At 41.4% G+C, this 72089-nt stretch overlaps 2 protein-coding genes across 2 annotated transcripts in view; both read left to right on the top strand.

Annotated features, from left to right (window-relative positions):
• cep126 (centrosomal protein 126) overlaps positions 1 to 8654 on the top strand; it is a 22955-nt gene extending 14301 nt beyond the window's left edge. The window contains exons 6-12 of the mRNA XM_079514101.1: positions 1 to 2; positions 931 to 1086; positions 1312 to 1424; positions 3427 to 3484; positions 4916 to 5119; positions 7188 to 7255; positions 7367 to 8654. The exon at positions 1 to 2 is cut by the window's left edge and continues 1973 nt beyond it. Coding sequence (XP_079370227.1) covers positions 1 to 2; positions 931 to 1086; positions 1312 to 1424; positions 3427 to 3484; positions 4916 to 5119; positions 7188 to 7255; positions 7367 to 7450 — 685 coding nt within the window. The 3' untranslated portion in view covers positions 7451 to 8654. The remainder of the gene's footprint in view (positions 3 to 930; positions 1087 to 1311; positions 1425 to 3426; positions 3485 to 4915; positions 5120 to 7187; positions 7256 to 7366) is intronic.
• Positions 8655 to 18070: 9416 nt separating this feature from the next.
• yap1 (Yes1 associated transcriptional regulator) lies at positions 18071 to 58718 on the top strand. The gene is made up of 8 exons (XM_079514123.1): positions 18071 to 18862; positions 20159 to 20391; positions 34695 to 34813; positions 36367 to 36480; positions 43364 to 43530; positions 47909 to 48039; positions 52088 to 52200; positions 54434 to 58718. The coding sequence occupies exons 1-8, from the start codon at positions 18653 to 18655 to the stop codon at positions 54667 to 54669; spliced, it is 1323 nt and encodes a 440-aa protein (XP_079370249.1). The 5' UTR covers positions 18071 to 18652; the 3' UTR covers positions 54670 to 58718.
• The last annotated feature ends 13371 nt before the right edge of the window (positions 58719 to 72089 follow it).

The raw sequence follows: 72089 nt of genomic DNA on the forward strand, positions 1-72089 counted from the left end.
CGGTAATGTATATCTTGGCTGACAATCCCCCACACACACAACTTACAGCAAGCCTAGCCTGTATGTCTCCCTTGTTACCCACAGAGACATAGAGACAGAAAGAGTATTTTTCTTTAGTGTAATGAAGCATCTCTATTAGTACTATTTACTACTTTGTATGTATGTTGAAGTTAACTTATTGTGAATAATAATAATAATAATAATAATAATAATAATAATAATAATAATAATAATAATAATAATAATAATAATAATAATAATAATAATAATAATACTGATGAATGATAAATGTATTTTTTCTCCAATGTGATGTCCTGAAATGCCCTTACAAGTGCACTATCTCGTGAAATCATTATGCTTTGTGTTTGCTTGGACATGAGTTCAGTGAGTTCATCAATGTGTTACATTTTCTTTGGCCCCCCTGTGGCTCTTGTCAGCACTCATTGGAGTACTGCGCTTTATTGGAATGGACCTTTGCAATAATGTACTTTTCAGGTCATGTCATGCATACAAAGAAGCAGAGAGGAGCAAGTTCTTAATGAGCGGTTCTCAAACGTTTTAATTTCTATAGGACCTAAATTCACCCATCTGAAAATATTTTGTGCCGGGGACCCCCATTCAAGATTTTGTGTTTCTGAAATGTTTTACAAGATTTTCTAGATTTATTGAAAATAGCTGATATACAAGCCCACGGTGTGTTGCAATGTGACACGTTGTGAGCTTGCAGATTGCTATATTAACTCATTTTGCTGGGGACCCCCTGCAACGCCCTCAAGGGCCCCTACTCACTTTGAGAACTACCTACCACTCTCAGAACCACTAATGTATTTATTACATAGCTGGAGATGGAGAATCTTGTAACTTGTGGAAAAGTGCATTCTTGGATCGTTCTCCTAGTCTTTCCCTCTTGTTTTTTTATAACCAACTTAGGTGACCCTAGAAACTGCCTGACACACAATGGGTCATTGTCTGCCTTGCATCAAGCGCGTGCCAATTTGTCCCACGTTACCATCAATGGCGACAGCCTTATCAGCGGTGTCAAAGCCGTAACCAGAATGAGTGGCTTCTTTCTCTCCCCTAACAACGGTGAGATCAAACATCCAAGCTTGTCTATAATTCTGGCCATGAATCACAGCATACCACAAATCAGACATAACATTTTTTTCTTTTTTTTCTTTGTTTTCTCTTTTTTTACATTTCCACCTGCAATGACATGCTCAGAAATATTGATGCCAGATAGAATAGAATAGAATAAAATAATATAGGAGGATTAGCATAATAGCTGAATACATTCATTCCTTCTCATTCTAGCAAGGAGCCTGGTGAGACGACAGGTGCTGGAGAGCAGTGGAATGAAGAGGAAGACCTGTCCAGACTCAACCAGAGCGGCTCAGACTGGCTCACTGACCAGAAAGATTCCTCAGGTACAGTGGTTTGGTCACAGACCTAATTTGAAACTTTTTTTGCTCGATGCTTGAAAAGCACCTCTAGTAGAAACTTTAGTGGACACGTTTTCATGATTGGCTGCCTCGTCTCTAGGCTGCCTCTAAGCCAATGGGAGACTTACCCATAAAACCCATAGTCTGAACAGCACAGGGCTCAAAATTGCTGCGGCATACAAACTGATTATATCCTATACTTCATATACAGTAACACCTGGCAGTTATGACTCGTCATTCTTGTTTATTCTTGTAGATCTACGTCAAATCTTAATTCAACGTCAATGTCCTTTATAGTGGTTTATGATAGCTTGTTGTCATAATGCTACACATTAGCATTGTGTTGCTAGGCAAGTACCTCAGATTCCTTTCCCAGATTGTGCCCCTGGTCAAAATCAGCTTTATTCAACAGCCCACAGCCGAAGAAATGACAATCGCGGTTACACACTCTTTCACTCGTTCTTCTACGAGTGAAAGTTAATACTAGCGTCTGTCACTCACAACACACATCATTAGTCTACATCCGGTTCCGGTTTTCGTGTTCCGGTGGATCATTCAAAATAAGGGTTTCACTGAAAAATGCTAGCGGTTAATGGGCAAATTAATGAATTATTGCTGGCAGAGAATGTGTTAAGATGTTAAAGTGGCACAATTTAACTTGTTTTTTATGAATAATTTTAATTTTGTCCAATATGTATAGTACAGTCTAATTTATAAAATTGGAGTGGTTGTACTTTGGCCTTCTCTTCTATTTTGTTTTTCCTGAAGATTGTTTTGCGGGGATTTTTAGGGGACTTTATTGATAGATTACAGGTAGACAGGAAACGGGGAGAGAGATGGGGGGAAGACACACAGCAAAGTTCGTCATGATCGGGACTCGAACACGCTGTCATGCTGGATTACCAGCCAAGGTGCCTGGAGTGGACTGCTAAACCGGCCCAGGCCGGCCCTGCTCTTCTATTGAGATATATAGGTCATGTGACTCGTGTCAAAGGTCATGTCTCACCTAGACAGTGACACAGGATCTGAGACAAGATTAAATGTATCCCCTGAGCAAGCAGGCATGCTCTATTACAGTAGCTCAATGATAATAAAATAAATCTGCACTTTCAAAGGAAACTGGGTTCAAATCTGGGGCAGAAGAGGAAAGTTACATATTGTAGTGCAGCTGTAAATTATCTAAATTAAATGAAATCAGAAAAAAGAACAAAATCGAAAATGTTATAGCAATAATTTAAAATAAATACTTTAAAGCCTGTAGATTGGCTATTTTCAGTATTTTAGACTATTAGCAGATTAGCTATTTTCACTATTATTGAAAGAAGGTGATTGTTCATAATATATTTGTATATACATTTGATCCTGGAGAGACAACCAAATTCATCTTTTGGGTCTTGAACTAAAATGTCTGAGAACCCCTGCTCTCTCAGGTACATGCATGCTTCTGCCCTGGGGGCATACAGACAGTAGTGTGAGTAAAGCTCCCTATATATCATGCGTAGGGAGTGCTAGAACTTGTCAAATCGGTTTTGCAATCCCCTCCTTCCACACTAGTCTTGCAGTGTTTGTAGAATTAATTGGCACTGCACAACGTGGTTTGGGCTTGTTCAAGACAATTGGCTTTCCTGACAGACTTGAGTTACCTGTACTTATTTTTATTTATGTATTTATTTTCTTACAAAAACGAAGGTGTTCGTGATTCATACAGTATGTTTGTCTACGGCTTCTGTTTGCTCGCCTATATATCATCTCTGTCGGGTGGAAACCGCATATGTCCAAAACTGCTACTTTTCAGAATTGTAATTCAGAAATAGCCAAAGGATCGACAAGCTCAAAATGTGTCGATTCGTGCAATGTTTCGAGCTTTATTTATTTATTAAAACAACACAAACAGTTAGAATATGGAGATAGGAGGTTTCTGCCTGACATCAATGCTACAGTATATGTTTTTAGGGTCAATATAAAATGTCTTGTTTATTTTGTACAGGCCGCAATCCAATTGACACCTTCCTCCAGTACTTATTACCTGGCACTTCCTGATGAAGGTATGTCTTCACACAGAGAGAAAGAGAAAGGAACAAAATATGTATACTGTCTTTATTGTATCAAACTAATTTAACCCATTTTGGGCGGGAACCCCTTTTGGTGTTTTAAGCATTATGTTATGCTTTAACTATTGAAAAATAGCAGATCTACAAGCTCATAGCGCGCCACCGAGTGGCGCGCTACGAGCTTGTAGGTCTGCTATTTTTGAAAAATCGTAAAAATGTGGCGCAAATCTTTGAATATATATTCTTTCAAAGTGAATGTTTTTAACTCAGGTCTAAATGGGTTAATAAACAAACAAACAAACAAACAAACAAACAAACAAACAAACAAACAAACATATAACTTTAATACATAAATACATGGTACAAAACAACTCACTTGAATACTGTATGGAAATTATAGTACCTGAGAAGAGGACCCAAAAATGATGAAAGGTTATAAATAAAGGGAGTTCCAACCACGCCTCTAGCCTATGACAGGCTAGCCTGGCTAATGACAGGCCAGTCTGGTGCATCTCAGAGGCAGCCCTAGCCTATGACAGGCCAGTCTGGTGCATCTCAGAGGCAGGACAGGCCTATGACAGGCCAGTCTGGTGCATCTCAGAGGCAGCCCTATGACAGGCCAGTCTGGTGCATCTCAGAGGCAGCCCTAGCCTATGACAGGCCAGTCTGGTGCATCTCAGAGGCAGCCCTAGCCTATGACAGGCCAGTCTGGTGCATCTCAGAGGCCTCTAGCCTATGACAGGCCAGTCTGGTGCATCTCAGAGGCAGGACAGGTTGCAGGAGGAAGGAAGGCACTGGAGCAACTCAGACTTTAAGCCCTTATTCTATTATCAGGGTGCAAGTAAAAAAGAGACAACGTTTCGATGTATCAGTCACTAACATCTTCGTCAGGTCATGACGGTTGACCTAACGAAGATGTGACTGATACATCGAAACGTTGTCTCTTTTTTTTTGAGTGGTGCAAACCACTCCAACAACTGGCTTTGTTAGTACCTGTGTGTGTGTGTTTGTGTACCTGTCCCTCAAAAGAATGAGCATGGTTACTATGGTCACTGACATTACGTCAGACCACAGCTGATCAGGCTATATAAGACCTTGCACCACCCTGATAATAAAATTAGGGCTTAAACTGTTTGAGTTGCTCCAGTGCCTTCCTTCCTCCTGTTATAAATAAATGCATTCAAATGGTTTTAAGGTAGGTATTACCTACCTACTGTAGGTGTACACAGGACACAAATGTCTTGATGAATGAAGCCCATTGTTGGGTGTTTTATACTGGTAGCTCGCCCTTATCTGATCTCAGGAATCTGAGGAACATATTACGAGCACCTCGTACATGAAACAGAAGCTTTCTTATGCCGGTGCACTTGTTGTAGTTCACTTTGTCTATAATTACTTAACTCCACGCCTCCTCTCGTCACATAGGCTTGGGGAGCGTGAGCCAGCCTTCCCTGGCAGAGCTACGTGGAGAAGGCCTGGCAGTAGAAAGGGATGCGATGACTACCATGGATCTAGCTCAAACGCAGAGGCCCACGGCACTGCATCAGCGGAGCCTGCACCAAACCGGCCTGTCCTTAGAGGAGCAAAAAATCCTGCTCTCCCTGGAACGACTCAACCACCAGCTGCACTGTAAGTACTATACCCGCCGATGACCGATGACGATGTTCGTGCCTATAGGCTCTATGCACACAGCGTATATCTATTCTACGTCCGAGCATATCAATTCAATTCAATCTTTATTGCAGACTCAGGGGAATCCATATCTGTACAAAACAACAATACAATAGATTAAAAAAAAGATAATATAGAAAGAAATATACAATAAAAAGAGTTCCACAATGTTCAGTTTCGAACATACAAACAAGTTCGCCAATGGTTCCACAGTCTGGAGGAGAACCTGACAGAACTACGTAATGGGTTAGTAATGACATCAATGATGTCATTTACTGACTCAGATACTCTGCACATAAATCTATACATAAGATTGCGCAGCACAGCAGAGCAAGTGGGGACCCCAACACTGACGAACATGTGGCTTGCACTGGAGCTTCTTGGAGCTCTCAGTAGCAGCCTCATAGCTGCGGTATACAGGGGTGTACAAAAGGATTTAAAAAGTGAAATCTTCACCGGTACTGAGCACATGCTAAATTTTCTACACAGCATGTTTCCTTGCGCATACAGCTTCCGGCGCTGTCTATATATGTCCTCAGAGAGGTCATTTGAGATGATGTGACATAGACATGGTAACGCCCCGCCTGCCTCTGATTGGCCTACCAACCCTGCCCGTCTTGCCAGACTGTCCTCCGAGACGCGAGGTTACTCCGTGGTGGGAAATAATACAAGTAGGCTACAAGAGAATGACAGCTTGGCACGCGTGACAGTAACTTAACTTTTATTTTTGTAGAACTAATATTGTTTATGCCGTTTGCTTTGATTGAATGATTGATTGAACACGTATTTGTATGATTTGATTTGGGTGTGTTCTAAATTAAAGTGTTAGTGTTGATTATTGTGTATTAATCTAATTATAGTAAACTAATACTATTATACTAAAAAAGATAAAGATCAAGGGAAAAGAGACCTTTTTACAGTACAATAATGTTTCAAGTTTACACTGTACACATGTAAAATAAACGGGATAAACAAGTTTGCCTCTTCTACAAAACATAAAAGTTACTGTCGCGCGTGCCAAGCTGTTATTCTCTTGTATTATATCATACACCACGGAGTAACCTCGCGGCAGACTATCCAGCATATAGCTATCCACCTCGGAGGAAAGTCTGGTTAGGCCGGCAGTGTCGGTAGGCCAATCAGACAGCAAGGGCCGTGTCGGACTACCGACCGACGCGGCGGTCGGGTCAAATGGATTCACCCTCCCTCCAATCAGAGGCAGGCAGGGCGTTACCATGTCTATGCTCGGACATAGAATACACTGACACCACGGCACGTAAACAGCGCCTCAAACTGTGACTCCGCCCACAAACGGGGGAAGTTGTGATTTTCGCTCGTTCACTGCAATGCAATTTGCGGCATTTTCAAAACAATATTGAGCAGAGTAGCGATTATCAAACGTATTTGCAATGCCATACGTTGAAAGATCTGTTGCCCGATCTGTTGCCAGCCATAGAAAATTCCGGGGTAAATTCTTACCCCGGATGTGACGTTTTTGGGCGTTCCTGTCTAGCGTGGTGTGAGTGTATAGATATACGCATACACAAAGAATAACTCTTCCTACTTCCGGGCCACTTTCCTACTTCCTTCACAGGTGTTACCAATGATTCTAAATAAGGAGCTGTTCCATTTAGTGTACAGTGTTTCTCAATCTTTTTGGAACAAAAAATGGAACCAAATGGTCCCGTAAGGGCACAATAGCAGCACCCTGGCACTGTTTGACCAGAATGGAACAGAGCTTTGATTAGTATCATCGGTAACAACAACAGAAGTAGGGAAGGAGTGGTTGACTTATTGCCAAAATAGATTTGACTTGCAAACTCCTATTTTACTGCTGTTTCGGCGCTGTAGTGCCGAAATGATTTCGGCTCGTCAGAAATTTTCAGTAGCACCGAAGAGCCGACTTTAGGACGGTACCTGCCCCCCCGAACCTCAAAAATGACGTCACATTGTAGGCTATACAGAGCCGAACCGACTTTTATTCGGCTCTAAAATAGGAGTATGAATCGGCCCTTATATGTTGCAGGTGTACAGGAATACAGTGGGGGCGATGTTGCTGCCACTCGAAGCATCATGCATGGTGATGCAACCTCTGTGAGTGTGTGTGTTTGTAAACAAACCAAGCTTGCATTAATATCGCTCTGAACTTTATGTCTAATTTGATAAGGCGCATTACCTTACCTTACCTTCTTGTGGCCATTTTAGATACGGGAAAGTAAAACCACGGCCTATCACAAGCACCGTGCGTTCTCGGCTGACAGCCGCTCCCGCAACCAGAGGAGGTTCTGACTGAAGGTCTTTGGATTGGCTGGATTGTCGTCCACATCCCATCCATCTGGGCCAATAGGCTGTACGGAACATGCAGGGTTTGATTTGTAAAGACAACACACCAGGGACCTTTTCTTAACCACGTAAGCACTATATACAGTACTTGGTCATATGGCAAAGCCTATCTACAAGATCACAATCACAACAGTTAATTTAAATTTGGTGAAACATCTGGAAGACTTTTGGGGTAAGGGGGATTGAAAATGTTGGAAACTGTGCTAAAAAATAAGGACACCAGGCTTAAAGTGTGTGTGTGTGTGGGGGGTGTACATATGTCCTGTGCCGACTGTATTAGCAAGCACCTCCAAAACTTCCATCATGGGTGCAGCCTTATTTGAAACAGCTAACTCTTTTGCATTTCTGCATGGTCACAGAGAATTGACCCTAATTTGTCCTGTCTCCTCTGATACATGTGATGCTACCTGCCGTTTGTTTTCACCTGACAGTGAGGTGTTAGGGGCATCGCGGCCTGAAAAGGTTGAGCTCCCCACTGAACACTCGCTCGTGTCCAAAACGTATAGGAGTCACTAATACAGCGACAGAGGTCACCCTCCCCGCCAGAATTGACTTCTGTGAACGCGGCCAAGTGCCCGGCCGAGCCGGATGAATTCAAACAACTAGTCTCCACAGTTTTGTTTGTTTGTTTTTTATTGATCATACAGCGTCACTCCATACTTGATCATACTACAGCGTCAGACAAACGTATCTAAAGTAGCAGATCCACACACTCGAAATGTGGCACAAAGCAACACGTTTTGAGCTTGTGGATCAGTATATTTTGCTACTTTTGAATTTTAATCAAAAGTAAAAGTTTTTGGACATGTGAGGTTTCCACACGACAGAGACGATATTTTGTTTATTATATGTATGGCCGAAACAAGCTGTCGTTCAAAACTTGTTTAACGCTATTGCAGTAACACACATATAAAAAACATGTTTTAGCTTTCAATTACATTATTGCTATTAGGCAATGTTATTGTAAGTGCCTAATTACAGTTTGTTTGTCTTTTTTATTGATTTATTTTACTTTATTAATACCATTATGTAATCTATATTGAAGGATGTTGATACAATATCTATACAATCCAAAAATAGGGCTACAAGACAGAATAACTTAATATATATACTTGAAATGAATGCTGCACCATGTGTCTTTTACATTTGTTTCTTATAATTTATAAACCCTGATTTGTAAGCATTTCTGCTGCATACAGGTTCAAATGTAGGCATACCTTGTTTTTTTTTGTTCCCTTGATAAACCTAATAAAATCAACTGGTCAACTCACTTAGTCTATTTTGTATAAGATCGACTTAAGCAAAATATGAAATTGAATTGTGAATCATTCATGCAACAATGCATGCAACACTGTGAGTCATTCATGCAACAGTGGAAAGAATTGCCAGAGCCACCAGAGACATTTCTTTTTTTTGTTTTGTTTTTGGCTTTCGCCTTTATTTTATTTATTTTTTATGGAGGGACAGACAGTAGGCTGACAGGAAATGGGGAGAGAGATGGGGGGGTGACATGTAGAGGAGAAGAAATGAGATGCAAATCTAGCTTGTTTTGAGCCAAAAAGAAGAATCAGAGATATTACGATTCTAAAAACTGCATCCCCATAGTCAGCATAAGCCAGCGGAATTGTCATTTCCGGTTTTCTTCTGGGGTTTTTTCATCGCACCGGAACCGGAGTGTTACGAGTGCGTACATAACACAGTTGTGAACCGTAATCAATTGATATTAAAAAATCACACCCGTGTGAACTGAGTGGTGCAACTAGTCAGTGACGTCACACACTAACCATAGCAACCATGCTCACATGTACGTGGGGCCACGTACAGGTACACACATACATAGACACATAGACACATAGATACAGTCAAAGCTGGTTGTTGGAGTGGTTTGCACCACTCAAAAAGCGTGAAAAGGCAACATCGGCGCTGTGGGCCTTCGGACCAGAAGGCGTCAAAAGGTGAAATTGCCGCCAAATTTATCAAAGGATTCTGTGGCGCCCCTGGACTTGCGCCATGGCACCCTATGGTGCCATGGCACCCACTTTGAGAAGAGCAGCGACAATAGCAGATCTACGTTTGTATTTACTGTCAGACTAAATGCACTTCAGTCCTAGGTAACGTATAGTGAACAAATGGGCTGGGGAAAGGAAAATGATTCATAGAGAGCAATGTTGCAATGTGAAAGGTGTGGATGTTTGCTTTTCCTTGAGGGCTGTATAGAGCGGAAGATTATAGTATGTGTGCTCCAGACTCAATCTACAGGCTCAACAAGGTGGTGGTGATGTCAATCTCTGCCAGAGGCTTTTACAACCTCCTTTTACAACTGCATCCACCTTGAGAGCTCTCGGTCTGACTCAATGTACTGAGTGATCACAGGTTTTATTGTGTACGCCAGGAGGAGTGCATACTAGTAAAATTCTAAAAAAAAATGATAGGAAATGTTCTTGCACATCACTTGTCAGACTGCTGGGATAAGAATGGAACCTGCACACTCACATACTCACACGCGTTAAATGACCAAATTGTACTGTCAATGACCTGACAAAGACAAAAGAGTAACCAAATGGACCTGTAAGGGTCAATTTAACACTAATTAACACTGGTCAGTTCAAACAAGATTTCAACCTTTTATTTTATTTTTAATTTGTATTAAAGTATTTGTATATTAATGTACCCTGAATCAGCCTATAATCGTGTCCCAACATTCATGTTTTGAATTATTTTATAGATGCCCCCCGTTCTCCATTTTCCTAGCTAGTTAATTGTCTTCATTCTAATGCAGGTATTTTAGTAGCTCCAAACTGTTTTTTCCCCCGTCTATTAATTGTGTCCTGGTACTACTCACACTGTTTGTCACACTCGAGAGAGAGAGAGAGAGAGAGAGAGAGAGAGAGAGAGAGAGAGAGAGAGAGAGAGAGAGAGAGAGAGAGAGAGTGACAAACAGAGAGAGAGAGAGTTCTCAAGGGGCCTGGAAACAGTAATGTGCTAAGGACAGTAATGTGCCAGCTTATAATGAACATTAGTGAGGGCCAATTGAAGGTAGGTTGAAAATGGGTGAAGTGCTACTTTAAGTAAATGTCCTGATAAGCAGGCCCTGTAGGTGACAGGAGGATGACCACACTAGATTACAGAGTCCCTTGTTCAATAATGGCTTGGAACCTCAGTTGCATGTCTTTGCTCCTCTCTGCCCGCTGTCTAAAAACTGTCAAAAAAACTAAACAAAGCCTGAAACAACACAGTAGATAGATAGGTTTCACAATGTTATCATTGCTATATGAAAGTGAAAGTTGTGATTCTATTTTGCCATGTATTGAAATGAAAAGGCATGTAAACTACTGCAAATACAACAACTTGCATTGGTGCTTATAAGAGCTTTAGATAATACTTGAAACGTAGTTGTTTTTTTAATCAAATGTTGCTCTACAGTGCCTCTTTTAACAAGCTACTGCACTGTAAAATTCTGAGTGTTAACTCTGAGAGTGTACTTGACATCAGTACACTGTCAGAGTTTTACAGTGTGCCTTATCTGAGAAACATAAAAGGTGGGGCTGTTAGTGAGGTGTATTAAGTTGTCCCTCTCCTCAAACAATCTGCATGTCTGGCTCTGCCTGGCTCTGCCCTCAGTCTACCTGCCAGGACTTGCTCATTTTGAGACCCAAGCTCATTTGAAGAGTACCCACCCCGTCACACATTTTAGCCTCCCAGCGAACTTACCGTATAGGCTACGTCACAAGACAAGAGATAACAGACATGGAGAAACACAATATGGCTATAGCAGTAGCTTATATCTGATGCCTAGAGCACCACTTCGACAAGCTGTGTGAAATAATCTTCTTAACGGTCCTAAGATGACAATAGATGCCCACTGTGGTTATTTGAGGAGGGACGTAAATGTCAGCCTGACAGGTGTGACACCTTATGGGCCAGATCCTAGCCTGGGGTCCTTTGCTCTGACGGGTCCCTTTTAGCTGTTCCAATGACCAGCTTCCAAACAAAAGGCTGTCAGGTGTCCCAGACCCTGAGTCTGATGCCCTGCCAGGATCCCCCACTAAAATACTTTGATGTCATCACTAAACTAGCAACATCTTTTAACAGCCTTTATACTTAACACGAAAAAAAAGGGAAAAAAAGTTCTCAATTTGTTACAAGCGCCACAATTTGCCACAATAAATGGTTTATAATAATAATAATGCACTTGGGACACTTTTGACTACATGACCATAAATAAAAGTGGAAAAAGTAAAAGTAGGAAATCAATCAATCATAATACACTAACTGATGCTGATCCATATCCTAACTCCATCTACCTATATTCAAAATGTCTTTAATTTCCATTTATTTCTTAAAAGACAGAGAAAAGATGTGTGCGTGTGTGTGCGTGCGTTCGTGCGTGTGTGCGTGCGTGCTTATTGTTTATGACCTCCTGCATAATTACTGTAGGGGGCGCTTACGCTCACATTGTGAAGAGATGGCAGCCAGCCTCAGTCAGTCTATAGCCATTATCTTTCTGTTTTCATTAAGTGAAAGCAGTTACTATGTTGGATTGAGTTTTGGCAAATGACTGTCCAAAATAATGCTGGCTTGATCCTGCAACATTTAACAAGTTTACGCTTAATTGGAGTCAGTCAAAAACCCAGCCAGGATGAAGACATTTTGGACTAAATTGCCCCCGCTCCACTCTGCTAAGTGGGTGGTCCAATAATAACACAGACAGGCAGTGCTGCACTCCATTCAGTGTTAAGCCTAATTTATTCCCGTAGTATGACGGTGCCGCTTGCCAAAAGGAGTAGGATAGGCCTACCTACCTACGATCTTAGATTGTAGATTTTTTCCCTTTCCTTTCCTTTCCTTTCCTTTCCTTTCCTTTCCTTTCCTTTCCTCCTTTCCTTTTTTTCACTGACACCCTTGTTGCATTCAAAACAAAGCAATTCCCTTGTGTGTGTGTGTGTGTGTGTGTGTGTGTGTGTGTGTGTGTGTGCGCGCGCTCGTGCCAGGGCTGCCAACAATTGGACTGTGAGAATCAAGGAATCAGGATTACACTTTCAGCCATTAAAACGCAAAGAGTAGGCCTACAGAAATTGATTTGATGACTGAAGCAATGACCATCCTTAAACCAAAGTTCATTATTTAAGTGAACATCTTTGTATGATTGCATGCACTGCCCAAATTGCAGCATGCACTGCCCCCACAAAGCGGGGGGCTGGGGTCCTCCCCCAGAAACTTTTTAACATATAGGCCTATATTGACCTTTTGCAGACCGCGGTCATCTTGCCACCAGTGTTTGGAAGCACTTGCTTTCAGCAAAGCAATGTCCTACTGCCTCCTGTATTATGTGCAAAATTGCAAATTCAAAACAGGTGGTACCGCAGCTCCGTTCAGTGATATCCAACACTTTCACTCTGTTTTTGCCAGCTACGTATATATCCGTACCCCCCCCCCCCCCCCTCCCCCCCACACACACACACACTGGGGCTCACTCGCCCAAAGCTATAGCCAAACTCTAACTAATAACTTTGGAATAGATCTTGGTTGGCCACCATTTTACATTTGAGATCAGCCCGGGGAGTGACATCATCGCTGTCCAGCTATCTGTTGTCTGTGTGGGAGGTCCATGTGCTTAAATGTTTACATCTGTTCTGTTGCTACCAGTCGGGAGGCCATATTAAATCAATTACTGCCGCTAGGTGGTAGCATAAGCACACCTAACGAATACCACCCGTCCGCTCTAACTCTACTATCCTTGTTTTATTTCCAGGTAATTCAGGGAGGTGGGGGCTGTTGTTGTGAGCACAGTCATCGTTAGCAGTAGCTCATACCCCTTAGCTATCATTACAAACAGTTACCTCATGTGCTCAGTGATGCGATACAAACTCACAAATGATTTACGATCGTCGGGATGCGCGGCGGCTCACCATGGACAGCGCTCGAAGCTTTAGAGATACATCATACAGCGCTTTGAAAATCCTGTTATAATGGAGGCTCAATGGAGCTGGATTTAAAAATCCCATAGCTGGTGGGGACGGAGGCTCTCCATAGTAACCGCAGCAATGCTAAAAGGTAAATTGACGGTTGCCGCTTTCATATATGGAGTATACGGTTGTCTACGAACATGTACGTAGATAGCACCTTTAGGTACCTATAGCCTAGCTACGTTTATAAACGTAGATAGCAGCGAAAAAGTTAAGCAACATAGAAGATGGTAAGTGAGTCTTCCAGGCTACTGTGGTGAAAGGGCCTCACCCTCCTCCTTGCAGGGGGCCTCGGGAATTTGAGCAACGCTACTGTCTCCAGGCCGGGAAACCGGGAATGAAGATGAGCAAATATAGGCAAAAACCCCTGGCAGGGTTTGCTACACTCTGCTGGGTGAGTTCGGGTTTGACATTATTCACAATTCTGTCCATAACGGGTTACAACTCTGACGGGGCTGAGTCGGCTCGACTGTTTGGATGTATGGGCTGCCAATGAGAAATTGCACCTAGTTACCAACCTGCCATTAACTTAATTGCAAGATGGCCACGGTGTGCATATGGTCAAAAGGCTAGATGTAATTTTCTTAGGCTACAATCGGTTAAAGTGTGTGTGTGTGTGTGTGTGTGTGTGTGTGTGTGTGTGTGTGTGTGTGTGTGTGTGTGTGTGTGTGTGTGTGTGTGTGTGTGTGTGTTAGGTTGTGACACTCCAGTGACACTTGGAGTCAACAGACGATATAACACTATTTCCGTGCTCAAACACATACAGGCAGGCAGTTTCTGTGCTCAGACAGACACAGGCAGGGACACATATACTGTAGCTACGCAATGGAGTGGCTGCACTACTCAAAAAGAAGAATATTTTAAACATCCTAAAGTTCCTTGTTCATGCTTTGACGCAAACCACTGTTTTGACAACTTTTCAAATCAAAGCATTGCACAGTGACCCCTTTTCCACCGGTTGGTTCCCAATGGGAACCGGTTCAGTTATTTTTGGTTCTTAGTACATGAGCCAGAGCTCCAGAATTGGAACGTTAATCATGAATTGAGTGGGCAAAACTATACCTATATTAAATTGTTTATACTGTATAGGATCAATATAAGTACATTATTATATGTGATAACCCTTCCACAGTAGTATAGCTTTTTCATATTTTCTATTTTTTGTATTTTTTCCTATGTAATGCCTCATTTGCATATTTAAACAAAATTTGTAATACAATAAATCATTGTCTTCGTGTAAGTAATCAACTGGGGAAGTTTCATGGTGATAACAATCTAATATAGGTATGGTTTTGCACACTGAACTCATAATTAACGTTGCAATTTTGGAGTTCTAATAATAATAATAATAATAAAATAATATGTCGTTAAACAAATGTAAAAACTAAAAAAGGCATTTCACAGTGGAACACTGTTCATTGTGACTTTACTGTGTCTGGGAGCGATTTAACAGGGGGTTCATAATGATTAATTCTGCATGGCTATATGTGTATGTATGTATGTATGTATGTATGTATGTATGTATGTATGTATGTATGTATGTATGTATGTATGTATGTATGTATGTATGTATGTACGTACGTATGTATGTATGGGAAAAGAGTTGAAACAGAGCCTCCACATCTAAAGAGTGGATCTTGACAAAAATATTTCTCAATGGAACCAGGGGTCTCATTTGCATAACAATTGTGGGAACTGCATGGATTTCAGCAGCACTGTAAAAAAGGGGGGGGGGGCAGCATATGCATAATGACGAGAGACAACAACCTCAAGAGTTGTGGGATTATTTCTTTAAATCAAAACACTGATTTGTTCATGAGGCTGTCACCCCAAGATGAGACCAGTGGCAGAACAAAGTATTCACATTTTTTACTTATCAATAGGCTTCAATGTAGACAAGTAAAAGTTTGGAATTCAAATTTGAAAAAGTAGAAAGTACTCATTATGCAGTTTTCAATATAAAAATATTTTTAAAATAGCCGATCTACAAGCTTACATAGCCAACGTTTAAATAGGGCTGAAGTGGTTAATGTGCTATGTTTTGTAATAATAATCCAATTCTACAAAGTAGCAAGTAACTAAAGTTTTCAAATAATTGTAGTGGAGTAAAAAGTACAATAGAGGGTATGTGAGGGACATCATCATCATATCCGGAAGTTATGCTGGAACGCCTACTGAGTGGCAAAAAACTACTTTCTGGCCTTGACAGCCCATATCCAAACAGAAAAGTCTTATATCTGATTGCACTGAAAGTAAAAGTATTGAAAATTGGAAATACTCAAGGAAAAAAAAGGGAAAAAAAGTACTAGTAAATGATTTAGTTTAGATTTAGTTTATAGCATTGGATGAGACATTCAGTAGACATGCATAATTCATGCATAAAGAAAACAAAAAAGAGAGAGCATAATGGAATTAAGTTCATGTCACTGGTCAAAAGAATATGCCCATCCAGATTAATGTTTTGCCCAGTTTTGTGTGTGCGTGTGTACCCCATAGTGATGATTTGATTGGCTGAGCATTCCATAGCGATGATGTGATTGGCTGAGCAACTGAGCACTTTTAACCTTTTAACTAGTTTTCTAATAAAATTGTTTTTATTTCTGTTCTGTAAAGCGACTTTGGGTAGCCTACCTAGAAAAGCGCTATACAGTATATAAATCGTATTATTATTATTATTAACGTACGTATTGAAGATAAAAAGTGAGGACTTTAATTGGACTGATTGGATTGGCTGAGCACGGAATGTGAGGATAAAAAGTGATTCAAGTGAGCATAGAAAAGTGAGGACGCCAAAATTGATTGGCCGGAAGGTGATGTATTTCTCTGAAGCACTTTTTAACCTTGTTTATAAAGCCATATCAGGGTGCCCGCTGGCCAAGTGGTCCAGGCGCATGACACATATAGGCTTTGGCCTGACAGCGTGTCGCGTGTTCGAGTCCCGTTCATGACGACCTTTGCTGCATGTCTCTCCCCCACTTTCCTGTCCATCTTCACTTGATACTATCAATAAAGGCAGAAAAGCCAAAAACATACCAGTAATCTTATTTTTTTGAGTGGTGTAAACCACTCCTACAACTGGCTTTGTTAGTTTACGTGTCTGTCTGTTTGTCTGTCTGTCTGTTCGTACCAAAAAATGAGCATGGTTGCTATGGTCACCCAGTTCACACGGGTGTGATTTCATTACGTCAGACATTACGTCAGACCACAGCTGATCAGTCTATATAAGACCTTACACCACTCAGTTCACACAGGTGTGATTTTTTTTAATAAAGCCATATCAAAGACAATGCCAACACACCCACACACACACACACACACACACACACACACACTCACACACACACACACACACACACACACACACACACACACACACACACACACACACACACACACACACACACACACACACACACACACACACACACACACACACACACACACACACACACACACACACACACATCCATATATGCACCTCTTCATTGCAAAAACGTACATTTCAAATTATTTGATTACGTCATTTTTGCTGTCTCATTATGCCATATGTTGATTGGTGCGTAGCCTACATGTGTTATTCAGCTCATCTCTTAACTTCAATGTTGTTGCCCCAAATAAACACTCATATGTCAAATAGCCTATAGGCCAGTGGTTCTCAAACTAGGGTCCCTTGAGGAGGTTCCAAATTAACCCCTTTCAGGTGTCTGAGAGTGTACAAATAGAACTAAATTGACACTTACGTAAATGCATTTATATAGCGCTTTTATCCAAAGCATTTTACGTAGATTGTGCATTACATTCACCCACACATTCATACACCGATGGTCGAACTGGGAACCAATAGTTTTGGTCACTCTACCGGCTACTCTACCCCTGAGCCACTTACAGTACCTGTTTACCTGGTATAGGGGCCCTTAAAATGTAAAAGTTTGAGAACCACTGATACATACAGCAACAGGCCTACAGCATGTAGGAATCACTGCCACACAGTGGTGGAAAGAAAAGTATGTACATTTACTCAAGTACTGTACTTAAGACAAGTACATCCTGTTGAGTATTTACTTTTTCAATACTTATACTCCACTTCATCTCAGTCTCATGTTAGTTTCTTTGTAGGCCTATATTTAGGCCTAGCTCTGTTTGGAACCTCAATATCTACACTGCTACACTTAAGCGTAGCAGCATAGATATTGAGGTTCCAAACGGAGCTATTTGGTTAATGTATGTGTATGTTATTTCAAAACATACATTAACCAATTAAGCCCTATTTTTTTTTTTTTTATAAATTTGGATATATTCAGAAATAGGCTAGCCAACCTACAATCTCTATGAGCTTGATGATCTGCAATTTTGAAAAAGATAATGAGTACTTTTACTTTTGGTAGCCTACTTTAAGTACAATTTGATGCCAATACTTTTGTAAAATGTCGTAATACAAGGTTTTTACTTGTAACAGATTATTATTATTATTATTGCTACTTTCACTATTCTTCCACCAAACTGTCTTCTGTGTTGCAAGCATAGCATCGGTGAACTGTACCTTTAACGGCCCTTGTCCCAATTAAAGCCGGGCTCCGCCTCTGGTGCAGACATCGCATGAGTCATAAAGTTTGATGTCCTGCCCAAAGTTTAGACCCGAGAGTCAAAGAAGAAGAAACTTTTCGAAAACTTTTAGGGGGGCAGTGATTTGCACTGCACCATCAATAGTTATTTTTATTGTAATGTTATGAGGCAATATAGCCCGAACTGAACGGGCATCAAAAACGCAAGCTGGGAGTTTTATTTCTAAGCATTCTGTCGTGGCTTTATTTGCGCTTTTTTTCTGTTACAGTTCGGCTTTGACTACGCCAAAAGGTTACAGTCTGCTCTGCGGTGGTAGATATGCGCTTTGTTACACATTATACAAGTATGCCCTCGAGAAACGGCAGGGGAAAGTTCTATTTTACTGCAAACTTCGACAGCTAACACAACTTGTTGGTGTTGGAAAGGACGCTGTCAACTTGTAGAATGACACGGAAAAACCATTAAAACTGGCTTTCCTCTATCTTACTACGTAAACAAAAAAAAGTTTGGAACGGCTTAAAACGTTGTCTTCTTTTTGACACCCCTTTTGTCGGGAAGGTTATTGTTTTTTTGTTTTTTGTGCAGTTTTTCTTTTTGGGGGACATACATAGCCTACATAATGGATCCGAGCCAGCAGCACAGCAGCAACCCCCCTGCGGGACACCAGATCGTGCACGTCCGGGGAGACTCGGAGACCGACTTGGAAGCGCTGTTCAACGCCGTGATGAACCCCAAAAACACCATCTTGCCCCCCTCCGTCCCCATGAGGATGAGGAAGCTGCCGGACTCCTTCTTCAAGCCCCCCGAACCAAACTCCCATTCCAGACAAGTAAGAAATATGATCCCCCTGATCGTCTCGCCTGGTGCTTTAATAAAGCACTGCTTCAAAGTTGTATTTAAGCAGTTTGTTTCAAAGACAAACCATAACTATGTGAGGGTGTTACAAAATGTTTTTAAAGAATTAGTACAGTCGTCATGGAATGGGTCAATTTGGAGCCCCTTAAAATAAATAACCTCATTAACCTGCCCACTTTGAGAACCTTGCTGAAAAGAACACACTTCTTCTAGCCTACACAACGCGATTGACAGCGTGTTGTTTTCAGCTTGTGACACCGTCCTAGGACGAGTATTACGTGTGTGTGCAACTGTGCATTCGTAATAGTAGGCTACCTGCTTCATTTGTAGCTGTTATATGCCTATATCTTTCACACACAACGGTGTTACCTTACCCCCCCACTAACAAATCCATAAATCGAGGAGATTATCAAAAATATGTGCATATTAGTCTACAAGACTTTGAGCCTGGTCTGTAGTTAGCTCTGGTCCATAGCTCTAATGCGTTGCAACGCATTAGAGCTATGGACCAGAGCTAGCGTTCGGATATTGAGCTGTGGTGGGCTTCCATAACAGCCCACTATGAAACATAATGTCACGAAAAATTATCTGCTGCTTAAAACACCCGTGAATAGTTGAAAATAGGCTAGTTTATTTTATTCATTAACCAAGTTAACAATATTTAAACTACCTAAATGAACAGTTAGTTTAATAGGCCTTTATTTTTTATTAAAACGAGACGTTGAAAATGGGCCTGTTACTTGACAGTGACGTGACTATTAGATGTAGGCCTATATGCAGATGTTCAGTCCAGAAGAGAGTGCTTATATATAGAGAGAGCGATTATAACATGTATGATGACTGCTCCTCTCTCTGTCCAAGTCCAACTGTTGCTGTGATTTTTCGGAAGTTTTGGAACCAGGGCGCATGCGCAGTCCTGGAGCAGCACAGACGTGTCGGAGCATGCGCACACACTGCCCCCAAGGACAGGAGAGCTGCACAGATTTACATAGTTTATGAAAACATTGTCATCATACATGAATACAAAAGTATCACTCATATCTAAAAGTCTAGATCAGGGATTCGCAAACTTTGTCACATCAAGGACCCCCCCTTCGAGAACCCTGGGAGTCCACAAACCCCACTCTAGCTCTATATCATCTGTTAAGATTAACTCGCATTGAAAAATCAGTGTTAGCATTGCTTTATTATTAATATTATTATTTCAAGGCTTTTTTGGTGGTCATTTTGTAAATCACATCCAATTGCTGTTTGCCTCCTCTCCCCATAGGCTAGCACAGACGGAGGGACCGCTGGGGCCATGGCCCCTCACCACGTCCGTGCACACTCATCCCCCGCCTCCCTTCAGCTGGGAGCCGTCTCCCCTGGTGGTGCGCTGATGCCCCCGGCAGGTGCCTCCCCTCAGCACCTCCGCCAGTCCTCCTATGAGATTCCCGATGACATGCCCCTGCCCCCGGGGTGGGAGATGGCCAAGACTGCCTCTGGCCAGAGATACTTCCTCAAGTAAGTAGGTTATACAAGCATGCAAGTAGGCTATGCAAGTATGCGTTGCTGTCAGCGCTGCACGCTGCCCTATTCATTCCGTCAGCTGCAAGGATAGCTAGCTATTCGTTGTAACCTGCCCAGATTTTTTATTTATTTTTTTTGCTCACCGTGATTTGCAAATGATCTCCTTGAGTGTGCACCGGGGACCAGTGTCGGTGTCTTTTTAAGAAGATGCCATTTGGGACTTTAAATTGCAGGTTATTAGATTTTTGGGAGCCGCTGCAAACAAGAGTACCTCCTCTGTAGGAGTACTGCCGCTGCTCTAGTTGGTGATCCTTTCCCTGAGCTCAGGTTTCAGTAGAAACAATGGACCACTGTAAGCTGCCCCAGACAGCACAGGACAGCCAGGTCTGCAAAACTCATCTGCTACGGAGTCGGAGTGGATCTCTACTACATCAATGATCCATAGGCAAATGCTGGAGAAACGGAGAAACGCCCTCACTGCATTGTATCGGTAACATTTAGTGGTCAGTGTGAGCGTCTGATTTCTATTCGAGTTGTACCGATACTCTGGGCGGTCCCTTTTTCAAATATGATTATTTTGAGGGTCCCTTCTATGCTGCTGTATTCCTTCAATGGGTTATTTTCTCTGAAATTGAGTGATTATGTGCTATTTTGGCACAGAGGTGAGTTCAGCGCAAAAGTCCCCTTTCCTGTTATCGTCAGATACAAGCCATCGTCCACTTTCTGGGGGGAAAGAAAATAACAAAAAATCATCCTGACCAATGACAGGGTCTGAACAAACATGATAGCCCTCAAATTTACTGGGATAAAAAAGAAAGCTTTGAGGGCCAGATGTTTAAATGTTTCACATCTGGAGAACATCTGGCCTGTTTTGGGGAGGCTCCTCTGAAATTGTAATAAGGGATTGGGGGTAGGAGATTGACAGAGAAGGCTGTTCTCACAGACGTTCACTGGATCACTGCAGTTGGAAACGAATGGATCGTGTGCAATGGTGGGCAGAACCAGACTGACATAACTTGTTTTTGTAGAATGCAAACAAAAACATAATTTATGGGTTGGGGGGGGGGGGGGGGGGGATTTGTAAAAAGAAAATAATAATAATAATCATTTCACTATTTGAAGATAATTTTCCATTGTTGTGATGACGCTTTAGTTTTTTGTGTTATTGCACAATTCCATAATCATCCATAATCCATCATCAAGTGTGTTTGTACACATACAAACAAAGGAGTCCCAAAATGTACCATAACTATTGTGTAACTTGCTACACTGAGTGGATTAACCCTAGGCCCAGAATTGGCCTGCATTTGACTCGCTGTGTCACAGCTTGTCCCTGGAGCCTGGCTTCGCTTGTGTCCAGTGTGAGCCAAGGAGAGGAAAAAAATATAATTTCTCTCCATCTACCGCGGCAGATCAAAGTGCAGACACTTGATCTGAAATTAAAGGCGGCCTCAGTGGCCACACTGCTGGAAAAGACACTCCCCTATTTATAAACACACGGCTGTCTGACACAGACGTGTTGCAGGGAGGGAAGCGGAGTTTGTGTGTGAACGTTAAAGAGTCGATCGTGTGCGTGTGTGTGCGTGTGTGTGCGTGTGTGCGTGTGTGCGCGTGTGTGTGTGTGTGTGTGTGTGTGTGTGTGTGTGTGTGTGTGTGTGTGTGTGTGTGTGTGTGTGTGTGTGTGTGTGTGTGTGTGTGTGTGTGTGTGTGTGTGTGTGTGTGTGTGTGTGTGTGTGTGTGTGTGTGTGTGTGTGTGTGTGTGTGTGTGTGTGTGTGTGTGTGTGTGTGTGTGTGTGTGTGTGTGTGTGTGTGTGTGTGTGTGTGTGTGTGCGCGCGCGCGCACGCACAAGTGGTGGAGGGAGGGAGTGGGGCTTCACTAGCCAGTAGAGCAGGAGGAGTCCGATTTCAACCAGGTGACCGCTGTTGTCCTTTCACACACTCATCCATTAACCCCCAGCCAGGGTGAGAGAGAGTTGTGCGCGGTGGGGATTTTACGTTTATCTTCCCCCTTCTCTGTTTGTTTGTGAGTTCACCGTGAGTCATTTGGAGGAATATGATGCCTACAGTTTGGCTATGAATCAGGTCGGTGAGTCACGGCTCCGTGCCGTGGTTCCCTTTAAACCCAACATCCATTTGAGCATGAATGGAACCACGGCACTGTGGTGGTTCCTTTCTTTTGTCAGGGGAGTTTAATGGCAATCATGTGGAGATGACTGGAAGAGAGAGGGGGGGAGTGTGTATTGGAGGGGTGGGGGGGGGGGGGGGGGGTTGGGGGGGCTAGACTCTGGCCCTCCCTTTGTCCCTGCAGAGAAAAGGTGATCTTTATTCAGTCCACAGGCCTGTTGAGACACATGTGAGCCGTCCAAAAATAGATAAATGGCTGGGATGAAGTTTAACACACTACCAGCCAGGATTAATGAATAAATTAGGTGTAATTCATGCCAGGATTTTCCCCCGTTTTACTCTTATTTTGAAAAGCCAAAACCTGCGACCGGATGTTACAAATGTTACTTACAATGTGTAAAATTCAAGATGGTGCGCACTCCACTGCTGTTCATCACCTAGCAACCCAATGCTAATATAAGTAGCATTATGACTTGATCGATCATAAGCACTATAAAAGACCAATTGCCGTAGATCTATGCCAATGGCGTTAAATGTGCGAGGCTTCCTTTACAGTTGGGACTGCTTTTATTTTTATTTTTTTACCACTGATTGTTCTTGTTATGATGGCTCCAGATGCTATTACATGTTCCAAGTCTTAATGAATGGGTATCAATAGAGGAATCAATATACAATATCGTTGGCAACCATATTTTGGGTTGCCAACGGGGGGGGGGGGGGGGGGGGGTAGACCACTTAACAACCCTATATACTTCATTGACAGGAGTCTCCCAGGGTCTACTAGCCCCCCTCCCCTTTCCAATCAACAAATCTCTTTTACCAAATCTAGAACTCATTTCATTTGCCTACATCAAACCTCTTAGCAGAAAATACAGCTCTAAACACTCACAATGCGACACACTGATCTGCAATTTTTTGCACCCCCCCCCCCCCCCCCCCCCCCCCCCCCACAGAACCCCACCCTCCCTTCAAATGGGGACACGAGGGTTCATGTGGTTAAGGGGAAGATTGGGTAGAATGTCAACAAAGTCTGTTGACCTTTCCTCCTCTTTTCTTCCTGCAGTTTGCTGTGGTCTTTGATTTATAGCAGCAGGGGCAGGAGGTTGGGTCACCTTGCTCAGTGCTAGGATGGGGGGCAGGGCTACTCTCTTCCAGGTCCGGGGTCATAAACTAATGAAGGTTTCCTTAAAGCCTGAGTTATTATACTCTGTTGCGCACCGAAACAGCAGATCCACAAGCGCGTGGCGCGTCACAGTATGACATGTTAGCTTGTAGATCTGCTGGTGTTGGTGAGCGACACCGTGTAAGTATAACTCGCGTATCATTTCGACCAAGTGGTATAGGAGGGGTAATCAGGGCTTCCGGGGCTTATTAAATGCAGCTTTCTTTTTTTTCCGTGGGAAGTCAACCAGAACCTGGGGTGCCATTATCTGACCTAAAGACCACGTGTAGCTTTTTGATGAAGCCCACTTTACTAGTACTTCCCCACATTTGGCCTTTTTTATGTGATAATGATTCTATTTGGCTATAAAAATGTCTCATGTGAAATGTCTTGTGTTTCACAATGTTGTTTTCTCCCATAGTCGCCTGTTTCACATTACTAGTCACGCTAAATTTTCCTAAGCGACAGCGAGACCACCAGATAATTAACTTACCCTCTTTTGGTATAGTTGCACTGATGCGTCATGTAAATATTCTGTGTCTGCCGACAAATGTGAACGCGTGGAATAAATTCAGACGTATCATTTTTCAGGCATCTTATTCTACACAAGTTTTAAAAGGACTTGTAGGATTAAGATTAAGTTTTGTTTGCACTGTAGGTAAAGTGGAAGTGGAGGGAGGCACACTAGGCTCAGTAGGTATTCGTATTGTCTATGAATCCCTACTCTCATGGCAAACTCCCTCCGGGGATCAATAAAAGCATTATCTTATCTTATTCAAAGTGATGACATTTATTGATTACTTCCTCTTCTTTGCAGGGGCTTGGGTTGTGGTTTATGATGCTTTACCCTGTTATTCTGTGCAATTATACGCTAAAGTCACATGGCCTCAGGTCACAATGAATACTATACACGCACTCATTTTTTTACTGTGCTTAAGAAGAGGTCTCTTTGACTTTTAGCGTGATTCAACAGATGTTCAGGAAGCAACGTACAGCAGACATTCTCTAAACTAGCTATCAAAGCGTGTGTGTGTGTGTGTGTGTGTGTGTGTGTGTGTGTGTGTGTGTGTGTGTGTGTGTGTGTGTGTGTGTGTGTGTGTGTGTGTGTGTGTGTGTGTGTGTGTGTGTGTGTGTGTGTGTGTGTGTGTGTGTGTGTGTGTGTGTGTGTGTGTGTGTGTGTGTGTGTGTGTGTGTGTGTGTGTGTGTGTGTGTGGCGCGCAGGCACATGATAGCAGAGCTGATTTAAACTCAAAAGGTACCCCCATTGCAATCCTCCTCTTGTCTTGTAAACTATCTATATGGATGGATTCACAAGTTTGAAATTGTCACGTCCTGAAGATTTCCATGCAATGAGGTTGACTCTACCTCAGGTGCCCAAAAGGTGGCATCTGCCACTTGAATTACGGTGACTTGATTGACATCAAAAAGGGCCTGTCAGCTCAAACACACAATGCAATACTTTGTTTTCAAATTGTTGCGTACAACCATCAGTAGCCTTACAAAGTCGTATACCAAAAAAAAAATACCATTTCCATTTCCCCCCCTCTATTCCCATTCCATGTGCGTTTGTCTTATATGTAATGCCAGCGCCGCTAATCCAAAGCCCCCTCAAGTACATTTTTTTAAACTATTTTCAGCAATGGTATAATAGATTTTTTTTGGTTGGTAGATCTTGTTGAGCTGGTCGTTTTGAAAGTAGCTCTCAAGTCAAAAACGTATGGGCACCCCTGCTCTACCTGATTCAATTTAAGTCGTCTGCCACATGGCCTAGCTTTCTAGGCTTGCCACCCCATTTGCAGTAACATTTGTGTGTGATATGGTTTAGTGCAGTGAACTGGAGTTGGGTTGTGTAATGAGAACACATCAATCTAACATGAGGCGGTATGCTAGTAGTTTGTTACCCATAGTATCCAGTGTCGAGTGTCAGCCGGTAAACATGCAAATGTGGCTTTACATGACACTATTTAAGGCTACTCAAACTGAGTAGCCTCGCAGTCTCCCAGCTTCGGCCTGCCCTAAAGTTTGTTAAAGGTTTTTTGGGTTTATTGACCACACACCGACAAGCCCCCTTCCTGTTGAACTGGGCCCTGTCAGCTCGGTACACAAATGGGACTGTGAGAAAGTCAGGCCAGTGTTTACCAAAGCCCTGATGTAACACCTCTGCTCCAGACATCAATGCCCCCACTGTCAACGGAGGGCATCTCCACAGAGATGCAGTATCTCTCTTCATTCAGGAAGGAACTTTTCTCGAGTGGGGTTTAGAGTTCCCGAAAGTACTCAAAACTCAACGGCACCACTTGGTCAATGACATTTTTATTCAAATCCCACTGCAGTTGTGATACATGCAGAGAAAGCTATGCTACTTTATTTGATTCATGGATGGAATTACATGGCTTATACATCACTAACATCAGTATTTCTTTTTGTAAACACATTGACCCATATTTCTTTGATTAATTTTATAAAAACTCCATTAACTGAACATTAATTTTCAAATATTAAACATGTGACACAATGGCTCGTCTTAGAAAGAAGCCTACTGTAGTGTAGGTAGGTGCAGAAATGTAAGGAACATGATTGAATATCCTGTGCTACACTGACAGGGAACTGACACTTGGTTCCTTTGCTGATATGGGGACCCCCTTCAAAGTAGAAACATAAACCCACCACAGGGTCACAGAGGTTGGTCCAATAATCTCTCTTGATGATGTCCTGCTGATAGAGAGGCAGTGAGGCGTTCCAGGACCCCTGTCCAGTCAGAGTGGAGGGGGTTATCCTCATCTGGGTGCCTCCGACTGGAACCCCCCCCCCCACAGGGCCAAAGCACTTAGGGCTAGCACCCCACAGCTAGGTTCATATACTTAGCTGCCAAATGTAAACCATGGACAATTTTGGCTCCAACGCTGCAATTGCTAGCTATAGTATATGAACAGTGATGTGGATTGTGGATGCAGCATTTTATTTTATTTTTCAATAAGCCAGAAATGGGTTCTGGGGATTGCTAATGCCTATAATTTGCTCAATTTAAAAAAGAATTAAAATAAGATATTGCCTTCAATATGCAAGTTGAATTGTTAGCCTGAGATGAGATTCTGCATGAAAGCCGAACAAAGTTTGAAAAGGTTTTTTTTTTTAATGAAAAACAAAACCAAACAAAATTACCTGTAGTCGTTTGCATTTTGTGCAGCCGTTATAGTAGCTATAAGCAATAATATGTCAGACAGCCAGCAATGAGTAAAATGCTCCCGGGAAAAAAAAACCCAGTCGAAATGACTAACGAATCAGGAAGTAGACAGGCAAATCGACCAATGACAAAGCTTCTAGGAAAATCTTTGAATGCAGATTACCCCCCAAAAAAAAGTCTTTAAAATGTGGACATATTATTGCTTATAGCAGCTTTAACCATCTTCCCACCATATATTTTCTGGGTGGAGCCGCTGTGGCCTAGGGAGAGATACCATTTTTAACATTTGACAACTCGGCTGTGTGGCTGCCTGCACTTTGGCCCTATTTACACCAGAGAGATGTGTGGCTTTCTTTTTTTTCACGCCTTGGAGAAAAGGAAAAATCTCACAGTAGAGCAAATGTGGGTTTTGTTTAGATTCAGATCTAAAGCTCAGCTCCTTTTTTGATATAATATAGTCAAAACTGGATTGAGACATTCTCTGTGCATAATGGGAAAGGCTCAATATTCCATGTGTGCAAAATACCAAGGCAGTATTGTGGCAGAGAGTGTCACTGTGAACAAGTTTGCAACTGTTCTTAAAGGGCCACTTCACCCCTTTTGCAACCAGATCTTATTTTAATGATGTTTGGGAGACAAGAAACACTTTCCTGGGGTTTTTTATGTATGTATTTTAGTATTTCCAAGCGTCATGGACACTGGGCTCACTTACTTCCTGGACTACATGTTGTCTCAGTAAGACAGCCCTCTGCCTATCCACAAGGAGGAGCAGTGCACCAAAGCATTATGGGAATTGTAGTCCAGGAAGGAAGTGACCCCAGTGTCCATGACATCATGGACACTTGGAAATACTAAAATATTCAAAACGCATATTACCCACATAAAAACCCCAATGAAAGTGTTTATTGTCTCCCAAACATCATTAAAGTAAGATCTGGTTGCAAAAGGGGTGAAGTGTCCCTTTTAATATACTTACTAATGTTGCTGTGAGGTGGAAACCTTCAAAGGTTTTTTTTTTTTTTTAAAGAGAACAAATGTCTACTCTAAACGGCTCATCAACAAGCTCACAACGCATCGCAACACTCATCAATTCTCAACAAAATAAAGCAACACATATTTCATTTTGCATAGTGTTCAGTACGGCACCAAAATGGTTTCCGTGCCAAGTCATTGAACTGAAGTCAGGTTTTTACTTTTAGTCCTCATGTGAAGAGGACCCAAGAGCCCGGCCACCCCCAGCATGTGACATTATAAATAACGCTGGCACAATAAACACCACCTTGATAATTGGGCCATCAGTCACAGAGGCCTTGGTGGACCAGGAGGAGCACTCTGTTCTTTACTGAACCCACAGGCAACCATGATGACAGCGTAAGCGAAAAAGGACGAGCCAAGCCCCATCGTGCTGTACGCTGATGGTTCGCCACTCTAAATCCGGGGGACCCAGTCTGGACTCTGGAGTAGACTTGGCTTTTTATTCTGCAAAAGGATTTAATTGTGCTCACCTGGTGTCCCAGACACCAAATTAGTCCCCAATTTGATAGCTAGAACTATAAGTATATTATACTCAGGGTTTTTTGGCTTGGAGTTGTGAACTGCTGCTTCAGACACCAGAAGTGGCCTGGCCGTGGATCAGTATCAAGGTGTTTACTGTTTCCCCCAGAACGCATATGCTTTTATCTGAAAAACATGACCTGTACCCCACCCCCTAGCGTAGCTTTTCCAGTAAGGGCAAAGGAATGGCATTTGTGCGATTTATTGTACTGGCTTTAAAGTGTCAAATTGCCTTTTTATTCTACATCTCGGCATCAGTCATACACTCTCAAATGATTGCCCCCAGTCCATATTATTGCCATGACAGTATTGATTGGGCGTGGCACTGATGTTTTGGCCAAATACTAGTATCAAAGAGCATACAAATAAAATCTGCTGTATTTGCCACTGGCAATAATACACTTTTTTTTAATTTGGCATTCATATGGATAATGTTTTGTGATTGGAAGTGTATTACTATATCATGAAGAGTTGCTTCCGCTTGTGTGAATGAATTATCCTTTTAGTTTCAAAGCCTGGTTGGCTGCCCACCTGTAATTTATTTACCAGGTTTCACGGTTACCCTGTGCAGTCAATCATACCATAGTGTAGGTTTCCAAATGATCGTCCTCATTGTTCTGCTTCTAATGTAAAGCGTTGTCAAACTTGGTTTAATTTGTCTCTCTGGGCTACAGTCGGGATGTTGCATCCTGAATGTAGCCCTGTAGCCTGTAGCCTGTAGGGGTAGGGGTAGGGGGGGGGGGCAAAACAAGCAGTGTTTTGCTCCCCTCTCCCGAAGGCATTACATGTTTGTATGGGTGCTGCTGCTGGCTGGTAACTGGTCATTAATGTTTGACCGGCTCGTGGTTTGCCGCTAATATCTCTGTTGTACGTGCATAGCTAAATCCATCTGATCACTGTCATTGGTTCCCAAAGTGGGGTCCGGGGACCCCCAGGGGTCCTTGATGGAGTTCCAGGGTGTCCCCAGCTAAGTGATAGTTTGGAACCAAATGAACCCTTATGGGTCTGTAACTCTGAGAGTGTTCAAATGGAACCAAATGGTGCCATTTGTGTACACTCAGAGTTAAATTAACATTGATTTTACAATCTAAATTGGGGATCCCAGAGCGTGAATCTCGTTTGCGTCCAAGCATAGGCATGGTAACGCCCTGCCTGCCTGTGATTGGCCTACCGACACTGCCCGTCTTGACCATCCTCCGAGACGCAAGGTTACTCTGTGGTGAGATTGAGAAATAAATACAGCTTGGCACGCGCGACAGAATATAGCCTTGTAACTAACTTCTATGTTTTATTTTTGTAGAAGAGGCAAACTAATATTGTTTATGCCATTTGCTTAGATTGAATAATTGATTGAACACGTACGTTGTACTATGATTTGATTTGGGTGTGTTCTAAATAAAGTGTTAGTGTTGATTATCGTGTATTAATCTAATTATAGTAAACTAATACTATTACACTAAAAATGATAAAGAGGGTAGGTACCCTCACAAAAACATGCAGTAATCCTGGTCTCTAAACTGCTTCCCCCTGGCCAGCCGAGGGGAAAGGAACTGGTTGGAATAACGTGTTCCTTCCCCCCTGTCCAACCAAGGAAACTCCCCCCTGTCACTCAGGCATGAAGGAAGCATGAGTTCAAGTCCGTTGCTCTCCCCATGTCCCCCATATATGGGGACTAGGTTGGCGGAGGGTGTGTAGAGCCCAGGATCACTAGATAATTGACACAGGGGTGAAAAATGGGTTACAAAATCGTGGGATAAAAATTATTAAAAAAAAGAAAGGATAAAGATGAAGGTAAAATAGACCTTTTTATAGTACAATAATGTTTCAACTTTACACATACAAACAAATAATACACAATAATCAACACAAACGCATCCAAATCAAATCATATTACGGCGTGCATGTTCGATCAATTATTCCATCAAAGCAAACGACATAAACAATATTAGTTTTCCTCTTCTACAAAAATAAAAGTTACAAGTTATAGTTCTCTTGTATCATACCATACTTGTATTATTTCTCACCACGGAGTAACCTTGCATCAGACTATCCAGCATAGCTATATCCACCTTGGAGGACAGTCGAGACGGGCAGTGTCGGTAGGCCAATCACAGGCAGGCGGGGCGTTACCATGCCTATACTCGGACGCAAACGAGATTCACGCGATCCCAGAGATAGAAATGCCATTAAATGGGGGTCCGTAGACTAATGCATGTCAAACTGAGGGGTCCTTGAAATTAAAATGGTTGAAAATCACTGTTAGAGCTGTAAAAAACGTCTCTTTTGGGGGTCCTTGGCATATATTTTCTAATGGGGGTCCAAAACACACATTGACCACTTCAGCCCTATATACATTTCTGACACTTGAAAATAGCAGATTTACAATCTCACAATGTGTCACGATCTGACACATTGTAAGCTTGTAGGTTTCAAAAGGTTTTTATACATTTGAAAACCTTGACCGGAACATTCTGCATTATGAGTACTTTAAGTACATTTTGATACCAATACTTTGGTACTTTTACTCAAGTAAATTTTGAATTCCAAATGTTTTACTTTAACATAGTATTTCTTTATTGCAGTATTGATACTTTTACTTAAGTAAAACATTTGAGTACTTATAGCTTGAAGGCCAGGGATGTTAACATCAAACACTATAACAATGTCATTCACCACTTGTCTTTATTATAGTTGTGGTGTGGACTCTGCCATCCACTTGAGTTAAACCGATAGTAATATTGTTGCTATCGGGTGGAAACCTCATGTCCCAAACTGTTACAATTCAGGATTTTTTTATTTATATATATAGCCAAAATGCTAGATCCACAAGCTCAAAACGTGTTGCGTACATCTGCTATTGTTGCTACTTTGTGTGACACTGTAGGTTTAGTATGACGAAGTAGGGCATTAATTTACGGAAAACAAAGCATACGTTAAAATATGGAGATAAGAGGTTTCTGCCAGACCACAGCGATAGTCAAGCGTGCTTGGTGTGAACGACCCTTTTGCTAAACCAACAATCTGTATTTTTTACCTTGAGCATGTATTGGCGTACCAGGGTGTGCAACTGTGCATGGCCTCTTTCTCTCATTTATGATACGCCCTCCCTTTACTTTCTTTATCCCCCCCCCCCCCCCTCTCTCTCTCTCAGCCCTCCCCTCCATTATAAATGTCATAGTTTCCAGGGTGGGAAGGCGGCTACAAAGGGGAGGGGGAGGGGGTTTGGTCCCTGAGAGTGTAAAAGTACCACAGCAACTTACGCAGCCAATGGAGTTCTGAGGGATTGCTTCCGTCCATGCCTTTTTCTTTTTCTCTCTCTCTCTCTTTTCTTTCGTAGTCGTCTCTCCCCTCCCCGCTTTGACCCTTCTCAAGGGGCCTCTCCGGTCTTAGCAGCTAGAGCTATTTGTGTGTGTGTGTGTGTGTGTGTGTGTGTGTGTGTGTGTGTGTGTGTGTGTGTGTGTGTGTGTGTGTGTGTGTGTGTGTGTGTGTGTGTGTGTGTGTGTGTGTGTGTGTGTGTGTGTGTGTGTGTGTGTGTGTGTGTGTGTGTGTGTGTGTGTGTGTGTGTGTGTGTGTGTGTGTGTGTGTGTGTGTGTGTGTGTGTGTGTGTGTGTGGGGGGGGGGGGGGCGGCTGGTGGGGGATTTGGCAGCTCCTTTGATCAGTAAAGCATAAACAAGAGGGGGCTTCAAAATGGGTCTCTTTGTGTGGGGGGTAGGAGTGCTGAGTCAGGCTCTCTCTGGGCTGGGATACAGAGCAGGCAGGCAGGCAGACAGACATACAGGCTGGGATTACCGTAGAGGCCAAGAGAAACCCTGAATCTCACACTTCACTCCAGCTGCACCTAAAATCAGGACTGTAATGGAACTTTTTTTTATCAAATAAAGGCAGGATTGCATGATTTGGCGGAGATGTGCCTTGGTTTATTAACGAGGGGTTCTTGCATTGTTTGCGTTCTATTTACCACATGTATTGAAATAATCCAGTCATGTGTGAGAGTCATAATGATTAATTAATTGGTATTGTCCCTTGTTATAGAAAGAAAAGAAGATCGTTGACAAAGCGCTTTAATCAAATAAAAGGGAAGATGCTGGTCTATAAACAAAACATAATATAAATGAACCGTTTCATGTAAGACTTACAGTGCAGAGTTGCATAATCATACAGCTTAAGTACGGCGGCCATTTGCATGAAAGTTCTGTGTGTGTGTGTGTGTGTGTGTGTGTGTGTGTGTGTGCCTGTGTGTGTGTGGTTGGTGGGCTTAAAAAGGAGAAAAAAAAGAAAACAAGTGAATGGTGAGGTTTTAGGTCGTAGCTCAGTCTGCGCCTTTGTCCAGCAGGTGAAAGCTTTGTAAACGTGGCGCCAGATTGTTAAAGCCCCCCGACACTCTGCAGTGTCCGAGCAGCTTCCAGGAAAGTAGGGGGGACCCCCTGTGTGGAGGCCTCGCACTGACCCCTCCCACAATGGAGAGGGTCCCGATTCGGGAGAGGAGGTGCTTCCTGTATAAACCCTCCATCTTAATCAAGCAACAAGTGCCAACAGAACACTAATTATCAATGCCTTCGCAGAACGCCAGACAATGTGGCGGACCCCCCTGCCCCTACCCCGCCCTGCAGTAACACCCCCTCCCCTCCTGTGAAGACGAGCCTTAATAGATGGAGAAACAGTGTTGGGGTGTTACAATATTTGCGTGGAATATTTTGCAACTATATTTGTATACATATTGACTAAATTGATTAGTTGGATTAGCCACTGTATTAAACTTTGTTGTACAATGGTGGCATACCAAAAATGGTAAACTGTATCTTACTAATATTATTAAAATGTAAAAATATTTTAATGTGATATTGAAAGGCTGCTTGTCCAAAGCCAGGTGCATTGAGGCAGTGGAATTATGTGTATTTCAATGGAAATGCCGTGTGGATTGGATTGTCTTCCTTTTCTTGTTCTGCAAGTCATCATTTAGTCATCATGGGTTAAACTAGTTTATTGAAACTGCCCTGAGTCATCTGTTCCTGTAAGTTTCACTTTGATAAAACACCCCAATTTAACTACAGTAGCTAATGTCATTGCCTGCAGTTCCTGATGGACCCTTTGAATCACAGAATCTCAATTATTGGACAGTCTATTTGCAAATTCCTTTATTTTTGAATGATTTGCCATGATCTTTTTATGGTATGTGCTTGGTCTCTTTGTGGTGTTTCTGAATGCTTTCACATAATACCATAACATGTTGTATGCTTAATTGCTTATCAGTGGACATAAACCGAGGCTTGAAATCCATAATTTACCTGTGACAACAAAATAACGGTGCAAGATTGCGAATACTATTATTTTAAAGGAGAATTTCGGACTAGAAATCTTTCTTACCTTTATTAGTTCTTACATCCCCACCAAAGAGGCCCCGGTGTTATTTTGTGCAAAAACTCATCATTGGCTATTTCCCCTACCATAAGCCCTCAATTGGGCGTTGTGTTTTAGTGCTAATTCGCTTATTTCAATTTAAAAAAAAATATATATCCTCTCTTCATAATGTAAATAGTATCCCAAGTGGCACACTTTACTAATTTAAATGAAAATAAGCAAATTAGCAATAAAACCCAACACCCCATTGAGGGCTTATGGTAGGGGAAATAGCCAATAATGAGCTTTTGCACAAAATAACACCTGGACCTCTTTGGTGGGGACGTAAGAACCCGCTCATCGGCAGCATTTAGGGGTTCAGCATATTGCTCAAGGACACTTCGACACTAACTCTGAGGGAGTCCGGAATTGAACTTGGAACCTTCCGCTCTACCTCCTGAGCCACTGTACATCACACAAGATTTGTTTTCGCAGAATGTTGGCCAACTTGGCCTATTACCACGCTAGGGTTCAGGTGGTTAAATTACACAAAAAGAAGTTGCGTCAGTGGTTCCCAAACCTTTCAGGTCGAGACCCACAAAAGAGATTAGACGTTTGCTAGTTAAGTGAAACTAAAGTAAGTGAAACTATTAAAATTAGCAGATCTACAAGGGCACAACGCCTTGCTTCGTGCCTGTTGCGAGCTTGTAGATCGACTACTTTCACTACCGTTTTTTTCTATTTGTTTTTCTTTGTTTTTAAAAATGTATGAAATTGTTTTTTTCATCTTTTCTTTTCTATTTTTTTAATCATTTGAAAAATATATGTATATTTTGAAAAGAAAATTGGGATTATTACTCCAGTCGTGACCCACAAATGGTCCCGACCCACTGTTTGAGGAAAACAGTGATTGAACTGTCCTTGTCTCCTTGCAGTCACCTGGATCAGTCCACCACCTGGCAGGACCCACGCAAAGCTCTACTTCAGATGAACCAGGCTGCCCCTGCCAGTCCAGTGCCAGTCCAGCAACAGAACATCATGAACCCAGCCAGCGGTACGCACACTGCACTACTATTTGAGAAGCACTGCATGTCGAGGACCCCCAAATTGATATGTATTTGGCTATGGACCCCCATCTCTCTCACACACACACACACACACACACACACACACACACGGCACGCACACATCCTCTCTTACTGCCAATTGTCGCAGACATCAAACTAAATTTAGCCAATGCCTTAGCTCTTGTCTTGGACTCAATCTCGCGTACGCACACACACACACTCGCAGTCTGAGTTGATATATTTCTAGTGGAATATTTATGGCTGAAATTCCTAAGTTAAAGATACTTTGAAAGAAAGTGTTTCATTGAGTAAGGACAAATTGAGCTACTTGCAAATGGTTAACTTGGTAAACGTTCAATAAAACATTTATGGAACAATGATGTAAATGTCACTGCACATTTGTGCAGCCAAATATAGATTACAGTTTAGAGTTTAAGCCCGACAATATTACAATAATGTATTTAATTATAAACGATAATATTAAAAAATGGATACTCTTTTACAACCAATTTAGACCTGAGAAATTAAAAAACAATTATGTTGCTATATACTGTACATAGCAACAACTACCCCAAAATGGATTCCCGTCTTGAAGGGTAACATGACAAAATGTGTTCTTTATCATGTCATAAGCATTATTTCCAGGATTGTGTCATCCATTAGTAGTACACCAATAAGTTACTCCTAGTTTTACCCCTTAACAGGGCTGTCAAGTCACAAATCCATGATGTTTGGGACTTAAGTTGAGTCAAAGTCTTAAGATTGCAGTTCAGGAACATCCGCTCATCCCCATAATGGAATATCCACGGCAGCCTGCCAGTGCCCAGCCTGCCAGTGCCCAGCCTGCCAGTGCCCAGCCAGTTACCATTGTTACTCCAAACAAACCCTGCAGAAAGGCACAACTGTGCACAAAGCTGTAGGTTAGACTTGTTCTGTGATAATGATGCTTTTAAAGTTGCAATGTGATTTATAAATTATAAATGTATAAATTAACCAATTGAATTAGTTAGTTTGATTAACTGTTGCACCCCCTAATTTCAATAAAGTTTTGTAGAGTAGATATGGATGCAGTCAGTCTAGTTGTTACATGTCACAGTGTTGCAGTGTGCATCAGATCTGTCCAACGGGCAGGAATTTTCCTTAGGAGGGGTGAGACTGAGGTAGAACGTGACTCGTCCTGTACGATGCGTTTGGGAACTCCTTGACTGACACCTTGGTATTAGTTTATATAGTAGGGGCCTACTGTATCTAAAATCAAATCATTCCAATATTTTTTTCAATTATTTTCCAAATCTCTGATCAACAAGCTCACAACGCATTGCAGAATGACATGTTGAGAGCTTGTAGATCTGCTACCCATCAAAGCCTTGTGCTTGAGCTCCATGATTCATGAATGAATCACTTTACTCATTATTTAATTCTTTGGGATTTTCACCCCATGCTTCAAGCCCATGTCCAAACACCTGCTCCTTTTCCTACGCAGCGACGTCAACGTTACATCTCCCACAACCTGAACTTTTCACCTGTTCTTCTCCTCTAGGTCCTCTCCCTGAGGGCTGGGAGCAGGCCATTACCTCAGACGGGGAGATCTACTACATCAATCACAAGAACAAGACTACGTCCTGGCTGGACCCCAGACTCGACCCACGCTTTGGTGAGCTCATATGTCACTCATACAACTTGTTCTCAAAAACATTTTCACGTCAAGCACCCCCAGATTTGTCGTTGCTGTCGGGTAGAAACCTTGCATCTCCATATTTCAACTTTCAAACTTTTTTTCTCTTTCCACAAACGAGTGACTTCATCTTGCAACGGTGTCATGCGAAAATTGCCGTTCTACAAGATCGCAACGTGCCGCGAGCTTGTAGATCAGTTGTTTGGACTATTTTTGAAACGAAAGTGAAAGTGCTCATGCATCTGTGCTTGTATTATCAGAAGCTTGTGACAAAAAAATAATCTACGTTGGAACAAGGGTATGGTTTTGGACATGCAGGGTTTCCACCCGACAGCAAACACTAGTGTATCGACAGTGAGGAGGAAGGAGGCAAAAATAGAGGGTATGTGCGTGACATCATCATCAAACCCGGAAGTTATGCAGGAAAGCCTACTGAGTGGAAAAATAATACTTTCTGGCTTTGACAGCCCATACATCCAAACAGAATTTTGATTGCATTAAACAATATTAAACTCACTTTGCCTCTCACTTTGCCACTCGATTTGCCATTCACTTTATGCATGTGCATACAGTACTCAGTCTATATTACTTTTACGCCACTACAATTATTAGAAAACCTTTTGCTTGCGTATTACTTTTGATTTTGATTATTATTACAAAACATACAATGTACAACTTCAGCCTTATATACATTTTGGCCATTTGAAAATAGCCGATCTACAAGCTCACTGTGAGCTTGTAGATCTGCTATTTTCTAAATATTATTTGCACATTTTATAAATTTGAAAACTTGTGAAACGGGCCATTTTGGATAATTTGTACTTTATACTTTTGGTACTTTAAGTACATTTTAATACCAATACTTTTATACCTTTACTCAAGTAATGTGTTCTGGACTTTTACTTGTAACGGAGTATTTCTACATTGCAGTATTTTACTTAAGTACAAAATGTGAGTACTTTTTCAACCACTGGCATTCAGTGTGATTCATAGTTCATCTCACCCCAGTCGTACATTGTTTTGTAGTGACGAGTCGGGCTGAGGCGCCGCGTCTTATAATCAACGTTTAACATATCTCCAGAACCCTGCTGCTACTAGGTGCCTGGGAAACACACACACACACACACACACACAAAGCACCTAACCTTTTGTTTGCCATTTTGGTGTTTCAGCAACAGCTGAGTCGCTCATTAATGCTCCTCCAGCCACCTCCCCGGGCTAAGCTAGTATTTCACAGTTTAGTCTGTACGTGGGCACGGGCAGGGGACGGATGGACAGGTTGAGGTACGAGTGAAACTGTAAAATAGAGTTGGTGTTGTGTTGTCACTCACCTTACTATTTCTCTATCTCAATCCATCTAAATGGTTTCTAATCTAAACCTAAATATTAATCTTTTTATTTGGGAGAGGTGTTGGACAGTAATGAATTTCTTTGGAGTGTTTATTTTTTATTTATTTTTTTAGTAGTCCTTTTTTAAAGATCTCTCCAGCCATGGGAATGAGCTAATCCTTGTGTGGTGCCAGGGAGGCTCACACAGGGAGATGAAGGCTCCTTGCTTATGTCACTCTGACTCATTTACGCTTGAGGTGCCATCCCCTTCATTAGAGCCACCATTCCCCAGGGAAGCTAGCTCGCCCTCGTTTGACAAAGGCAACATGTGTGAACACGCACCGCAGCCTGTTATCTTGTTTAATTTTAGCAGTATTGTTACCTAGCTTAGAGCAGTTTTTTTTCTTCTTCTTCTTCTACTTCTCCCCCCTTGCAAGTAAATGCGTGTCCCACTCCCGAGACCGGGCAGGCGGGGAAGTGCAAAAACATGGAGTGGGTTAGAGAGGACTGGGGCAGCTGGGAAGAGGAGGCAGCTCAGATGGGATAAGCTCTTTGAAGATTTATAAGTCTTGAACACACAAGCCTGGTGGGCCCCTGAAAGAGAGCGGGAGAGAGCTGCGTTAACTCATTAGGTGCCATATTGTCCAAGTTGACTACATTGTACATGGTTTTAAATCATCGCTGCACGTCATTACGTTATAGGTTAAGAAATGCAAATCTCACTCAACTCAAGTGCAACAGTCTCAAATGTGGGAGGACCAGCAGGAATATTATACTTGCTATTTCATGAGTGGCTATTCACTTTTTTTTTAAAGTCAGTCTGTCTTCAGAAGTGAATCTACATGGAATGATTTCCTGTGCTGTGCATGGGAATTGGGCTGTGCCGGTTTAGAAAGCCTCCACACACTACTGCCTGCTATGTGGGTCTCCAATCGTAAGCCAGCTGCTTTGATAATGGAGGCTAATTTGGGCTTTGAGAAGAGAAGCGGCGCAGCGCCTTTAACTGAGGGGTTGTTGCCGACTGGCTTTCCCCCGTGTGAGGCCCAGCGCAGGCAGGCAGGCCCGGCCCCATTCTGCTGCTACAGCCCCAGACAGACTTGAATCACTGCCAGGCCTCTTTATACTGTGGTCCAACTCTTAATCTGTTCCAGACCTTTTCAGTCAAAGAACTCCAATGTGAGGGGAGGAGGGGATGGAGCAGTGGTGGGGGCAAGGAGAGGCAAGGCAAAAGCAGGGGGGGGGGGGGGGGCATAGAGCAGTGGTTCTCAAACATTTTCATGTCAACTCAAAGACCCCTCCCCCATTGATATGTTTTCGGCTGTGGACCCCCATTTGAAAATTGTTTGTGCCAGGGGCCCCCATAGGAGGAGAAGACTGCATTTTGTTCAAAAATGTTCCACATTTATTCAAGATTTTTCCACGTGTTTTGAAAATGGCAGATAGCTGAAGTATGGAATAGGTTCAAAGATGTTCCAATTTTGCTGGGGACTCCCTGGAACCCCCTCAAGGACGCACGGGATCCCAGGACCCCACTTTGAGATCCACTGGCATAGAGGGATAAGCATGACCTAACCAGCCCCCTTAAGATCCAAGGAGGTGGTGAGCAGCGAGCACTGTGGCGAAGTTCAAGATGGGGCCGACCTATGTGGGCATGTTATACACTGCAGCTCTTCTGTTGTTTTCCAGACATGCGTCGAAGGAACCGCTGGGCACAAACACAATCGGCAGATATATATTCATGCACATTGGAATTGGTTTTCACCGGGAAACCTTGACTTTTTTTCCCCTTACTCTTTCGTCGTAGCCCTTCGCCAGGAGAGTTGGCACATTGTCGGCAAGTGCTTGATGATGTCATTCATGTGAAGTGCTCATCTTTTCCAGCCAGCCAGCCGCATGGTAGTTTTTTATGGTCACAACGTGCCGAGCACTTTTCCACTGCGCTGCGGGGATGGCAAAGTCGTTATGAAACTCATTTATACATTTAGACTCACTTGTTTGAATTTTGTTCAAATGAAAAGGTCAAGTGAAACGTTAATTGAATCCCACATTTCATATTTCATAATGCAGCAAACTCGATGCCCATAGGATATATCTATCCGGAAATACAAAATATGTTTACAAATATATTCTGATGGTCTGTTGCTTGCCTCTTTGCCAGATGTTTTGTTTTGTTTTCCCCTTTCTTCTCATCTCCTTGCCAAGTGAAACCAGCTCCGCTTAGGTTAGACAGTTCTACCCAAACCTTGCCAGGGCACAAGACGATAAGTGTTTGTATCACATCCAGACTATTTCTCCACTTTCCTTATCCCCAGTAGGCCCACTGATTCGTGGGCCTGTTGCATTTCGTGAAGATGACAAAGGGCAGACGGTCATTAACTTTGTCCCTCGTCTCCTGGGTGGACCATCTGTCACCACCTGTATTACCGCCTTCTACCTCCTCGCCCAGTAGTGGAAAGTAATTAAGTACATGTACCAAGTATGGTATTTAAGTACAACTTAAAGGTATTTCTTTGAGTGGCTGCACTAATAACTTTGGGGCATGCCTGTCTAGGGTTTGAATGGACAGGTGGGCCTGTTGAAGGATCAACATATGGATCAACATATGGAATGTCAGAACAGGTTCTGACATACGTATATCCATATATGGAGATCTAAGGGTTTGATGTGTGAGGCCAATATATCAGGGATCTCCATATATGGGAGCTTTCCAATGTACAGTACAGTACAGTACAGTACAGTACAGTACAGTACAGTACAGTACAGTACAGTACAGTACAGTACAGTACAGTACAGTACAGTACAGTACAGTACAGTACGAAGTACAGTACATGACATAGTACAGTACAGTAATAACAGACCTACAAGCTCACAACGTGTTGGGCTTACAGTACAGTACAGTACAGCACCACTCGGTTCAGACGGGTCTTATACTTACTGCACTATATCTGAGAGTCAAATATTGCAATTTTTACTCCTTTATACCTGTTCTACAAGCTCATAAAAATTTGTCCGCGACCCACAAATAGGTCCCGACCCACTGTTTGGGAAACAGTGCTGTAAAGTGTCCATCTCAACTGACAGACTGCCAACTGCCCCCATGTGCTCTAATGGTGCCCTGATGGTGAGAGCTATCAGGGCCGACAAGGGCCCTGTATCTGACGGAGATAAGAGATGTAACGCACTGCTTCAGTTGTGTGTGTGTGTGTGTGTGTGTGTGTGTGTGTGTGTGTGTGTGTGTGTGTGTGTGTGTGTGTGTGTGTGTGTGTGTGTGTGTGTGTGTGTGTGTGTGTGTGTGTGTGTGTGTGTGTGTGTGTGTGTGTGTGTGTGTGTGTGTGTGTGTGTGTGTGTGTGTGTGTGTGTGTGTGTGTGTGTGTGTGTGTGTGTGTGTGTGTGTGTGTGTGTGTGGGTATACTTTTGAGGATCAAATGTCCCCACAAGTATCGTAGAATGTGTGATTCAGGTTAGGAGTTATGCCTGATTCGTACTTTGTACTACCAAAATAGTCCTCACAATTCAATTCAATGGAGCTTTATTGGCATAAGAAAACATACGTTTATATTGCCGTGTGTGTGTGCGTGTGTGCGTGTGCGCGCGCGCGCTTGCGTGCGCAAGCAATCGGGGGGGAGCCCAGCCCAGGCAGGGCGGGGCCTCCAGAGCTTCCCAGGGAGAGCCCAGGGCCCATTCAGAAACACAGATAGTGTAAACAGACAGTGATTGAATGGAGATGAGAGAGAACCGGGAGGGGGGAGTAGTGGTGGTTTTGTGGGCTATAGTGGAGGGGGCAGGAAGGGGGACACTGTAGACAGAAAAGCAGCACCACATGAAAATTGTGGCTCCGGCCCGTCGATAGCTTTGTTTTCGCCTCGCGGTGCCTCAGGCTGCATAAATAAACAGTGCTCCTCATTGGTTCAAACGACTGCAAACACCCTTGTGGGTTTGAGCGCCTTTAGTTTCTTCTCTTGCGCTGCTTACGGTGATAAAAACAAACGGCTTGGCCTACTTTGCATTGATTGCCACAATTACGTGTTGTTTTTCACTGATCTTTATTAGAGCCAGCGCCCCACCCCTCAAATCACCCCCGACTCCATCTCTATACACACACACGCCCCGCTGGGATACGGAATAACAAAAGATCTTTCGGGGAGTGATCAGGTATTCTGAAGTCATGATTTTGTTTTGAGGTACTTGACTTCAATAGCCCTTAATGGGCTCACCTTGGCTGAGCGAGTGCTTTGGAAAGTAAAGACAATAGCAAACAGTGTTTACATGGCAAATCCCTGTTGTAGTTGTTCGTCACCCACAGGGCGTAGCGAGTTGAATTGATTCATTGCACTCAGCAGGGCTAAACAAAAGCACACACGATGCAGAGCCCAGCCTGGTCTTATACTTGCTCTATTCTGGTGTCTCGCGCCGAAAATAGAAGATCTACAAGCTCAAGAGATGTCGTGCTGCAACGCCGCATTGAGCTTGGTCTGCTATTTTTGCCGCGAGACACGATGCACAACCAAGTATATAACGCTGGCTTTATGTGTGCGTGTTGATTAACGATGCATGCAAACGGAAAACGTCAGGGCCGGTCAGTCGAATCTGCCGGGATAATCTGTTACTTGTTTTGAGGGAAACAAAAACGGCTCAATGAGGATCACTCATGACTGATGCAATGTACAAAAAAAAACTCCACACAAAGCCTTGTCTCAGTCAGCGAGTGGGAGGGAATCAGGTCTTACAGGAATTAATTGTTCTTTGAGACTTGGCGCAAACCCTCCATCGGGAGTTCCCTCGCCCCACGCAACCTGCTACACTGGCTCGGCTCTTTTATGTGCTTCGTGTCAGACTAAATGCTGCAGATCGAGCAGTCATGTCGACTGTGTCAGACTAACGCAAGGATATTCTATATTTGACTCCTGGCTATCCTGGATGATGCTCTTTGTGAAATTCCCTTCGGGGACTAATCAAGTTTTGTCTTTTGGCTTTTACGTCGGTTATGATATGCTTGTTGTTGATTTAGCAATTTTGGATTCAAGCTGCTGACTGATATTTTGATTTGTAACCTTTCTTTCACACTGCCACATAATTCAATAATAATAATAAATAAAAAACACTCATTAGAAACTGGTTTAACTGAACCCCATATATAACCACGCTATCCCAAACGCTACATCTTTATATTTATTATATATATTTGTAATCTTGCTCTTATCTCTTACCTGTACCCATCCTGTCTTTCACACTGACTGCTATTGCTGGTACGACGCCTGAATTTCCCCACGGGCAGTGGTGGAAAGTAACTTAATTACATTTACTCAAGTACTGTAATGCAATTTAAAGGTACTTTTACATTAATTTAGAAAAATGCCACATTTTTCAACACTTTATACTTCTACTCCACTACATGGTTGACTTAGAGGATGATCAAGTGGGGCGTTCATTTACAAAAGTTAAAACATGGAGATAACATATCTAACTTAAAAGCACTTCTTCCACCCACTGTTTTATCTGGTCCTTATCTTCCCTCTTTAATCTTCCGCTACAGCCCTGAACCAGCAGAGGATCTCCCAGAGTGCCCCAGTGAAGCTGCACGGGGGGCCGCCTCCCGCCCACAGCTCGGTCCTGGGGGGCAACGGCCAGCTCAGGCTGCAGCAGATGGAGAAGGAACGGCTGCGACTGAAGCAACAGGAGCTGCTCCGTCAGAGACCCCAGGTCAGGAACCACAAGACCTTTAGCAATACTATAGCCATCACCATTAATACAATACTATAGCCCCTGTCCCCCAGCCACCGCCATCACCATTAATACATAATACTATAGCCCCTGTCCCCCAGCCACCGCCATCACCATTAATACATAATACTATAGCCCCTGTCCCCCAGCCACCGCCAATCAGCAGCAGCTAGAGGCGGGATCAAGGCAGCACTGTGTATGCCTTGATCCCGCCTCTAGCTGCCGCTGATTGTCCAGGCCGTTTTGTGGCCGGGCATCAACAAGTCTGCCTGAGAGTTCCCAGATGGGAGCAGGAGGGGGGAACCCAGTGTACTCTCTGCTGCCCCATCTGGCGGAGTCAGGTTAGGGGGGGGCTTATAGGTCTAAAACACTTACTTTTTCATGGGTTGTGTGTGAAGGGGGGGCACCAATGCGTAATTGCGTATCCAGTGTAGTTATTTAGTCACAAGCTCTTGTTAATACTTTTCATTGGTTAATAAATATTTGCAAAATCCCTAGATTGTGGTCAAACCGTTGTGGACGCACTGGACGCATTTTTCGTAAAACCGATGGAGAAATGCCGCAAAAAACGAAAAACGCGCTCTGTGTGCAGGGACCTTTACTGAGAAATAAATGGGTCAGCTAGCATTTTAGCCGTTGTCTCACAAAAAACTGAAACTGGCTAGCTGACCCATCTCTCAGTAACTGTTTTACCTCATTTGTTTCCATTAGGAAGACATTTCTGAGTAACAGTAGGGGCAGATTTAGAACTGCTTTCAAATATTTGACCAAAACCGCAGGATTTGCGATATCAAGCCCAGAACTAAAAAACAACAACTCCTGAACTATCCCGTCTAACCAGGATTTGTATGAGTGCTGGAAATCCTTGAATCTACTGGAGTTTCAGTGTCTAATGAACCCAGTCCATTTAGGAATACCAATAGGCCACAAGACCAGTTATTTACTATATACAAAGCTATGTTGTAGCTATAGTCTTTACAGACATAATATGCTATTACAGATGATATCCAGGGTTTGTACTGTTGGGGAATCCTTGAATATGATTGTATTCTATTATTTTCATGGTCAGCAAGGGGTGAATTATGAATTATTCCGTTTTTGTTCTGTAAATGGTTAAATGTGCTGTCTTAGCGCTCAGTGCTCTTAGTGAGGTGCAGAGGACAAATTTCACATGTGTGCGAGTGCAACCTGAAACACCCCAAAGGTTTCCATTATCATTGAAACTGCCAGAAATACACCTGAGAGGTGCGCAAATCTTTAACTCGAACGTCACATTTCTGTAAGAACAGAAAATCTGTTTTGGCTGCTGTCGAAAAAGGGATTTTATTTTGTTAACCACTGCTCAGGGTTTTGGCCGCTCTTGAACAAGGGCTTTTATTTTGTTAGGGCTTGCACTGCAGTGAAACTTGCAGTGAGTCATTGTGTGGTCACTTGATTGCTTCCTGACAGCGATGTGTCACACACAGAGCAGAGCCGCCCACGCTGGGCGGTGGAGCCCAGTTAGGCCCCGTTTACTCAAGGCCGTGTCAGTTCAGCAGAAAACAGCACTTTCTGATTATGAATGAGGGTTTCCGCTGGCTTTGTTTACCATGTCATTCACTGCAAGCTGTTGAAAGGTTCCCTGTCTAGGAAGTAGGGCTAGAACTATCAATTATTCTCTTAGTGATTATTCTATTGTTGACTTGTTTTTTTGTTTTATAAACATAAAATATTGATTAGTCCGATGAACCACTTAACTTCCCTCTTAGTAAACTGGATCTGAGTTGGCTTTGTAGTTTGTACTTGGACAGCTTTTTTCACTCTACACAAAATCTTTGTCAAAAGTAGCCGATCTACAAACTTGTAGATCTGATATTCTTTTGTGCTAATGCTACCCCAGAATTGGGTTCTGGTTTTCAAGTGGTCATTTTATAGTTGTCGTACATTACAATAGCATATCTGTAAGCTTATAGAGCGTGTAGTAGATGTGTGCGTGTTGAAGGGGGGCTAGTAGTATAGAGCCCTGGGGGACTCCGGTCATAGTGTTTAAGTGGTTAGATTGTCTTTATTGAGAACGCCGGCTATTCAGGAGTTCTTTCTGACAACAGCATGTGTGGATTTGAATTGCATGTACAATACAGTCTAAAGACATGAATGATTAACTGGTATGACGGACAAAGGCACTGATTAAAGATAAAATGAGTCAATAGATGACTTAATTAGCTTGGGGACAGGGTAGCTTAGAGGTCACCCATAACAGAAAATGTCCAGGTCCTTTCCCCACTGCATTTACAGTATATCCATTGTACTTATATTGGGCGACTGTGGCTCAAGAGGTAGAGCAGGTCGTCCAATGATCCATGGGTCGGCGGTTCGAATCCCGGCTCCTCCTGTCTACATGTCGAAGTGTCCTTGGGCAAGACACTGAACCCCAAATTGCTCCCGATGTGCTGGTTGGTACCTTGCATGGCTTCCGCCGCAATCGGTGTATGAATGTGTGTGTGAATGGGTGAATGTAATGCACAATCTATGTAAAGCGCCTTGGTTAAAGGCGCTATATAAATGCACCATTTACTCACATGAACCCTATAGCGTCTGATAGAATAGGATATTTTTACAGACAGGCTGACATGACAGCGTCCATGCACATTTGCAAAGTGGATCCTGAACAGTATCTCTGGGTTAAATCATTAGGAGGGTTGCAAAACCGCGTGGGCTGTCCTGCTTTGCAGTGGAAGCGAACCGTAATCTTGCGTTAATACTCGACACGCCCGAAGACGTGTGTTCCAAAAAAGTGCGACGAAAGCCAGTTAAGATCTGTCAAACTGCCCAGCAGATGGGCAAAAATAGAGCCATAAAACCATAAAGGATGTTGTTTACAGTACACAGGGCTGGTTGTAAAGCCAATGTCTTAATCAAAACCTGACTGTTTATGTGCATGCGTGGGATGTGAGGATAAGGCCTTGTTGCTCAAGCAGGAAACACCTTCAGATGAACTGTTCATGTAAAATGTACACACCTTCACACAAGGAAAAGCCTGATTTTATTTTTCTCCCTCCGCTAAACAGATAAATAAGGGAGATTATCTGAGAGATCATTGTGTCCACTTCCCTCTTTTACCACCAGTAAAGGGAGAAAAGCCAGCATGAAGTATTCAACATGTTGTTTCCTTTTGCTCTCGAAATTATAGTGTCTTTAACTTGGCCTACTCCTCAAGGACGTACACTTAGAGAAAGGACATAAAGAACTGAAGTCTGAAGTGTGACCTCAGTTTTATCCCTTCACTGCTGCTGCCTGTGTGCGGAAAACAAATCTCTCTAAACAGTAGTCGGTCTGTTGCGTAATTGGAAACTCGGTGTAGAGAGTGAGAGAACGGGGACACGGTGACCCGGAGCGTATGTGATCCCTGAATGAAACATTCTATACCATAGGCGAGGGCACGGGAAGAGAGAGTCACGGGACAGCAGGTTCGTTCAGCACACGTCAGTGATCAATATTTACAAGTAGTCTCTGAGGAGCTAACAGACGTCCATCGCGAGCAGACCACCCTGAATTGTAAGGGCCATATTTTCGCCATAGTTCCTTACCCCTTATCCCTAAACTTCCTAGCCTTTTTTTTTTTACATTTTTTACATCGGCTAGTTGAACAATTTTAAAATATTTTTCAAAATGGTAAAAAAAAAACATGGTGTATCTGCTAAGTAGATAACACACAACACATTGTTCTCTTTGACATGCTTCTTTACTGTTAGATTCTTCTCCCTGCTCACTCTGGGTGGAAAAAAACAACAAAAAGACAATGGAGCTTGGTCAAAAAAACTAATTTCTCAGACTTATTTTACATCTGTAAAACCTGTGATGTGACAACAGGGTTGATTCTTGAGAGGAGTAGAGGCTCTGTCTGGAGTTGAACCTATAGTCGAAGGGATCGCATCTCAAGCCGGGAGGGGGGGGGGTCTAAATTGACCCTTACAAGTGTGTTACTCTGACAATATATATGGAACAAAATGGACCCTAACGGGTACGTTTGATTACATTTCTATTCTGTCAGTGTCAAGAGTTAAGGGGAGACCTTGCAATTTAGATGATTGAGAACCATTGCTCTGTCTATGCCAGTAGTGGTCCGGGGACCACCAGTGGTCCTTGAGGAGGTTCCAGGTGATCCCCACCTAAATCATGGAGAGTGGTAGAGTGGTAACCAAATGGACCCTTATAGATCATTAACTCTTGAGAGCGTAATATATGAAACCATTTGGTTTCATTATACGCTCTCAAAGTTCAATTATTGTTAAACATCTGCATTACTTAATATACAAGAACTCTATGTCATGGATGGCTCCACTCAGTCCGTGTGTTTTTGTTTCGATCTGGGTTGTAGGAGCTCGCCATACGGAACCAGCTCCCCACCAGCATGGAGCAGGACGGCGGTACCTTGAACCCAGTGTCCTCCCCCATGGGCCAGGACGCACGGACCATGACGGCCAACAGCTCGGACCCATTCCTCAACAGGTTGGTTTGGATGCACGCACATGCACATGCACACGCAGCCACATGAGCGTCTCTAATCAAAAATTACTCGAAGCAGAACATCGCTTTCTCAAGATGTGGGAAAGCCATATTAGAAAAATGGGTTTTTTTTTATTTGTTTTTATCAAGATTTAGCAGAGAAAATATTCAGGCTGCAGATTGAATGGGTGGTGTGTTTTGGTCTTGTACATTAGTGTCTGAGGCGTTGATTGGTATGGAGAACAAGCTAGCAATACCACAAAGGAACGAGCAATACCACAATGGAAAAATGCTGTTTCAAGTAAAATTCTTGTATTCAAGTAGAAGTACAAAAGTAATGGTATTACAATATACTTACGGTACCAATAAAAGTACAGATTCCTTTTCCCACAAAATATGGCCAATCTACAAACTCACTCATGCATTGTGATCTGGTATTTCCAAAGTGTAACATGGGGCTTGGCGCTTAAGTGGCTAATTTTGGAATAATAATCAAAATCTGCAGTAGTACAGTAATGTAGTGCATGTGCTTATGTTACTTTCCAGCACTGTGAGTGATTTCAGTACTGTGATGTTATTCATTATCCATATTTGAGGAAAGGTTCAGCCCTATCTGGCCTCTATTGATGTCCAGTGTAAATTAATAGTTTTTTAAAAGTTAAATATTAAGGCCATGATGTTGACCTTCCCCGGGTCATAACACAACGGCTATGGAAAGTTTTCAGCCCAACCTGAGCTGGAGTGTGGGCATACATGAAAGTATATATTTTTATATTAGGATATATTCCGAGTACGTCTTCCACCAACTTGATAAAGGATGACATCAGTCTCCCTGGCTGGGTCTTTGACAGTGGTGGAAAAAGTACTCAAATGTTGTATTTTAAGTAAAAGTATCAATACTGCACTGCACTCTGTTATAAGTCAATTTAAAAGTTGATTCAAAATTGACTTAAAAGTACCAAAAGTTGATTCAAAATTGACTTAAAAGTACCAAAAGTAAAAGTACTCATTATGCAGAATGTCCCATTTCAAGTTTCCATGTATAGGAATCTTTTGAAAATAGCAGATCTACAAGAGCGGTTGTAGAACGGTATGTAGTTACTTTCCACCACTTGTCTTTGGTTAAAGTTAAGCTTGTTGGGCAGGCTGCATTTTGTCAGTGTACCTGGAAGTTTCTATATTGAGCTTCCAGTGTGAGCTTCCAGTGTGAGCTGCCTGTGTTACACAAGTTGCAGGGGAAAAAAATGTAGTCTCTGCCTTTTGACCCTGTTCACATGGCAGTGACTCATTGGAGCCAGGCAGCTCACTACTCGATTTGTGTGCACAATGTCGACCTCTGGTGTACAGCTGCGGTAGTGCAGGGAACAGCCGCTGTAAAGCCTGTCATAAAATCACATTCATCATGTAATTTAGATATTAAATATTCTTTTAGATAATGTTGACAGGAATAATGTATGAGCTTGTGTCGACTGTACGCCTTTGAGTTCCACTGACTCGTCTTCAGATTTAAGTTCAAAATGTAAGTTAAAAAGACCCAACTTTATTAACATGTTATAACAACATGAACCATGATACTATTGTGGAATGAAGGGATTTGTTATGGGGAGGTGGACCAAGTATAGAGCCCTGGGGGACCCTGGTCAACTTAAGTATAGGGTTTACGTTAATGGTTTTCAACCAGTGGTCCTTGAGGGGTTTCCAGGTGGTCTCCAGCTAAATGATGGAGAGTTGGTAACCCAATGGACCCTTATTAGATCTTTAACTCTTTTGAGCGTAAAATGAAACTAATGAATACCATGTTATACTCTCAAGACGTAAAGTATTGTTAAACATTGGCTTTAGACTTAATTTACAAGAAATCTACACAATTTGATAATTTGCCTCCTATTGGTACCAACATCAATACAGTAAGAAATTGTGGACAAAATCTTATCCAACAACAACAAAATATTCTTGGGTCTGAGAGGCTAAATCTCACCAAATGGTGGTCCGTGGCTCAAATGCTGAATAAATAATGGACCTTGATATGAAAACGGTTGAAAACCGCTCGTTTAAGTGGTTAAATGAACAGTGTGTAGTGTGAGTCGAAACAAGTTTGTTCAGATCACCCTCTTCTTTCATATTTCATAATAATGTTAACCAAGCATAAAAAAGGGGGGAAAAAGTTCACAAATGGCTGCTGTTTTTAATAGTTGCACCCTGGGAGCTACATTAGCTATTTTCTACTTGTCTACTTTTATGTGACACTATTGTGCAATGCTATTGTACAACACCATTGTGTATCAACGTAATTCGTATTCATTTTATTGTCAATTTGTATAAAACACACACATACACGCGGGTGCACACACACTTCTCGATTGCTTGATTAATTGAAAAAGTAATCGATAGAATAATGACAAATAATATAATGGCCTGCCACAATTATTACACAATTGCCTAATCGCAATTATTTGAGATAATGACAACTATTTTTGCATTATCGGCAATCGTTTCCATGTTGAAACATGGAAGTTTTGTATAATGTGTCAGTGATTTCTTTGCATTTTTAAGTTATTTGTCATATCTGCCCTGTGCAATTTGTGATTACGAAGACTAACCGATAATTGTAACGTTCCACAAACACAATTCAATCGTTAATCGCAATTATTTGTGTCAATTAATTGTCAACTTAAATGTGTAATCGTGACGGCCCTAATAATGGAAGGGATGAAACGAGGATAGAGATGAACTGCAAACAGGCCCCATGAGAACATCAGTGCAGACCGGCCAATCTAATCTCCCTCACTCCCTCCCTTGTTCCCTCGCTCCATACCCCCTTCCACTCCCCTGCTCTCACAATAGCCTCATTCATCCTGTCCCTACCATATTCAGCCTACATATTTTCTCTGCTAATTAGTATAGGCTTGTCAAATCTGTATCTCTCTCTTTCGCTCTCTCCCTCTTTCTCTCTCTCTGTCCTTCTCACTCAATGCTATATCCTAGAAATGAAGAAAGGGAGATTCTGCTTTAACAAAGTCATTCGTGATTCCGCTCTGTGTGTGTGTGTGTGTGTGTGTGTGTGTGTGTGTGTGTGTGTGTGTGTGTGTGTGTGTGTGTGTGTGTGTGTGTGTGTGTGTGTGTGTGTGTGTGTGTGTGTGTGTGTGTGTGTGTGTGTGTGTGTGTGTGTGTGTGTGTGTGTGTGTGTGTGTGTGTGTGTGTGTGTGTGTGTGTGTGTGTGTGTGTGTGTGTGTGTGTGTGTGTGTGAGATACACATATATATATATATATATATATATAGGGGGCATTGGCAGGAAAGGGCTCCTGTTGGTTTTCAGACAGTTAGGTCTGTCAGATTGCTTTAATTAAATTAAAGGAGCTTATTTTGGGAGTAGAGTTAAGTGGCGTAATCCAGAGCTCTGCTCTAGGAAGACTGTCTTAAATCTGGAAAAGAGAATTGTAATACATGATCAGTGACTAGACCGTCTCAACCTTTTTTTTTATTTCAGTTTAACCGAGAATGTACAAAATGGTGTCCATTTGGTTACATTTGGTACACTCTCGAGAGTTGCAGACATATTGGAGTTCCTAACTATTTAGCTTATGACCTCTAGAACCCTGACGGACCGCATTGGGGGTCCCCACCCATACCCACGTTGAGAGCCAGTATACTAGACCAATGGTTCTGGCGACTCTTAACGGATCCATTTGGTTCCATTTGTACACTCTCTTAGTTAAATTGAGGATATTGCAGTGTAGATAATGCAAATCATATATTAAATGGGGGTCAGTGCCCTAATGCATATCGTCTCTGTCAGATGGAAACATCATTATGTCCAAAACTATTACTTTTCAAGACTCAAATAGCGAACACAGGAGATCTACAAGCTCAAAGCTTCGCGGCACATTTCGAGCTTGTGGATCTGCTACTTTTGAAAATATGGAGAGGTTTCTGCCCAACAGCAACAATATCAAAGGTCCTTGAAATGAAAATAGATTATTATTTTTATACTTTTTAATAATTTTTCAACCTTTGTGTGTATGACACCCCATCCCCCTCCCCCCCTTTCAGCGGCACCTACCACTCCAGAGACGAGAGCACAGACAGCGGCTTAAGCATGAGCAGCTACAGTGTTCCTCGCACCCCCGATGACTTCCTCAACAGTGTGGACGAGATGGACACTGGTGAGCCCCCCCCCCCCCCCCCACACACACACACACACAGACGAGGAATTCACTCTCAAGGTGTCAATATGTATTGGATTATTTTTGAGGGGCGCTATATACAGCTTTTTGTCACAACACGTGTCACATTTGCCATTGACAATGAAAGGAGAATTTACGTCATGAGCAAATCTTCTTTTTTTTAAACAGTGCAACTGTTTTAATTCAGCTCGGGGCTATATATACTTTATCACATACGTTTGGTTGTCATCTTACAGACGATAGGCTGACACAGTAGGCTGACAGGAAATGGGGGGTGACATGCAGTAATGGCAGTCGGGATTGGGAGTCGAACCCGCAGCACACTGCCAGACTGGATTACCAGCCATTGTGCCTGGACCGCTGAGCCACGGCCCAGGCTGGGTGTGATATTATTTTTTTTTAACTTAATTTTAAAAACCTAATCGGCAATCAGCAGCACCCTCTGGTGTACACATGTTTGGACAGTGATACACAGACAAACCGTGGGACAGGCTGCAGCCTGCCTCATTGCAACGGTATTGTACTTGCTTTTCAGTTAACAAAGCCATGTAGATTATGACATGGAGGTATATTGTTGAATAGTGAAAAAGATGGTTCAGAGAACATTTACATGCGTTTATGGAATATTGTCTTTAGGTCATGTATGTATGAAGGTACTGGTCATGAAGGTACTGGTCATTTAGTGCCGCAATTACCACAAATGAAATCGGTCCTGGCTGTCGTGGACCAGTGTCGATTACGTTGACTAAAACTATGACGAAAAATGTTTGTTGACTACCTTTTTTCACTGATGAAAACTAAATGGAAACTAAGCTATGGTAATTAAAAATAAGACTAAATATACTGTCAATTTCATCAACAAATGAAAACTAAACTAAAATGTTAGCAAGGGACTAGTGGAGAAGAGATCCAGTAGAACTAAGGTCACCTTCACACCAGAAAACGGGGGTTTTGCTTCACTTCAAAACGCAGCAGAGTGCGGATCACGCTTTTAAGATGACCCGTGGACACACGTCGTCTAATGAAGAGATAGAAGCCCTTATTGCAATATGGGCCATGGCCAGACCATCATACAGGCTTATGCTGAAGATTACATACACGAACAATGCAGTGTACAGGATATATACATAATTATAGCAAGAGAATGGAGGAGATTAGGTTCCATCGCACATTTGCACAATGTTGCATAAAGTGTACGCACGCACACACACACGTCCAGTCCCCGACGATACACACTGCAACCACGTTACCATCACTTTACGTCCTAAAGTCCTAACTATCGCTCAAAGTATATATATTTTTAACACGTATATATTTCACTGTATAGTTTATGAATTGAACACATTGATAAGGTTCCTGCTGCGTTTCCAATTGCTGCAGTTATACAGCGCAGTGTGAAGGCAAACCGCAGCAAATGAAATATGCAAGAATCCCAATTTCTCCGCCCATTCGCATCGAGTCTACCAAAGTGGTAGGTGGGTAGGTGGGAATGTGACCTAAGACAAGTCGTCACGGGTGCGTGACTGCGCATGGGTGTCATTGACCGTAAATAGCTGATCTACAAGCGTCTCAGTGCTTGTAGATCAGCTATTTTCGGCATGCAGCTATTTCAATGGCATCATGGCCTGCCAAAAATAACATTTTACTCGAAACAAAAAATTAGATTTAGTCGACTAAAATCTCATGATATTTAGTCGACTAAAACTAGACTAGAAGTAAAACATTTCAGGTATAGGGTAGGTAGCTTGAGTGATATTTCTTTTTTGTGATTTTCTTTTGTTAGATCACTATATTCTGATAGTAATCACTGTGTCAGTGTTTGTTCAATAACAGGGGTCTCCCTGTCTCTCCAGCTCTTTAATGAACATAAAATACATTAGTAGAGAGTATCCATTAATCAGCTTAATTTTTATAGAGTTCCAGTTCCAATTTTGTCTGCTCATTTGTTTGTATCATCACTTACAATTCCACTTGTTTAATCTGTATCCTGACTGCGTTCTCTATCCTGATTGGATGAAATTGGTATCCCGACCTGAATTTTCTGTTTAATAAATAGCTGGAGAGACACTGCTGTTACTGAACAGGGCTTTTTAACTCTTATTTTAACCAAGGAAAATCACTTACCCTATTCTTAACAGAATTGTATTCAAAAGACCAAACTAAATTTCCTGTCAAAATCAGCACTGACATGGACTCCCTTTTTGTCACGCAGGGGACTCGCTTCCGGCCTCCATGGGGACGCAGCCCAGCCGCTTCCCCGACTACCTGGACGCCATCCCCGGCACCGACGTGGACCTGGGCAGCCTGGAGAGTGAGAGCATGGCCGTGGAGGGAGAGGAGCTGATGCCCAGCCTGCAGGAGGCCCTCAGCTCCGACATCCTCAACGACATGGAGTCCGTGCTGGCGGCCACCAAGATCGACAAGGAGAGCTTCCTCACATGGTTATAGAAGGCTCCACAGCAAGGGGGGCGCAAAAGTTATAACACCACAACAGCTCTCTGAACTGTTGAGACAAGACACTAAAGCAGTGGTTCTCAAACTTTATATATATAATATCAAGGACACCCCCCCCCCCCCCCCCCCCCCCCATAACTCGGCGAGTGTACACGAAATAAACCAAATGGACCGGTTTGTACATTCTCAGAGTTGCAGACCTGTAAAGGGTCCGTTTGGAACCATCCTCAAAGGAACCCTGAGGGGGTCCCCGGACCCCACTTTGAGAACCAGTGCACTAAAAAGCGAGTCTCTCTGCACGTCCCTCTGTTTGAGGCAGTGATATTCTGTTCTTTTCGTTCTGTTATTTTGTTTTTCTCACCTGTATTTTTTTGTCTGTGTTTTCAAGGCTGGCCCATGAACAGGCAATTAAACTTGCGCCTTTTCCCCTGGTTCCACCCTCATTGCCGTGCTGGGCTGGAGTGTATGTATACTTGGTCAGAAAAAGGACTGCCGTCATCCACAGCTGCCTGTGAGCGTCTAGTGCCTCATTTTACTACAAGCTAGCATGAGACCATGCTACTTGGGACTATTTCTTCCAGATTGACTACCATTTATATTTGGCCTCCTTTTTAATGAATGGAACTGTTTTTTCTCGAATCCTTGTGAGCCTGAACCAAAAATGATGTATCTGGTGCGAACGGAACAGTACTGATTTGGAGTACAGGTGACATGAGGCCTAGTTTGGACATGTTGTCTTTGGTGGGGTGAAAGGGTTTGGACTAATAGCGCCTGGCAGGAGGGGGACTACACTACTACTACATTGCTGCTTGGCTGTGCCAGCAAGTCTAAGTTAAACCGTTGTCATCAAGTGCCTTCAGTTGTATTTTTGTTTTATATTTTCTTTTCTTTTTTGCGAGCAAAACAACAAATTACCACGTTTCTGTGTTGCAGCAACGAGCAATATCCAAGAGGTTGCCTTTCCTGAACATTAACAACATTCTGCTATGTGCGCTAATGTTCAGTAATCAAAACTATATTTCTCTATTTTATAAATGTATTATGGGATTTAGGGACTTTTTTTATTATTATTATTTGAACACTAGCTTCTTTGTATCTCAGTCTTACTCGAGCCTAATTCATGATTCATTCTTGGTTTTAACCTTTTAGTATTCTTTTTATTTTAGGATATTACATAATGTATTATAGCTGAGATCAAACAGCCTTTTATATGCTTATTTGTTTTAAATTCCATAACCACTTGAACCCCAGCATCTATATTACGAGGGGAACATCAGCCAAAAAATGCAAGCTTGTAGATTGGCTATTTTTGGCAAAGAGACTTGGTGTAGATGTAAAAGAGCGGTCGGAACTCAAGCCTGTTTAACTAAGACTAGAGGGTTTAAGTGGTTAATAGATGGATTTTTCTAACAGGGTCAACTTTCACCGCATTACTACAGCTGATGTCACTCACTGATATGGAATCTTCTTTGATACAAAACAATTGAGTCATTTGGATCAGGTAGCTGATGTTGCATCTCTGCATGGCATCATAATGCTCATTATTATTGTACAGCTGTTGGTCACGTAGAGCATTTTATTTTTCCAATTTTTAAGATATTCTTCAACATTAACAAAAAAGGACATCTAAAGATTATTAAGATGAACTGTAGCTATTTGATCAATAAAATAAAATGTGATTACAATTCTACAGTTACAATGTTTGAAAAATATAAAATGGCTGAACTTAAGAGGTTGCCTATGTTTTTGAAACCCACATTGTATAGTGTTTGGGTGCATTCACACCGGAAGCAATACAAATAATCCCGGCACTTGAATCAAAGGGAAATGTGTTGCTCTGTTGCAGTCACACCGGAATGCAACATTTTAGCTTGAAGCAACATTTCTCCCACTCACACACTGACTGTCACTCTGTTTGCTTTGGCGAAAATAACTGAGTTTAATATTGTTCAGCTTGGGCCATTCATGCCACTCTCGGTGGAAAAGTGAAATGTGTTCTTTACGTCGACTTAACATTGATGTGCGTCGCCCAAACATTGCATCGCAGCTGGCGTGAAAGCACCTTTAGGTTGATAACGAGGGCTTCTGATAGACTGGTTTTAGATGTGTGTGAGAAGGTCGTCTGGTAAAGAGCGATTTTAAAAACTGCGTGATTCAAGATGCCAAAACGGTTTCGTAAAGACCTGCCCCCGCCTACCTCTGATTGGCCCATGGAACGTCACCTTCTGTGACGCATGTGGAACTGCTTAGCCTCTAGTCATGTGTCACACTCGCAAGCATGGAAATGGTGCTGGTCACCGGTGTCACAGTACCAGTAAGTGGTGACAGCCCCCTCACGACTTTTCCCTACTTGCGGGACTCGGGTGGGGGGGGTATGAGGATTTACTATTGAGTTCATATCGAGTTGGTTGGGCCTGAGTCTGTTCAAGCGAACTTAACAATGTTCGACACGGCAACTCGCGTGCTTTAGCTTGTGGTATTTCGTGGCTCAAGTTCGCTTGAGACGGCGCCCCTCCATCGTGGTCTATAACTTTATCACCAATCACAGGCGGGCGGATCTTTACGCAACTGTATCGGTGCCGCGAATGACGCGTACAAACTTGCCACGGTTAGACTGACATTGGTGACTCTGATTGTGCAGTTCCTCGCTTGTGATTTTAGCTGGGCACTGTTGTGACTTTGTATTCCAAAGATATTTTTGTAGTGAATCTTAACACCGTAAGCCCCCCCCCTCATTTTTATGGATCCAGAAATGGTATGATTTGTAATCAACCCTGTATAAATGAAAACATTTATAAGCTAATGAGAAAATGTATGTTTGTCTTGAGTCTGTGTGTTAGCTAATGTCTGAATGAGTTGTTATAGCAGAGAAAATCTGTATCTAGAAAAAGATTATGATTGATGATTGTTTGAGTGGCCTATAAGCTCAATTTACATTCGATCGCATGAGGGGGTCCGCTACCAAATAGAACCGATCCGCAACGTGGTGTTGGCTTGTGGAACTGTTCCTCTTTGCGAGAGACACCGTTGTACTACAGGGGAACAGAGTGTCATTCCAACACACCGTCACTCCAACTACGTGGCTTCCGCAAGCAGTTAGGGTTTGGGTTAGGGACAGGGTTAGTATTAAGCGCGTCGCAATGGCAGTGTGTCAGAATAACGGGCTTCGGAATGCCAGTGTGTAACCGTACTACAGAGACATTTAGCTTAACCCCAAGTTGAGTATGAGATTCTAGTAGAAGGGAAAGTGAATTCTTCCACAGTGCTCGCATGTTTACATTCTCTTGGAGTAATGAACTGCTTCAGCATCAGCAACAATAGTGGAGAGAACAGCATAGAGGTTTCCTCCCATATTGATCAGAATATTATGTTTACATGACATGACTACACATTTTGCATTACTGCTGTCATCTTGGGCAAATCTGCCTTTACCATGCGTGTCCTTGAGCATTGCCTTACAGTTTGCTAAATCGGCTCGATTCCCAGCATATTCATGAAATTTGCCAGTATTAACTACAGAACAAGAAAACGAACGGAGACATTTTTTGTTGCAAGAACGGTTTCTGTTTCAGGAGCTCCCAGTTAGTTTAGGATTTTCTTGCTCGTAGAATCGTGTGTAGGTGGGGGATATAAGATGGAAAAAACAGTGTTGGTGAGAACAATGCAACTACAGTAAAAGGTGATTTTTCTTTTTAAAGACTGGTACAGTACACTACAGTGCTTGTATTGCACGGCTACAGATTATTTCTTTTTTGTGTGTGTGTGTAAATGATGCCTTTTTTGTCACAAATGTTATGTTGATGCTTAGTGTGTAATTGTCAGAAAATAGTAAGCGGTTGACTGTCATTGTAGAGGTAGAACTAATTACACAAGTTAAAGGACTGTATTTAGATCTTTTTCTAAATGCACATGAAATGATTTATATTCAGTAATGATCTGTTTTTTTATAGATATATATGTGCATGTGTTTTAGAACCATAAATTCTGTTACATTATATCTCTTCATATGAAATTGGCCTGAAATAAAGTATACTTTGTTGTAATATGGCTCCTACGTTGTTGGTAGAGTATGTAATTTATACACACACACACACAGTAGGGATGCAACGATACAGGTTTTTTCCATTCCGATCCGATATATTAATTTATACATTTCCAGATATTTTGCCGATATCCGATATTTTACATAGCAAATGTAAATACAAAACGTGCATTAGCATTCTTTTTGAGGGGCGCAAGCCCTCCTATATTCGGCTATTAGTGTAGATTTCCGTCCTACACATTCATTGTCAATTTCCCATTGACAATGAATGGAGAATTTTACGTCATGTGTGTCTGGGAAAATCAGCCTGTCTATTTTTGAGTGGTGTAAACCACTCCTACGACTGGCTTTGTTAGTCTGTCTGTCTGTGCTCAAAAAATTAGCATGGTTGCTACGGTCACCCAGTTCACCCGGGTGTGATTTCATTACGTCAGACCACAGCTGATCAGGCTATATAAGACCTTACACCACTCAGTTCACACGGGTGTGATTTTTGTCCTACACAAAGCAAATAAACATGTTACATGTATGATGATAAGAGCGCCCCTCACTTCACACAGGTGTGATTTTTAAGGGGCGCTAGGCCCTTCTATAAACAGCTTTTGTCCCCAAACGTCTCAAGATTTGACATTGAAAGGGGAATTCAGGTCAAATGTCCACTAAATCTTGTCCCCACACGTCTCAATATTTGCCATTGACAATGAAAGGAGAAATTAGGTAAAATTCCGCTGAATATGATGTAAATTAAACATCAAAACATTAAACGCCATTGACATTGAAGGGAAAATGTATGTCATATGTAAACGAGCAAATCGGCTAAACAATCACGGCAACAGGCATTCTTCTGATTGGCCAGTATGAGATGATGATGTATGATGATAAGAGCTGATAATTCCGCTAAATATGATGTAAACTCAATCCGCCTCAGGAGTCCCTCAGCCTGGGCCACTGAAGTATTCAACTGATCCCAGATCAATTCTTTAACCTCTCTGTGCCTTCTCTCGGTGGAGACTATAAGCTCAGAGAAGATCTTGTCACTGGCATCCACAGCTGCTTCTGTAGAATTATTCAGGGTCTCTATGCTTTGTCTGAGGTCTTTCACTTCCTTCTTTCTTTGCTGGACATTTTGCTGACTTGTTACCAGCTGTTTCTGCGTGTCAGTCCTCTCTTCTGCAACTGACACAGTGTCATGGCCCTTATTTCCATCCATGATGCAGAGGTAGCAGATACCATAGATATATATAAACACTAGATGGCTCAAGGCGGAGTTTCTGACGTCGTTCACCCGGCAGCCATCTTACTTCGGGGATACAGTACAGTGTGTTCAATGGCAGCTCAAACAGAAACAGTCATAACTCGCTCAAATCTTGACGGATTTACAAACGGGTTGGTTTATTACAAACGTTGTCAACGTGGCTATGATTCAGGACGCTTATCTGCTTAATTTATGTTTTTTATATGAACGTCGTATAAAAGCATATAAGTATGCGGACGTCTCTGACGTTTATAACAAACCAAACCGTTTGAAAATCGGTTGAAAATTGAGCAAGTTATGGTCAGTTAAGAGTACATGCCCCATAGACACAATGTTATGTGTCCCGAGGTAAGATGGCCGCCACGTAACGACGTCGCTCTCCATTGGCCAACAGCGCGGGTGAGCTATCTAGTGTTTATATATATCTATGGCAGATACACTGCTGGTCTGTGCGACAAAGTGGCTGTGTTTACTAGTCCCCACCGAAACAAGGAAATGACGTTGATGCTTTACAAATCAGTTCACATTCTCCGCGAATGAAACAAGTGTTGTGATTGGTCGGGAAAATATCGTATCCGGGGGAAATACATCTGATGGATGTTCCGGAGGATACGTCCACCGATAGCTTCTTTGCCTTACGTTGTGACCAGGCTCTTCTTTTCGCAGATAAGTGAGCCTGGGACCGAGGCTAGGTCAATGTCTAACGTCACACTCATGTCACCATTACTCAGCCATAAAAGGAGTTCCCAATGCAGCTACACCCAAATATGAGCACACTGATTAACTGATTTCTGTATTTCTTCAACAATATGTCCACCGTAAGATGAACCTAAATAGGTTTGAATGGGGTTTCTAGTGTAAGTATGTAGGACTAGTAGCATGCCAAAGTTTGTGCTATTGCCATTGAGAATGCATTGGGCGTTTAAGTTAAATAACTCAGAAACTACAAAACATTTAAAAGTAAAAAGTTCCAGCATGTGTGCCCACAGTAAGCTGAATCATAAAAAGTGTGAATGGAGTTTCTAGGTGAAAGTGACTTTTTGACGTGCCATAGAGCTGCCATGGAGCCCCATTATAAATGTATCAAATTTGAAAGCACTATATTTCTAAAACTATGAAACATTTAAAAGATTCCTTTTCAGGCAAACATGTCCACCGTAAGATGAACCTAAATAGGTTGGAATGGGGTTTCTAGGTGTAAGTATGTAGGACTAATAGCATGCCAAAGTTTGTGCTATTGCCATTGAGAATGCATTGGACGTTTAAGTTAAATAACTCAGAAACTACAAAACATTTAAAAGTAAAAGGTTCCAGAATGTGTGCCCACAGTAAGCTGCATTATAAAAAGTGTGAATGGAGTTTCTAGGTGAAAGTGACTTTTTGAAGTGCCATAGAGCTGCCATTGAGCCCCATTTTAAATGTATCAAATTCGAAAGCACTATATTTCTAAAACTATGAAACATTTCAAAAATTCCTTTTCAGGAAAACATGTCCACTGTAAGATGAACCTAAATAGGTTGGAATGGGGTTTCTAGGTGTAAGTATGCAGGACTAATAGCATGCCAAAGTTTGTGCTATTGCCATTGAGAATGCATTGGGCGTTTAAGTTAAATAACTCAGAAACTACAAAACATTTAAAGGTAAAATGTTCCAACATGTGTGCCCACAGTAAGCTGAATTATAAAAAGTGTGAATAGAGTTTCTAGGTGAAAGTGACTTTTTGACGTGCCATAGAGCTGCCATTGAGCCCCATTATAAATGTATCAAATTTGAAAGCACTATATTTCTAAAACTATGAAACATTTCAAAGATTCCTTTTCAGGCAAACATGTCCACTGTAAGATGAACCTAAATAGGTTGGAATGGGGTTTCTAGGTGTAAATATGTAGGACTAATAGCATGCCAAAGTTTGTGCTATTGCCATTGAGAAGGCATTGGGCGTTTAAGTTAAATAACTCAGAAACTACAAAACATTTCAAATTAAAAGGTTCCAGAATGTGTGCCCACAGTAAGCTGCATTATAAAAAGTGTGAATGGAGTTTCTAGGTGAAAGGGACTTTATGAAGTGCCATAGAGCTGCCATTGAGCCCCATTTTAAATGTATCAAATTCGAAAGCACTATATTTCTAAAACTATGAAACATTTCAAAAATTCCTTTTCAGGAAAACATGTCCACTGTAAGATGAACCTAAATAGGTTGGAATGGGGTTTCTAGGTGTAAGTATGCAGGACTAATAGCATGCCAAAGTTTGTGCTATTGCCATTGAGAATGCATTGGGCGTTTAAGTTAAATAACTCAGAAACTACAAAACATTTCAAAGTAAAAAGTTCCAACATGTGTGCCCACAGTAAGCTGAATTATAAAAAGTGTGAATAGAGTTTCTAGGTGAAAGTGACTTTTTGACGTGCCATAGAGCTGCCATTGAGCCCCATTATAAATGTATCAAATTTGAAAGCACTATATTTCTAAAACTATGAAACATTTCAAAGATTCCTTTTCAGGCAAACATGTCCACTGTAAGATGAACCTAAATAGGTTGGAATGGGGTTTCTAGGTGTAAGTATGTAGGACTAATAGCATGCCAAAGTTTGTGCTATTGCCATTGAGAATGCATTGGGCGTTTAAGTTAAATAACTCAGAAACTACAAAACATTTCAAAGTAAAAAGTTACAGCATGTGTGCCCACAGTAAGCTGAATTATAAAAAGTGTGAATGGAGTTTCTAGGTGAAAGTGACTTTTTGACGTGCCATAGAGCTGCCATTGAGCCCCATTATAAATGTATCAAATTTGAAAGCACTATATTTCTAAAACTATGAAACATTTCAAAGATTCCTTTTCAGGCAAACATGTCCACTGTAAGATGAACCTAAATAGGTTGGAATGGGGTTTCTAGGTGTAAGTATGTAGGACTAATAGCATGCCAAAGTTTGTGCTATTGCCATTGAGAATGCATTGGGCGTTTAAGTTAAATAACTCAGAAACTACAAAACATTTCAAAGTAAAAAGTTACAGCATGTGTGCCCACAGTAAGCTGAATTATAAAAAGTGTGAATGGAGTTTCTAGGTGAAAGTGACTTTTTGACGTGCCATAGAGCTGCCATTGAGCCCCATTATAAATGTATCAAATTTGAAAGCACTATATTTCTAAAACTATGAAACATTTCAAAGATTCCTTTTCAGGCAAACATGTCCACTGTAAGATGAACCTAAATAGGTTGGAATGGGGTTTCTAGGTGTAAGTATGTAGGACTAATAGCATGCCAAAGTTTGTGCTATTGCCATTGAGAATGCATTGGGCGTTTAAGTTAAATAACTCAGAAACTACAAAACATTTAAAGGTAAAATGTTCCAACATGTGTGCCCACAGTAAGCTGAATTATAAAAAGTGTGAATAGAGTTTCTAGGTGAAAGTGACTTTTTGACGTGCCATAGAGCTGCCATTGAGCCCCATTATAAATGTATCACATTTGAAAGCACTATATTTCTAAAACTATGAAACATTTCAAAGATTCCTTTTCAGGCAAACATGTCCACTGTAAGATGAACCTAAATAGGTTGGAATGGGGTTTCTAGGTGTAAGTATGCAGGACTAATAGCATGCCAAAGTTTGTGCTATTGCCATTGAGAATGCATTGGGCGTTTAAGTTAAATAACTCAGAAACTACAAAACATTTCAAAGTAAAAAGTTCCAACATGTGTGCCCACAGTAGGCTGAATTATAAAAAGTGTGAATAGAGTTTCTAGGTGAAAGTGACTTTTTGACGTGCCATAGAGCTGCCATTGAGCCCCATTATAAATGTATCAAATTTGAAAGCACTATATTTCTAAAACTATGAAACATTTCAAAGATTCCTTTTCAGGCAAACATGTCCACTGTAAGATGAACCTAAATAGGTTGGAATGGGGTTTCTAGGTGTAAGTATGTAGGACTAATAGCATGCCAAAGTTTGTGCTATTGCCATTGAGAATGCATTGGGCGTTTAAGTTAAATAACTCAGAAACTACAAAACATTTCAAAGTAAAAAGTTACAGCATGTGTGCCCACAGTAAGCTGAATTATAAAAAGTGTGAATGGAGTTTCTAGGTGAAAGTGACTTTTTGACGTGCCATAGAGCTGCCATTGAGCCCCATTATAAATGTATCAAATTTGAAAGCACTATATTTCTAAAACTATGAAACATTTTAAAGATTCCTTTTCAGGCAAACATGTCCACTGTAAGATGAACCTAAATAGGTTGGAATGGGGTTTCTAGGTGTAAGTATGTAGGACTAATAGCATGCCAAAGTTTGTGCTATTGCCATTGAGAATGCATTGGGCGTTTAAGTTAAATAACTCAGAAACTACAAAACATTTCAAAGTAAAAAGTTCCAACATGTGTGCCCACAGTAAGCTGAATTATAAAAAGTGTGAATAGAGTTTCTAGGTGAAAGTGACTTTTTGACGTGCCATAGAGCTGCCATTGAGCCCCATTATAAATGTATCAAATTTGAAAGCACTATATTTCTAAAACTATGAAACATTTCAAAGATTCCTTTTCAGGCAAACATGTCCACTGTAAGATGAACCTAAATAGGTTGGAATGGGGTTTCTAGGTGTAAGTATGTAGGACTAATAGCATGCCAAAGTTTGTGCTATTGCCATTGAGAATGCATTGGGCGTTTAAGTTAAATAACTCAGAAACTACAAAACATTTCAAAGTAAAAAGTTACAGCATGTGTGCCCACAGTAAGCTGAATTATAAAAAGTGTGAATGGAGTTTCTAGGTGAAAGTGACTTTTTGACGTGCCATAGAGCTGCCATTGAGCCCCATTATAAATGTATCACATTTGAAAGCACTATATTTCTAAAACTATGAAACATTTCAAAGATTCCTTTTCAGGCAAACATGTCCACTGTAAGATGAACCTAAATAGGTTGGAATGGGGTTTCTAGGTGTAAGTATGTAGGACTAATAGCATGCCAAAGTTTGTGCTATTGCCATTGAGAATGCATTGGGCGTTTAAGTTAAATAACTCAGAAACTACAAAACATTTCAAAGTAAAAAGTTACAGCATGTGTGCCCACAGTAAGCTGAATTATAAAAAGTGTGAATGGAGTTTCTAGGTGAAAGTGACTTTTTGACGTGCCATAGAGCTGCCATTGAGCCCCATTATAAATGTATAAAATTTGAAAGCACTATATTTCTAAAACTATGAAACATTTCAAAGATTCCTTTTCAGGCAAACATGTCCACTGTAAGATGAACCTAAATAGGTTGGAATGGGGTTTCTAGGTGTAAGTATGTAGGACTAATAGCATGCCAAAGTTTGTGCTATTGCCATTGAGAATGCATTGGGCGTTTAAGTTAATTAACTCAGAAACTACAAAACATTTCAAATTAAAAGGTTCCAGAATGTGTGCCCACAGTAAGCTGCATTATAAAAAGTGTGAATGGAGTTTCTAGGTGAAAGGGACTTTTTGAAGTGCCATAGAGCTGCCATTGAGCCCCATTTTAAATGTATCAAATTCGAAAGCACTATATTTCTAAAACTATGAAACATTTCAAAAATTCCTTTTCAGGAAAACATGTCCACTGTAAGATGAACCTAAATAGGTTGGAATGGGGTTTCTAGGTGTAAGTATGCAGGACTAATAGCATGCCAAAGTTTGTGCTATTGCCATTGAGAATGCATTGGGCGTTTAAGTTAAATAACTCAGAAACTACAAAACATTTCAAAGTAAAAAGTTCCAACATGTGTGCCCACAGTAAGCTGAATTATAAAAAGTGTGAATAGAGTTTCTAGGTGAAAGTGACTTTTTGACGTGCCATAGAGCTGCCATTGAGCCCCATTATAAATGTATCAAATTTGAAAGCACTATATTTCTAAAACTATGAAACATTTCAAAGATTCCTTTTCAGGCAAACATGTCCACTGTAAGATGAACCTAAATAGGTTGGAATGGGGTTTCTAGGTGTAAGTATGTAGGACTAATAGCATGCCAAAGTTTGTGCTATTGCCATTGAGAATGCATTGGGCGTTTAAGTTAAATAACTCAGAAACTACAAAACATTTCAAATTAAAAGGTTCCAGAATGTGTGCCCACAGTAAGCTGCATTATAAAAAGTGTGAATGGAGTTTCTAGGTGAAAGGGACTTTTTGAAGTGCCATAGAGCTGCCATTGAGCCCCATTTTAAATGTATCAAATTCGAAAGCACTATATTTCTAAAACTATGAAACATTTTAAAAATTCCTTTTCAGGAAAACATGTCCACTGTAAGATGAACCTAAATAGGTTGGAATGGGGTTTCTAGGTGTAAGTATGCAGGACTAATAGCATGCCAAAGTTTGTGCTATTGCCATTGAGAATGCATTGGGCGTTTAAGTTAAATAACTCAGAAACTACAAAACATTTCAAAGTAAAAAGTTCCAACATGTGTGCCCACAGTAAGCTGAATTATAAAAAGTGTGAATAGAGTTTCTAGGTGAAAGTGACTTTTTGACGTGCCATAGAGCTGCCATTGAGCCCCATTATAAATGTATCAAATTTGAAAGCACTATATTTCTAAAACTATGAAACATTTCAAAGATTCCTTTTCAGGCAAACATGTCCACTGTAAGATGAACCTAAATAGGTTGGAATGGGGTTTCTAGGTGTAAGTATGTAGGACTAATAGCATGCCAAAGTTTGTGCTATTGCCATTGAGAATGCATTGGGCGTTTAAGTTAAATAACTCAGAAACTACAAAACATTTCAAAGTAAAAAGTTCCAACATGTGTGCCCACAGTAAGCTGAATTATAAAAAGTGTGAATAGAGTTTCTAGGTGAAAGTGACTTTTTGACGTGCCATAGAGCTGCCATTGAGCCCCATTATAAATGTATCAAATTTGAAAGCACTATATTTCTAAAACTATGAAACATTTCAAAGATTCCTTTTCAGGCAAACATGTCCACTGTAAGATGAACCTAAATAGGTTGGAATGGGGTTTCTAGGTGTAAGTATGTAGGACTAATAGCATGCCAAAGTTTGTGCTATTGCCATTGAGAATGCATTGGGCGTTTAAGTTAAATAACTCAGAAACTACAAAACATTTCAAATTAAAAGGTTCCAGAATGTGTGCCCACAGTAAGCTGCATTATAAAAAGTGTGAATGGAGTTTCTAGGTGAAAGGGACTTTTTGAAGTGCCATAGAGCTGCCATTGAGCCCCATTTTAAATGTATCAAATTCGAAAGCACTATATTTCTAAAACTATGAAACATTTTAAAAATTCCTTTTCAGGAAAACATGTCCACTGTAAGATGAACCTAAATAGGTTGGAATGGGGTTTCTAGGTGTAAGTATGCAGGACTAATAGCATGCCAAAGTTTGTGCTATTGCCATTGAGAATGCATTGGGCGTTTAAGTTAAATAACTCAGAAACTACAAAACATTTCAAAGTAAAAAGTTCCAACATGTGTGCCCACAGTAAGCTGAATTATAAAAAGTTTGAATAGAGTTTCTAGGTGAAAGTGACTTTTTGACGTGCCATAGAGCTGCCATTGAGCCCCATTATAAATGTATCAAATTTGAAAGCACTATATTTCTAAAACTATGAAACATTTCAAAGATTCCTTTTCAGGCAAACATGTCCACTGTAAGATGAACCTAAATAGGTTGGAATGGGGTTTCTAGGTGTAAGTATGTAGGACTAATAGCATGCCAAAGTTTGTGCTATTGCCATTGAGAATGCATTGGGCGTTTAAGTTAAATAACTCAGAAACTACAAAACATTTCAAATTAAAAGGTTCCAGAATGTGTGCCCACAGTAAGCTGCATTATAAAAAGTGTGAATGGAGTTTCTAGGTGAAAGGGACTTTTTGAAGTGCCATAGAGCTGCCATTGAGCCCCATTTTAAATGTATCAAATTCGAAAGCACTATATTTCTAAAACTATGAAACATTTCAAAAATTCCTTTTCAGGAAAACATGTCCACTGTAAGATGAACCTAAATAGGTTGGAATGGGGTTTCTAGGTGTAAGTATGCAGGACTAATAGCATGCCAAAGTTTGTGCTATTGCCATTGAGAATGCATTGGGCGTTTAAGTTAAATAACTCAGAAACTACAAAACATTTCAAAGTAAAAAGTTCCAACATGTGTGCCCACAGCAAGCTGAATTATAAAAAGTGTGAATAGAGTTTCTAGGTGAAAGTGACTTTTTGACGTGCCATAGAGCTGCCATTGAGCCCCATTATAAATGTATCAAATTTGAAAGCACTATATTTCTAAAACTATGAAACATTTCAAAGATTCCTTTTCAGGCAAACATGTCCACTGTAAGATGAACCTAAATAGGTTGGAATGGGGTTTCTAGGTGTAAGTATGTAGGACTAATAGCATGCCAAAGTTTGTGCTATTGCCATTGAGAATGCATTGGGCGTTTAAGTTAAATAACTCAGAAACTACAAAACATTTCAAAGTAAAAAGTTACAGCATGTGTGCCCACAGTAAGCTGAATTATAAAAAGTGTGAATGGAGTTTCTAGGTGAAAGTGACTTTTTGACGTTCCATAGAGCTGCCATTGAGCCCCATTATAAATGTATCAAATTTGAAAGCACTATATTTCTAAAACTATGAAACATTTCAAAGATTCCTTTTCAGGCAAACATGTCCACTGTAAGATGAACCTAAATAGGTTGGAATGGGGTTTCTAGGTGTAAGTATGTAGGACTAATAGCATGCCAAAGTTTGTGCTATTGCCATTGAGAATGCATTGGGCGTTTAAGTTAAATAACTCAGAAACTACAAAACATTTCAAAGTAAAAAGTTACAGCATGTGTGCCCACAGTAAGCTGAATTATAAAAGGTGTGAATGGAGTTTCTAGGTGAAAGTTACTTTTTGACGTGCCATAGAGCTGCCATTGAGCCCCATTATAAATGTATCAAATTTGAAAGCACTATATTTCTAAAACTATGAAACATTTCAAAGATTCCTTTTCAGGCAAACATGTCCACTGTAAGATGAACCTAAATAGGTTGGAATGGGGTTTCTAGGTGTAAGTATGTAGGACTAATAGCATGCCACATTTTGTGCTATTGCCATTGAGAATGCATTGGGCGTTTAAGTTAAATAACTCAGAAACTACAAAACATTTCAAAGTAAAAAGTTACAGCATGTGTGCCCACAGTAAGCTGAATTATAAAAAGTGTGAATGGAGTTTCTAGGTGAAAGTGACTTTTTGACGTGCCATAGAGCTGCCATTGAGCCCCATTATAAATGTATAAAATTTGAAAGCACTATATTTCTAAAACTATGAAACATTTCAAAGATTCCTTTTCAGGCAAACATGTCCACTGTAAGATTAACCTAAATAGGTTGGAATGGGGTTTCTAGGTGTAAGTATGTAGGACTAATAGCATGCCAAAGTTTGTGCTATTGCCATTGAGAATGCATTGGGCGTTTAAGTTAAATAACTCAGAAACTACAAAACATTTCAAAGTAAAAAGTTCCAACATGTGTGCCCACAGTAAGCTGAATTATAAAAAGTGTGAATAGAGTTTCTAGGTGAAAGTGACTTTTTGACGTGCCATAGAGCTGCCATTGAGCCCCATTATAAATGTATCAAATTTGAAAGCACTATATTTCTAAAACTATGAAACATTTCAAAGATTCCTTTTCAGGCAAACATGTCCACTGTAAGATGAACCTAAATAGGTTGGAATGGGGTTTCTAGGTGTAAGTATGTAGGACTAATAGCATGCCAAAGTTTGTGCTATTGCCATTGAGAATGCATTGGGCGTTTAAGTTAAATAACTCAGAAACTACAAAACATTTCAAATTAAAAGGTTCCAGAATGTGTGCCCACAGTAAGCTGCATTATAAAAAGTGTGAATGGAGTTTCTAGGTGAAAGGGACTTTTTGAAGTGCCATAGAGCTGCCATTGAGCCCCATTTTAAATGTATCAAATTCGAAAGCACTATATTTCTAAAACTATGAAACATTTCAAAAATTCCTTTTCAGGAAAACATGTCCACTGTAAGATGAACCTAAATAGGTTGGAATGGGGTTTATAGGTGTAAGTATGCAGGACTAATAGCATGCCAAAGTTTGTGCTATTGCCATTGAGAATGCATTGGGCGTTTAAGTTAAATAACTCAGAAACTACAAAACATTTCAAAGTAAAAAGTTCCAACATGTGTGCCCACAGAAAGCTGAATTATAAAAAGTGTGAATAGAGTTTCTAGGTGAAAGTGACTTTTTGACGTGCCATAGAGCTGCCATTGAGCCCCATTATAAATGTATCAAATTTGAAAGCACTATATTTCTAAAACTATGAAACATTTCAAAGATTCCTTTTCAGGCAAACATGTCCACTGCAAGATGAACCTAAATAGGTTGGAATGGGGTTTCTAGGTGTAAGTATGTAGGACTAATAGCATGCCAAAGTTTGTGCTATTGCCATTGAGAATGCATTGGGCGTTTAAGTTAAATAACTCAGAAACTACAAAACATTTCAAAGTAAAAAGTTACAGCATGTGTGCCCACAGTAAGCTGAATTATAAAAAGTGTGAATGGAGTTTCTAGGTGAAAGTGACTTTTTGACGTTCCATAGAGCTGCCATTGAGCCCCATTATAAATGTATCAAATTTGAAAGCACTATATTTCTAAAACTATGAAACATTTCAAAGATTCCTTTTCAGGCAAACATGTCCACTGTAAGATGAACCTAAATAGGTTGGAATGGGGTTTCTAGGTGTAAGTATGTAGGACTAATAGCATGCCAAAGTTTGTGCTATTGCCATTGAGAATGCATTGGGCGTTTAAGTTAAATAACTCAGAAACTACAAAACATTTCAAAGTAAAAAGTTACAGCATGTGTGCCCACAGTAAGCTGAATTATAAAAGGTGTGAATGGAGTTTCTAGGTGAAAGTTACTTTTTGACGTGCCATAGAGCTGCCATTGAGCCCCATTATAAATGTATCAAATTTGAAAGCACTATATTTCTAAAACTATGAAACATTTCAAAGATTCCTTTTCAGGCAAACATGTCCACTGTAAGATGAACCTAAATAGGTTGGAATGGGGTTTCTAGGTGTAAGTATGTAGGACTAATAGCATGCCACATTTTGTGCTATTGCCATTGAGAATGCATTGGGCGTTTAAGTTAAATAACTCAGAAACTACAAAACATTTCAAAGTAAAAAGTTACAGCATGTGTGCCCACAGTAAGCTGAATTATAAAAAGTGTGAATGGAGTTTCTAGGTGAAAGTGACTTTTTGACGTGCCATAGAGCTGCCATTGAGCCCCATTATAAATGTATAAAATTTGAAAGCACTATATTTCTAAAACTATGAAACATTTCAAAGATTCCTTTTCAGGCAAACATGTCCACTGTAAGATTAACCTAAATAGGTTGGAATGGGGTTTCTAGGTGTAAGTATGTAGGACTAATAGCATGCCAAAGTTTGTGCTATTGCCATTGAGAATGCATTGGGCGTTTAAGTTAAATAACTCAGAAACTACAAAACATTTCAAATTAAAAGGTTCCAGAATGTGTGCCCACAGTAAGCTGCATTATAAAAAGTGTGAATGGAGTTTCTAGGTGAAAGGCACTTTTTGAAGTGCCATAGAGCTGCCATTGAGCCCCATTTTAAATGTATCAAATTCGAAAGCACTATATTTCTAAAACTATGAAACATTTCAAAAATTCCTTTTCAGGAAAACATGTCCACTGTAAGATGAACCTAAATAGGTTGGAATGGGGTTTCTAGGTGTAAGTATGCAGGACTAATAGCATGCCAAAGTTTGTGCTATTGCCATTGAGAATGCATTGGGCGTTTAAGTTAAATAACTCAGAAACTACAAAACATTTCAAAGTAAAAAGTTCCAACATGTGTGCCCACAGTAAGCTGAATTATAAAAAGTGTGAATAGAGTTTCTAGGTGAAAGTGACTTTTTGACGTGCCATAGAGCTGCCATTGAGCCCCATTATAAATGTATCAAATTTGAAAGCACTATATTTCTAAAACTATGAAACATTTCAAAGATTCCTTTTCAGGCAAACATGTCCACTGTAAGATGAACCTAAATAGGTTGGAATGGGGTTTCTAGGTGTAAGTATGTAGGACTAATAGCATGCCAAAGTTTGTGCTA

This window comes from Electrona antarctica (assembly GCF_951216825.1).
Source record: "Electrona antarctica genome assembly, chromosome: 11".
In the NCBI taxonomy this organism is placed as follows: domain Eukaryota; kingdom Metazoa; phylum Chordata; class Actinopteri; order Myctophiformes; family Myctophidae; genus Electrona; species Electrona antarctica.

Excerpts from the sequence above, each read along its gene's own strand:
- yap1 (XM_079514123.1), top strand. The coding sequence starts at position 18,653 with ATGGATCCGAGCCAGCAGCACAGCAGCAACCCCCCTGCGGGACACCAG. Across the intron at positions 20,392-34,694 it reads GGCCAGAGATACTTCCTCAA|TCACCTGGATCAGTCCACCA; the intron begins GTAAGTAGGTTA and ends GTCTCCTTGCAG. Across the intron at positions 52,201-54,433 it reads TGTGGACGAGATGGACACTG|GGGACTCGCTTCCGGCCTCC; the intron begins GTGAGCCCCCCC and ends TTTGTCACGCAG.